Raw genomic sequence first — 72089 nt, 5'->3', positions numbered from 1 at the left:
GTAACTGTGTGTGCAGCTGTGGAGCTGTGTGTGGAGCTGTGGAACTGTGTGTGGAGCTATGTGTGGAGCTGTGGAGCTGTTTGTGGAGCTGTGTGTGGAACTGTGGAGCTGTGTGTTGAGCTGTCTGTGAAGCTTTGGAGCTGTGTGTGGAGCTGTGTGTGGAACTGTGGAGCTGTGTGTGGAGCTGGGTGTGAAGCTGTGGAACTGTGTGTGGAGCTGTGTGTAACTGTGGAGCTGTGTGTGGAACTGTGGAGCTGTGGAGCTGTGTGTAGAGCCGTGGAGCTGTGTGTGGAACTGTGGAGCTGTGTGTGGAGCTGTGTGGGGAACTGTGGAGCTGTGTGTGGAACTGAGGAGCTGGGTGTGGAGCTGTGTGTGGAGCTGTGGAGCTGTGTGTGGAGCTATGTGTGGAACTGTGGAGCTGTGTGTGGAGCTGTGTGGGGAACTGTGGAGCTGTGTGTGGAACTGAGGAGCTGGGTGTGGAGCTGTGTGTGGAGCTGTGGAGCTGTGTGTGGAACTATGTGTGGAACTGTGGAGCTGTGTGTTGAGCTGTGTGTGGAACTGTGGAGCTGTGTGTGGAGCTGGGTGTGAAGCTGTGGAACTGTGTGTGGAGCTGTGTGTGTAACTGTGTGTGGAACTGTGGAGCTGTGTGTTGAACTGTGTGTGAAGCTGTGGAGTTGTGTGTGGAGCTGTGTGTAGAGCTGTGGAGCTGTGTGTGGAACTGTGGAGCTTTGTGTGGAGCTGCGTGTGGAGCTGTGTGTGGAGCTGTGTGTGGAACTGTGGAGCTGTGTTTGGAGCTGTGTGTGAATCTGTGGAACTGTGGGTGGAGCTGTGGAGCTGTGTGTGCAGCTGTGTGTGAAACTGTGGAGCTGTGTGTGCAACTGTGGAGCTGTCTGTGGAACTGTTTGTGGAGCTGTGTGTGGTGCTGTGGACCTGTGTTTGGAGGTGTGTGAATCTGTGGAACTGTGTGTGGAGCTGTGGAGCTGTGTGTGGAGCTGTGTGTGGAGCTTTGGAGCTGTGTGTGGAGCCGTGGAGCTGTGTGGGAACTGTGGAGCTGTGTGTGGAGCTGTGTGATGAACTGTGGAGCTGTGTGTGGAACTGTGGAGCTGTGTGGGGAACTGTGGAGCTGTGTGTGGAGCTGTGGAGCTGTGTGTGGAACTGAGGAGCTGGGAGTGGAACTGTGGAGCTGTGGAGCTGTGTGTGGAACTGTGGAGCTGTGTGTGGAGCTGTGTATGGAACTTTGGAGCTGTGTGTGGAGCTGTCTGCGAAGCTGTGGAGCTGTGTGTGTAGCTGTGTGGAACTGTGGAGCTGTGTGTGGACCTGTGGAGCTGTGTGTTGAGCTGTGTGTGAAGCTGTGGAGCTGTGTGTGGAACTGTGTGTGGAACTATGTGTGCAGCTGTGAAACTGTTTGTGGAACTGTGTGTGGAGCTGTGGAGCTGTGTGTGGAGCTGTGGAGCTGTGTGTACCTGTGGTACTGTGTGTGGAGCTGTGTGTGGAGCTGTGTGTGGAGCTTTGGAGCTGTGTGTGGAGCTGTGGAGCTGTGTGTGGAGCTGTGGAGCTGTATGGGGAACTGTGGAGCTGTGTGTGGACCTGAGGAGCTGGGCCGTGGAACTGTGTGTGGAGCTGTGGAGCTGTGTGTGGAGCTGTGTGTGTAACTGTGGAGCTGTGTGTTGAGCTGTCTGTGACGCTTTGGAGCTGTGTGTGGAGCTGTGTGTGGAACTGTGGAGCTGTGTGTGGAGCTGTGTGTGAAGCTGTGGAACTGTGTGTGGAGCTGTGTGTGGAACTGTGGAGCTGTGTGTTGAGCTGTGTGTGAAGCTGTGGAGCTGTGTTTGGAGCTGTGTGTGAATCTGTGGAACTGTGTGTGGAGCTGTGGAGCTGTGTGTGCAGCTGTGTGTGGAACTGTGGAGCTGTGTGTGGAACTGTTTGTGGAGCTGTGTGTGGTGCTGTGGAACTGTGTGTGGAGCTGTGTGTGGAACTGTGGAGCTGTGTGTTGAGCTGTGTGTGGAACTGTGGAGCTGTGTGTGGAGCTGGGTGTGAAGCTGTGGAACTGTGTGTGGAGCTGTGTGTGGAACTGTGGAGCTGTGTGTTGAGCTGTGTGTGAAGCTGTGGAGCTGTGTGTGGAGCTGTGTGTGGAGCTGTGGAGCTGTGTGTGGATCTGTGGAGCTTTGTGTGGAGCTGCGTTTGGAGCTGTGTGTGAATCTGTGGAACTGTGTGTGGAGCTGTGGAGCTGTGTGTGCAGCTGTGTGTGGAACTGTGGAGCTGTGTGTGGAACTGTGGAGCTGTGTGTGGAACTGTTTGTCGAGCTGTGTGTGGTGCTGTGGAACTGTGTTTGGAGCTGTGTGTGAATCTGTGGAACTGTGTGTGGAGCTGTGTGTGAAGCTGTGGAGCTGTGTGTGGAGCTGTGTGTGGAGCTGTGGAGCTGTGTGTGGAACTGTGGAGCTTTGTGTGGAGCTGCGTGTGGAGCTGTGTGTGGAGCTGTGTGTGGAACTGTGGAGCTGTGTTTGGAGCTGTGTGTGAATCTGTGGAACTGTGGGTGGAGCTGTGGAGCTGTGTGTGCAGCTGTGTGTGAAACTGTGGAGCTGTGTGTGGAACTGTGGAGCTGTCTGTGGAACTGTTTGTGGAGCTGTGTGTGGTGCTGTGGACCTGTGTGTGGAGCTGTGTGTGGAGCTGTGGAGCTGTGTGTGGAGCTGTGTGTGGAGCTTTGGAGCTGTGTGTGGAGCCGTGGAGCTGTGTGGGGAACTGTGGAGCTGTGTGTGGAACTGAGGAGCTGGGTGTGGAACTGTGGAGCTGTGTGTGGAGCTGTGGAGCTGTGTGTGGAACTGTGGAGTTGTGTGTGGATCTGTGGAGCTGTGTGGGGAACTGTGGAGCTGTGTGTGGAGCTGTGGAGCTGTGTGTGGAACTGTGGAGCTGTGTGTGGAGCTGTGGAGCTGTGTGTGGATCTGTGGAGCTGTGTGGGGAACTGTGGAGCTGTGTGTGGAGCTGTGTCATGAACTGTGGAGCTGTGTGTGGAACTGTGGAGCTGTGTGGGGAACTGTGGAGCTGTGTTTGGAGCTGTGGAGCTGTGTGTGGAACTGAGGAGCTGGGAGTGGAACTGTGGAGCTGTGTGTGGAGCTGTGGAGCTGTGTGTGGAGTTGTCTGTGAAGCTGTGGAGCTGTGTGTGTAGCTGTGTGGAACTGTGGAGCTGTGTGTGGACCTGTGGAGCTGTGTGTTGAGCTGTGTGTGAAGCTGTGGAGCTGTGTGTGGAGCTGTGTGTGGAACTGTGTCTGCAGCTGTGAAACTGTTTGTCGAACTGTGTGTGGAGCTGTGGAGCTGTGTGTGGAGCTGTGGAGCTGTGTGTGGACCTGTGGTACTGTGTGTGGAGCTGTGTGTGGAGCTTTGGAGCTGTGTGTGGAGCCGTGGAGCTGTGTGTGGAGCTGTGGAGCTGTGTGTGGAGCTGTGGAGCTGTATGGGGAACTGTGGAGCTGTGTGTGGACCTGAGGAGCTGGGCCGTGGAGCTGTGTGTGGAGCTGTGGAGCTGTGTGTGGAGCTGTGTGTGTAACTGTGGAGCTGTGTGTTGAGCTGTCTGTGACGCTTTGGAGCTGTGTGTGGAGCTGTGTGTGGAACTGTGGAGCTGTGTGTGGAGCTGTGTGTGAAGCTGTGGAACTGTGTGTGGAGCTGTGTGTGGAACTGTGGAGCTGTGTGTTGAGCTGTGTGTGAAGCTGTGGAGCTGTGTTTGGAGCTGTGTGTGAATCTGTGGAACTGTGTGTGGAGCTGTGGAGCTGTGTGTGCAGCTGTGTGTGGAACTGTGGAGCTGTGTGTGGAACTGTTTGTGGAGCTGTGTGTGGTGCTGTGGAACTGTGTGTGGAGCTGTGTGTGGAACTGTGGAGCTGTGTTTGGAGCTGTGTGTGGAGCTGTGGAGCTGTGTGTGGAGCTGTGTGTGGAACTGTGGGGCTGTGTGTGGAGCTGCGTGTGGAGCTGTGTGTGAATCTGTGGAACTGTGTGTGGAGCTGTGGGTGGAACTGTGGAGCTGTGTTTGGAGCTGTGTGTGGAGCTGTGGAGCTGTGTGTGGAGCTGTCTGTGAAGCTGTGGAGCTGTGTGTGTAGCTGTGTGGAACTGTGGAGCTGTGTGTGGACCTGTGGAGCTGTGTGTTGAGCTGTGTGTGAAGCTGTGGAGCTGTGTGTGGAGCTGTGTGTGGAACTGTGTCTGCAGCTGTGAAACTGTTTGTGGAACTGTGTGTGGAGCTGTGGAGCTGTGTGTGGAGCTGTGGAGCTGTGTGTGGACCTGTGGTACTGTGTGTGGAGCTGTGTGTGGAGCTGTGTGTGGAGCTTTGGAGCTGTGTGTGGAGCCGTGGAGCTGTGTGTGGAGCTGTGGAGCTGTGTGTGGAGCTGTGGAGCTGTATGGGGAACTGTGGAGCTGTGTGTGGACCTGAGGTGTGGAGCTGTGTGTGGAGCTGTGGTGCTGTGTGTGGAGCTGTGTGTGGAGCTGTGTGTGTAACTGTGGAGCTGTGTGTTGAGCTGTCTGTGAAGCTTTGGAGCTGTGTGTGGAGCTGTGTGTGGAACTGTGGAGCTGTGTGTGGAGCTGTGTGTGAAGCTGTGGAACTGTGTTTGGAGCTGTGTGTGGAACTGTGGAGCTGTGTGTTGAGCTGTGTGTGAAGCTGTGGAGCTGTGTTTGGAGCTGTCTGTGAATCTGTGGAACTGTGTGTGGAGCTGTGGAGCTGTGTGTGCAGCTGTGTGTGGAACTGTGGAGCTGTGTGTGGAACTGTTTGTGGAGCTGTGTGTGGTGCTGTGGAACTGTGTGTGGAGCTGTGTGTGGAACTGTGGAGTTGTGTTTGGAGCTGTGTGTGGAGCTGTGTAGCTGTGTGTGGAGCTGTGTGTGGAACTGTGGAGCTGTGTGTGGAGCTGCGTGTGGAGCTGTGTGTGAATCTGTGGAACTGTGTGTGGAGCTGTGGGTGGAACTGTGGAGCTGTGTGTGGAGCTGTGGAGCTGTGTGTGGAGCTGTGTGTGGAACTGTGGAGCTGTGTGTGGAGCTGCGTGTGGAGCTGTGTGTGAATCTGTGGAACTGTGTGTGGAGCTGTGGGTGGAACTGTGGAGCTGTGTGTGGAACTGTGGAGCTGTGTGTGGAACTGTTTGTGGAGCTGTGTGTGGTGCTGTGGAAATGTGTGTGGAGCTGTTTGTGAAACTGTGCAACTGTTTGTGGAGCTGTGTGTGAAGCTGTGGAACTGTGTGTGGAGCTGTGGAGCTTTGTGTGGAGCTGTGGAACTGTGTGTGGAGCTGTGTGTGGAACTGTGGAGCTGTGTGTGGAGCCTTGTGTGGAGCTATGGAGCTGTGTGTGGAGCTGTGTGTGGAGCTGTGTGTGGAGCTGTGTGTGGAGCCTTATGTGGAGCTGTGGAGTTGTGTGTGGAGCTGTGTGTGCATCTGTGTGTGTAGCTGTGGAGTTGTGTGTGGAGCTGTGTGTGGAACTGTGGAGTTGTGTGTGGAGCTGTGTGTGGAACTGTGGAGCTGTGTGTGGAGCTGTGTGTGGAGCTGTGGAGCTGTGTGTGGAGCTGTGTGTGGAACTGTGGAGCTGTGTGTGGAACTGTTTGTGGAGCTGTGTGTGGTGCTGTGGAACTGTGTGTGGAGCTGTGTGTGGAACTGTGGAACTGTTTGTGGAGCTGTGTGTGAAGCTGTGGAACTGTGTGTGGAGCTGTGGAGCTTTGTGTGGAGCTGTGTAACTGTGTGTGGAGCTGTGTGTGGAACTGTGGAGCTGTGTGTGGAGCCTTGTGTGGAGCTGTGGAGCTGTGTGTGGAGCTGTGGAGTTGTGTGTGGAGCTGTGTGTGGATCTGTGTGTGTAGCTGTGGAGTTGTGTGTGGAGTTGTGTGCGGAGCTGTGTGTGAAGCTGTGGATCTGTGTGTGGAACTGTGGAGCTGTGTGTGGAGTTGTGTGTGGAGCTGTGTGTGGAGTTGTGTGTGGAGCTGTGTGTGAAGCTGTGGAGCTGTTTGTGGAACTGTGGAACTGTGTGTGGAGCTGTGGAACTGTGTGTGGAGCTGTGGAACTGTGTGTGGAGCTGTGGAGCTGTGTGTATGGAGGTGTGTATGGAGGTGTGTATGGAGGTGTGTATGGAGGTGTGTGTGGAGGTGTGTATGGAGGTGTGTGTGGAGATGTGTGTGGAGCTGTGTGTGGAGTTGTGTGTGGAGCTGTGTGTGAAGAAGTGGAGCTGTTTGTGGAACTGTGGAACTGTGTGTGGAGCTGTGGAACTGTGTGTGGAGCTGTGGAACTGTGTTTATGGAGGTGTGTGGAGGTGTGTATGGAGGTGTGTATGGAGGTGTGTGTGGAGAGGTAGGGCTGTGTGTGGAGGTGTGTATGGAGGTGTGTGTGGAGATGTAGGGCTGTGTGTGGAGGTGTGTATGGAGATGTGTATGGAGGTGTGTGTGGAGTGTGTATGGAGGTGTGTGTGGAGATGTAGGGCTGTGTGTGGAGGTGTGTATGGAGGTGTGTGTGGAGGTGTGTATGGAGGTGTGTGTGGGATGTAGGGCTGTGTGTGGAGGTGTGTATGGAGGTGCTGTGGAGGTGTTGTGGAGGTGTGTATGGAGGTGTGAAGGTGTGTGTGGAGGTTTGTGGAGGTGTGTATGGAGGTGTGTATGGAGGTGTGTGTGGAGGTGTGTATGGAGGTGTGTATGGAGGTGTGTATGGAGGTGTGTATGGAGGTGTGTATGGAGTGTGCATGGAGTGTGTGTGTGGAGTGTGTGTGGAGGTGTGTATGTGTATGGAGTGTGTGTATGGAGGTGTGTGGATATGTGTGTGGAGGTGTGTATGGAGTGTGTATGGAGGTGTGTGGAGGTGTGTGTGGAGGTGTGTGTGGAGACTGTGTGTGGAGGTGTGGATGGAGGTGTGTGGAGGTCTGTATGGAGGTGTGTATGGAGGTGTGTGTGGAGGTGTATGGAGGTGTGTATGGAGGTGTGTATGGAGGTGTGTGTGGAGGTGTGTATGGAGGTGTGTATGGAGGTGTGTATGGAGGTGTGTGTGGAGGTGTGTGGAGGTGTGTATGGAGGTGTGTGTGGAGGTGTGTGTGGAGGTGTGTATGGAGGTGTGTGTGGAGGTGTGTGTGGAGGTGTGTATGGAGGTGTGTATGGAGGTGTGTGTGGAGAGGAGAGATGCTGCTGTGTTCATATTTGGATGCGTTAACGACCTCCTTGTTAAAGCATCCTGAACATATAAAGTAATTGTCACGTTCTGACCTTAGTTCCTTTGTTTTGTCTTTGTTTCAGTATGGTCAGGGCGTGAGTTGGGGTGGGCAGTCAATGTTCTTTTTTCTGTAATTTGGGATTTCTGTGTTTGGCCTGGTATGGTTCTCAATCAGAGGCAGCTGTCAATCATTGTCCCTGATTGAGAACCATACTTAGGTAGCCTGGTTTCACCTTTGAGTTGTGGGTGATTCTTTTCTGTTCTATGTATGGCTGCCCCGTTCAGGACTGTTTTTTGTCGTTTTATTGTTTTTGTTCAAGTGTTCAGTATTCACATTAAATACAATATGGACACGTACCATGCTGCGCATTGGGCTGACCTTTCTTAGGACGAAGACGAGCGTTACAGTAATCATGCATGAAGACTGGAAAGAATAAAAACACATGGTTTGTTTCAGCATGGGTTCTCCTATAATACAACCCACCAATAAATACAGCAATCTAAGGGGTTAACACATCATCAGATTATCAATGAGCACTTTGTGGGACTGAAAATATAACCTATTGCTTTGCTTCAGTCTGTAACAACACATCATTCCACGCAGAGCATATTTTTTTAGTGTCTGCATGTGTATAAGAGACACATAGGTGAGTGAAGAGAGTTCCCACTAACCAGAAATCCAGACCATACCTATTATACAGTGCCTTGTAAAATTATTTTTATTCATTTTTTATTTATTTCACCTTTATTTAACCAGGTAGGACAGTTGAGAACAAGTTCTCATTTACAACTGCGACCTGGCTGTCACCCGGGACGAGGTGTGTGAGGTAAGAATCAGGCCCAGAGAGCAGAGAGTTCCAAGGGAGAAGTGCACTTTAATGTGGCACCAAAATACAATGCCCAAACACAGGGCAGGAAAATTACGGACCAACCCAAAACACAGGGTACCCAGTCCGGAGCACGAACACACCCAACAACTCAACACGTAACACTAGAACAATCCCGCACAAAACAAGGGTGGGTTTACTAGCCTTAAATAAGGACACCCATCAGGAAAACATAATAGGACACTAATAAGACAAAACAAACAGAAAATGGAAAAGGGATCGGTGGCGGCTAGCACCGCCCGAACATGCAGGGCAGCCAACTTCAGCGGAAGTCGTGACACTGGCCAAGATAAAACAAAGCAGTGCGACAAAAACAACACAGAGTTACACATGGGATAAACAATTGTACAGTCAATAACACAATATGAAAATCTGTCTACAGTGTGTGCAAATGAAGTAAGTAGGTAAGGCAATAAATAGGTCAAAAGTGGCGAAGTAAATGACAATTTAGCAATTTACACAGGAGGATATGTGCAGATGAGGATGCGCAAGTAGAAATTCTGGTGTGCAAAAGAGCAGAAAAACAAAAACACATATGGGGATGAGGTAGGTAGGTAGTTGGTTGATGGATGGGCTATTTACAGATGGGATGTGTACAGCTGCAGCAATCGGTAAGCTGCTCTGACAACTGACACTTCAAGTTAGTGAGGGAGATATAAGTCTCCAACTTCAGTGATTTTTGCAAGTCGTTCCAGTCATTGGCAGCAGAGAACTGGAAGGAAAGTCGGCCAAAGGAGGTGTTGGGTTTGGGGATGACTAGTGGAATATACCTGCGGGAGCACATGCTACGGGTGGGTGTTGACCAGCGAGTTGAGATAAGGTGGAGCTTTACCTAGCCTCAACTTATAGATGACCTGGAGCCAGTGGGTTTGGCGATGAATATGTAGCGAGGGCCAGCCAACGAGAGCATACAGGTCACAGTGGTGTGTAGTATATGGGACTTTGTTGTCAAAATGGATGGCACTGTGATAGACTGCATCCAATTTGCTGAGTAGAGTGGTGGAGGTTATTTTGTAAATGACATCGCCGAAGTTAAGGATCTGTAGGATAGTCAGTTTTACGGGGGTATGTTTGGCAGCATGAGTGAAGGAGGCTTTGTTGCGAAATAGGAAGCCAATTCTAGATTTAACTTTGGATTGGAGATGCTTAATGTGAGTCTGGAAGGAGGGTTTACAGTCTAGCCAGACACCTAGGTATTTATAGTTGTCCACATATTCTAAGTTGGAACTGTCCAGAGTAGTGATGCTAGTCAGGCGGGCAGGCGCGAGCAGCGATCGGTTGAAAAGCATGCATTTAGTTTTACTAGCATTTAAGAGCATTTGGAGGCCACAGAAGGAGTGTTGTATGGCGTTGAAGCTCATTCAGAGGTTTGTTAACACAGTGTCCAAAGAAGGGCCAGATGTATACAGAATAGTGTCATCTGCGTAGAGGTGGATCAAAGAATCACCCGCAGCAAGAGCGAAATCATTGATATATACAGAGAAATTGAATTGAATTGAACCCCGTGGAACCCCCATAGAGACCTCCAGAGGTCCGGATAACAGGCCCTCCGATTTGACACACTGAACTCTAAATGAGAAGTAGTCAATGAACCAGGCGAGGTAGTCATTAGAGAAACCAAGGCTGTTGAGATAAGATAAGAATAGGGTTATTGACAGAGTCTAAAGCCTTGGACAGGTTGATGAAGACGGACGAACAGTACTGTCTTGAATCAATGGTGGTTATGATATCTTTTAGGACCTTGAGAGTGGCTGAGGTGCACCCGAGAAGACACCTCCACCTCCACCGTTAGAGGAGATGGGAGACTCCACCTCTAGAGGTGATTAGAAACTCCACCTCCACCACAAGAGGAGATGGAAGACTCCACCTCTACCTCCACCTCTAGAGGAGATGAGAGACACCAAATACACCTATGGAGGAGATGAGAGACTCCACCTCGAGAGGAGATGGGAGACTCCACCTCCACCTCCACAGGAGATGGGTGACTCTACCTCCACCACTAGAGGAGATAGGAGACTCCCCCTCCACCACTAAAGGAGATGGGAGACTCCACCTCCACGTCCACCTCTAGAGAAGATGAGAGACTCTACCTCCACCTCCACAGGAGATGAGTGACTCCATCTCCACCTCCACAGGAGATGGGTGACTCCACCTCCACCTCCACAGGAGATGGGTGACTCCACCTCCACCTCTAGAGGAGATGAGAGACTCCACCTCCACCACTAGAGGAGATAGGAGACTCCCCCTCCACCACTAAAGGAGATGGGAGACTCCACCTCCACCTCTAGAGGAGATGGGATACTCCACCTCCACTTCTACAGGAGATAAGAGACTCCACCTCCACCTCTAAAGGAGATGAGAGACTCCACCTCCACCTCTAGAGTAGATGAGAGACTCCACCTCCACCTCCAACGTTACAGGAGACTGGAGACTTCATCCCACCGTTAGAAGAGATGGGAGACTCCACCTCCACCAATAGAGGAGATGGGAGACTCCACCTCTCAAGGAGATTGTAGACTCCACCTCCACTGCTAGAGGAGATGGGAGACTCCACCTCCACCTCTAAAGGAGATGAGAGACTCCACCTCCACCTCTAGTGTAGATGAGAGACTCCACCTCAACTTCTACAGGAGATAAGAGACTCCACCTCCACCTCTAGAGAAGATGAGTGACTCCACCTCCACTTCACCTGCAAGAGGAGATGAGAGACTCCACCTCCACCTCGAGAGTAGATGAGAGACTCCACCTCCACCTCCAATGCTAGAGGAGATGGGTGACTCCACCTCCACCCCTAGAGGAGATGGGAAATTCCACCACCACCACTAGAGGAGATGGGAGACCCCCTCAACTTCTACAGGAGATAAGAGACTCCACCTCCACCTCTAGAGTAGATGGGAGACTCCACCTCAACTTCTACAGGAGATAAGAGACTCCACCTCCACCTCTAGAGAAGATGAGTGACTCCACCTCCACTTCACCTGCAAGAGGAGATGAGAGACTCCACCTCCACCTCGAGAGTAGATGAGAGACTCCACCTCCACCTCCAATGCTAGAGGAGATCGGAGACTCCACATCAACGGCTAGAGGAGATGAGAGACTACACGTCCACCTCCACAGCTGGAGGAGATGGGAGACTCTTCCTCCACCTCTAGAGGAGATGAGAGACTCCACCTCAGCCTCCACCTCTAGAGGAGATGGGAGACTGCACCACCACCTCCACCGCTAGAAGACATGGGAGAATCCACTTCCACCTGCACCTCTAGAGGAGATGGGAGACTCCATCTCCACCTCCACCTCTAGAGAAGATTATAGACTCCACCTCCACCTCTAGAGGAGATGGGAGACTCCACATCCACCGTTAGAAGAGATGGAAGACTCCACCTTCACCACTAGAGAAGATGAGAGACTCCACCTCCATTGTCAGAAGAGATTGGAGACTCCACCTCCACCTCTAGAGGAGATTGGGGACTCCACCTCCACCTCTAAAGGAGATTAGAGACTCCACCTCCAACGCTAGAGGAGATTAGAGACCCCACCTCCACCTCTAAAGGAGATGGGAGACTCCACCTCTCAAGGAGATTATAGACTCCACCTCCACTGCTAGAGGAGATGGGAGACTCCACCTCCACCTCTAAAGGAGATGAGAGACTCTATCTCCACCTCTAAAGGAGATGAGAGACCACCTCCACCTCTATTGTAGATGAGAGACTCTACCTCCACCGCTAGAGGAGATGGGAGACTCCACCTCCACCACTAGAGCAGATTGGAAACTCCACCTCCACCGCTGGAGGAGATGAGAGACTCCACCTCCACCTCTAGTGTAGATGAGAGACTCCACCTCCAACGTTAGAGGAGATGGAGAGAGAGAGAGAGAGAGAGAGAGAGAGAGAGAGAGAGAGAGAGAGAGAGAGAGAGAGAGAGAGAGAGAGAGAGAGAGAGAGAGAGAGAGAGAAAGGGAGGGACAGAGAGAGAAAATGAGGGACAGAAATGGTTGAGAGAGAGAGTGTTAGAGAGAGAGAGAGAGAGAGTATGTGTGAGAGAGAGAGAGAGAGAGATAGAGATAGAGAGAAACAGAGACAGAGACAGAGACAGAGACATAGACAGAGACAGAGACAGAGACAGAGACAGAGACAGAAAAGGCTGAGTAGGAGTGTGTGAGAGAGAGAGAGAGAGAGAGGGGGGGAGAGCGAGAGAGAGGGGAGAGAGAGAGAGAGAGAGAGAGAGAGAGAGAGAGAGAGAGAGAGAGAGAGAGAGAGAGAGAGAGAGAGAGAGAGAGAGAGAGAGGGAGAGAGAGAGACACATACAGAGACAGAGGGAGAGGGAGAGACAGAAAGGGTTGAGAGTAGGAGTGTGAGAGAGAGAGAGAGAGAGAGAGAGAGAGAGAGAGAGAGAGAGAGAGAGAGAGAGAGAGAGAGAGAGAGAGAGAGAGAGAGAGAAAGAGAGAGATAGAGAGAGAAAGGGAGGGACAGAGAGAGAAAATGAGGGACAGAAATGGTTGAGAGAGTGTGTGTTAGAGAGAGAGAGTGTGTGTGAGAGGAAGAGAGAGATAGAGATAGAGAGAAACAGAGACAGAGACAGAGACAGAGACAGAGACAGAGACAGAGACAGAGACAGAGACAGAGGGAGAGACAGAAAAGGCTGAGTAGGAGTGTGTGTGTGAGAGAGAGAGAGAGAGAGAGAGAGAGAGAGAGAGAGAGAGAGAGAGAGAGAGAGAGAGAGAGAGAGAGAGAGAGAGAGAGAGAGAGAGAGAGAGAGAGAGAGAGAGAGAGAGAGAGAGAGAGACAGAAAGGGTTGAGAGTAGGAGTGTGTGAGAAATGAAGGGATGAGGGGTTGTGGTGTCTCAGAGATTATAATGGCCATATTATTACATAGAGGTCATTATATTATTATATTAGAGGTTATTATATTATTATATTAGAGGTCATTATATTATTACATAGAGGTCATTATATTATTATATTAGATGTCATTATATTATTATTATTATGAGGTCATTATATTATTATATTAGAGGTCATTAGATTATTATAGTAGAGGTCATTGTCAGGATTTGGCCAGGGTTGTTCCGGTTTTTGGTCACTAGATGCCCCCATTGTGCCTTTTGACCTTTTGTTTTCCCTTGATCCCCATTATTATTTGCACCTGTGCCTTGTTTCCCCTGATTGTATTTAAACCCTTTGTTTTCCTCTGTTCTTTGCTCTGTGTTTGTATGTTAGCACCCAGCCCTAGTACTCTGAGAAACTCTTGTTGATCCCGGTGGACTCTCTTGTGGAATTCTGTTTTTTGTTCTTGTTTGTTTGTTTTTGAGTATCTTTTGAGGCTTTTTGTGCTTTACCTTCCATATTGTGGATTTACCTTTTTTGTCTTGGAGGATTACCTTTGTTCTTGTAGGATTCCTTTTGAGTTACATGTTTTCCTGAAGAACTTAACTTTTTACTTCATTAAATACACCGTCTCAAGTACTGCTGTGTCTGCCTCATCTTCTGGGTTCTGCCGACTATTCGTGGCTCAGTTGGTTAAGTGACTGTTTCTCACTCCGGAGACCCGGGTTAGTAACCGGGTCCTGACAGAAAACACAGAGCCAAAAATGAACCCAGAGGCAGCCAGTTTCCAGGACCTTGTTGCCATGCTGTCCCACCACCAGGAGACTGTCCAACGCCACGAAGCCGCCCTGGTTCAGCAAGAGGCCTTAATGGCTAGACATTCTCATCTTCTGTCGGAGATGCTGACTTCCATAAAGCAGATATCTGATCGACTTACCCCGGCAACAGTTCCCATCCCAGTACCTCAGATTCACGTACCCATGGCAGTTAACCCTCTGACTGAACCTCGTCTTCCACCTCCCCAACGGTTCTCAGGTGATCCAAGTGCTTGTAAAGGGTTTCTCACCCAATGTTCTCTCTCCTTCGAGCTGCAACCCTCGTCGTTCCCCACCGACCGGTCTAAGATCGCATATATCATCACCCTGCTGTCGGAAAAAGCCCTGGCCTGGGATACTGCTGTGTGGGATGCCCATAGTTCCTGCTGTGCCAGCTACCTTGCCTTTGCTGAGGAATTCAAATGAGTGTTTCAAGGCCCAAGCAGTGGTCCTGACTCAGCCAAACAGCTCCTGACTCTCCACCAAGGTCGGCGCAGCGTGACGGACTATGCCATCCAGTTCCGCACGGTGGCAGCAGCGAGTGGCTGGAACAACGAGGCGCTCACGGTGTGCTTTCTGAAAGGCCTTTCCGACACTATCCAAGATGAACTGGCCACTCGGGAACCACCGGACAATCTCGAGTCCCTGATCAAGTTGGCCTCACGCATTGACCAGCGTCTGAGAGAGAGAGAGAACTCAACCGTAGACCTCTAGCCCCTATCAGTCCCAGCTCCGAGTCCCCACCTTTATCCTCGCTGGCTCAACTGGAACCCATGCAGATTGGACGCATCTCCCAGGCTGAGAGAGACCGCCGGATGAGGGAGCGATGCTGTCTATATTGCGGCAAACCGGGCCATTTCCGTTCCACGTGTCCCGGGCTCCAGGGAAACGCTCTGTCCCGTACAGACCGGGGGGAACTGTAACGGGAAACATAACCTCCTCCCATCCGTCCAACTCCCGTCTGCTCATTCCAGCCACCCTTTCCTGGGACAACCACAAGCTTCACCTTCAAGCCTTGGTAGACTCTGGAGCCGCAGGTAACTTCATGGATGGTGTCTGGGCGAAGGAGAATGGAGTTCCCTCTAAACCTCTAAGTGACCCCATGAGGGTTACTACATTGGATGGAAGCCCTTTGGGATCTGGACTTGTCACTCATGTCACTACCTCCTTGCGACTTTCAGTTTCACAACACCAGGAATTGATGAACTTTCATTTGATCTCCTGTTCCGAGTTCCCTCTCGTCCTTGGATACCCCTGGCTTCACAGCCATAACCCTCACATCGACTGGTCTGTGGGCACTATCAAGCAGTGGGGTCCTACGTGCCAAGCTACTTGTATTTTCCCGAATTCCCCGAGTTCTACTCCCAAGTCTTTAGAATCCATCGACCTGACCCGAGTTCCCGAGTGTTACCATGACCTCAAACTGGTATTTAGCAAACAGAGGGCCACCATGCTACCACCCCATAGACCTTATGATTGCCCCATCGAACTGTTTCCGGGCACTTGCCCTCCCAGGGGTCGGATCTTTTGCTTATCTCCACCCGTACGAGCTGCTATGGATACCTACATCAAGGACGCTCTGGAAGCAGGCCTCATGCGTCCATCCACCTCCCCGGCGGGAGCAGGGTTTTTCTTTGTGGCCAAGAAAGACGGTGGATTACGTCCTTGCATCGACTACCGGGGACTCAATGCCATAACCGTCCGTAACCGTTACCCGCTACCCCTTATGGCCACAGCCTTCGAGCTGCTCCAGGAAGCAGTTGTTTTCACTAAGCTTGACCTGCGGAACGCATACCATCTTGTGCGGATCAGACCTGGTGACGAGTGGAAGACCGCTTTCAACACGCCTACTGGTCACTATGAATACTTGGTGATGCCCTTCGGCCTGACCAACGCCCCAGCGGTGTTCCAAGCGCTCATAAACGATGTGCTTAGCGATATGCTTAACATATTTGTGTTCGTTTACTTGGATGACATCCTCATCTTTTCAAGCTCTCTTCAAGAACACACTAAGCATGTCAGACAAGTAATCAAACGCCTCCTAGACAGCCATCTGTACGTTAAGCCAGAAAAATGTGAATTCCATTCATCCCGAGTACAATTCCTGGGATTTGTAGTGGAACCCGGTCGAGTCCAAATGGACCCCAGGAAGGTAGGGGCGGTAGCGGATTGGCCCACCCCCAAATCCGTTAAGGAAGTTCAGCGTTTCCTGGGCTTCACTAACTTTTACCGCAAGTTCATCAAGAACTTCAGCTTGGTGGCAGCCCCTCTCTCAGCTTTAACCAAGGGTGGCAATGCAAGGTTTTTGTGGGGAAGAGAAGCTGAGACGGCCTTCCAAGGACTCAAGCAGCGCGTCCTCTCTGCTCCCATCCTGATACTACCGACTACGGATGAACCGTTTGTGGTGGAGGTAGACGCCTCAGAGGTTGGTGTTGGAGCTGTCCTGTCTCAGAGGGGTGAAGACAAGAAGCTTCATCCGTGCGCTTTCTTCTCACACCGGCTTAGCCCGGCTGAGAGGAACTACGATGTGGGGGATCGTGAACTCCTAGCGGTTAAGATGGCATTGAAGGAATGGAGACACTGGCTCGAGGGGGATTCTCACCCGTTTCCAGTGCTTACGGACCACAAAAATCTGGAGTATATCCAGCAGGCGAAGCGGTTGAACTCTAGACAAGCTAGATGGTCTCTTTTCTTCAATCGATTCCAGTTTATCCTCACCTATCGGCCCGGGTCGAAGAATCTCAAACCGGATGCCCTGTCCCGAGTCTACGCTCCTGCCATTCGAGATGACACGGACATGCCTGTCCTTCCTGCTGCTAAGATCGTGGCTCCGATCTCGTGGCAAGTTGAGGATACCGTGAGATGAGCTCAAGCTATTGAACCGGACCCGAAAGGAGGTCCTGCCAATCGGTTGTTTGTCCCCAAGGCAGTGAGGACTCAGGTCCTTCTATGGGGGCACTCCTCTCGCCTCACCTGTCACCCGGGCGTAGGTCGCACCTTGGAGTTCATCCAGCGTAAGTTCTGGTGGCCTACCATAAGAGAAGACGTTGCCACTTTCGTCAATGCCTGCCCCGTGTGCTGCCAGGGCAAATCTTCTCACCTCCGCCCGCAAGGACTCCTTCACCCTTTACCTGTTCCCCACAGACCCTGGTCCCATATCTCGTTGGACTTCATTACTGGCCTTCCTCCATCCCATGGCAATACTACTATCCTAGTCATTATCGACAGGTTTTCAAAGGCAGACCGGTTTGTCCCTCTGACTAAGTTACCTTCTGCCAAGGAAACGGCTGAGTTGTTAATTAATCATGTGTTCCGAGTCTTCGGCATTCCTCAAGTTATGGTTTCTGACAGAGGTCCCCAGTTCGCCTCTAGGTTTTGGAAGGCCTTCTGCCAACTCATGGGGGCTTCTGCCAGTTTATCTTCAGGGCACCATCCGGAGTCCAACGGCCAAACTGAGAGGATTAATCAAGAGCTGGAAACCACCCTCCGATGTATGACTTGTAACAACCCGTCCACATGGTCGTCCTTCATTGTTTGGGCCGAATACGCGCACAACACCTTGCGCTACTCCTCCACTGGTATGTCCCCGCACGAGTGTCAGTTTGGCCTTGCCCCTCCATTGTTCCCGGACCAGGAGGCAGAAGTCAGAGTGCCTTCAGCCTTGAAGTTCGTCAGACGCTGTCGGCTTATGTGGAGGAAGACCCGTCTTAATCTTATGCGTTCCTCACAGAGGTACCAACAACAAGCCAACAGACGTCGCCGTCCCGGGCCTACCCTGCGCCGCGGCCAGAGAGTCTGGCTCTCCACAAGAGACTTACCACTAAGGGTGGAGTCTCGCAAGCTGTCCCAAAAATACATCGGCCCCTTTAAGGTTGCCAGGAGAGTTAACCCAGTTTCTTATCGCCTACACTTACCCAGATCCCTTAAAATTAATCCCACGTTTCACATTTCCTTATTAAAACCTGTTGTTTTTTCTCCCCTTGTCCCGGTAGACAGACCTCCCCCTCCGCCTCGTGTCATTGGAGGCCAGCCGGCTTATACCGTCCATCGGATACTGGATTTCCGCCGGGTGCAGCGGTCCTGGCAGTATCTGGTGGACTGGGAAGGCTACGGTCCCGAGGAGCGCTCCTGGGTTCCTGCCAAAGACATACTGGACCCTGACCTCATTCGTCAGTTCAGGGCCCTCCACCCTGAGAGAGCTGGTAGGAACGTCAGGAGCCGTTCCTAGGGGGGGGATTCTGTCAGGATTTGGCCAGGGTTGTTCCGGTTTTTGGTCACTAGATGCCCCCATTGTGCCTTTTGACCTTTTGTTTTCCCTTGATCCCCATTATTATTTGCACCTGTGCCTCGTTTCCCCTGATTGTATTTAAACCCTTTGTTTTCCTCTGTTCTTTGCTCTGTGTTTGTATGTTAGCACCCAGCCCTAGTACTCTGAGAAACTCTTGTTGATCCCGATGGACTCTCTTGTGGAATTCTGTTTTTTGTTCTTGTTTGTTTGTTTTTTGAGTATCTTTTGAGGCTTTTTGTGCTTTACCTTCCATATTGTGGATTTACCTTTTTTGTCTTGGAGGATTACCTTTGTTCTTGTAGGATTCCTTTTGAGGTTGTGGAGTTACATGTTTTCCTGAAGAACTTAACTTTTTACTTCATTAAATACACCATCTCAAGTACTGCTGTGTCTGCCACATCTTCTGGGTTCTGCCGACTATTCGTGGCTCAGTTGGTTAAGTGATTGTTTCTCACTCTGGAGACCAGGGTTCGTAACCAGGTCCTGACAGTCATTCTATTTTTACAATTAGGTCATTCTATTATTACATAAAGGTCATTATATTATTACACAGAGGTCATTATATTACTACATAGAGGTCACTATATTATTACATAAAGGTCATTATATTATTATTATTATGAGGTCATTATATTACTACATAGAGGTCACTATATTATTATATTAGTGGTCATTATATTATTATTATTATGAGGTCATTATATTACTACATAGAGGTCACTATATTATTATATTAGAGGTCATTATATTATTATTATTATGAGGTCATTATATTACTACATAGAGGTCACTATATTATTATATTAGCGGTCATTATATTATTATTATTATGAGGTCATTATATTATTATTATTATGAGGTCATTATATTATTTATATTACTACTCAGCCCAGTCAAAATAGAGGCCACTATATTATTATATTAGTGGTCGTTATATTATTATTATTATGAGGTCATTATATTATTATATTAGAGATCATTAGATTATTATGTTAGAGGTCATTCTATTTTTACAATTAGGTCATTCTATTATTACATAGAGGTCATTATATTATTATATTAGAGGTCATTCTATTTTTACAATGAGGTCATTCGATTATTACATAGAGGTCATTATATTATTACACAGAGATCATTATATTATTATAGTAGAGGTTATTATATTATTATATTAGAGTTCATTATATTTTTACAATGAGGTCATTAGATTATTACACAGAGGTCATTATATTATTATATTAGAGGTCATTATAATATTATATTAGAGATCATTATATTATATTATTATATTAGAGGTTATTATATTACTATATATAGGTAATTCAGTTAATATTTAGAGGTCATTATATTATTACATAGAGGTCATTGTATTATTATATAGAGTTAATTTACTCTATCATTCACATATTAGGATTTCTTTGTCTTTACAATGTGGGTCACTGTGTGATGACCACATCGATGTATTCATCCAGAGGAGAGGCACACACTAAGACCCTCAGTGTCAGCTTGTTATCATTAACCTGTCATTGTTCTGAGTGGTGTGCCAGGATGGCCGAGTGTGTGTGTGTTTGTATGTGATATAATTGAAATTTGCACACAAACACACGCACACACACACGCACACACGCACACACGCAAACACGCACATACACGACACACGCACGACACACACACACATGACACTCACACGACACACACACATGACACTCACACGACACACGACACACCAGACGTGTGTGTGCTCTCCCTGTGTCTGGGTGTCAGTATTAATGAGCCCAGATTTCATTTACGATGTGCGATTATTTGACTGTTCATTTGGCAAAGATTTATGACGGGCCTCATATCTGTAGCCTGCAGCAATGGTCTTTAATAATAGGAAATGAACACATTAATCACCCTGTAGCAGTCATCCACCACGGAAGGAGCCAAGCACAGGATCCAATCTGCAGTCCAAGAAAATCACTTTCTATTCATTCAGAAACCTTAGAAAGCTTATCTCACACCGAGCCAGGAAAAATTAACTGTCTTATCGAATATAATTTAATATCCTAAAAAATGTGAACAAGTGCCGTCTACAACAATGGCTATCAGGACCACAAGTCTTAAAGTAGCAGTGAGATCAAAGCTAGCTCTTATCCACACTCACAGTTGTGTTGTGTTTGGTCAATTATCACCCCCACAGCTACCACAGTAGAAACAGTGGTAAGGAACCACAACAAATCCACAAGATTTGCCCAGGGAGGTAGAGTGAATGAAACTAAGGTGGAGTCCATTCAAAAACATGAGTCACACTGCCACCTATCTGTAGACCACGCCCTGCAAAGGGCGAGAGGCATGAAGTCAGACTTCCCAGCCACTGCCTTTATCGAAAGATCACAGTAAGTACACAGGAAAGGAGAACTTTCAAATGCAGGTGTTTCCTTTTAGTGCTGGCAATCCATAAGACACCTATCTGGAGCAAGAATAAAGAAAACATGCTCAGCTGAATATTGGTGGGATAATGGGGAGTTCAATCAGAGTGAGATTCCATTAAGTGAGCATGGGTGAGGTGTGCACCTAAACGGCTAGGTGTAGCAAGGAAACCTCAATCAGTAGATTTTCAGAGGTGAGGTAAGTCTCTTGCTAGGAGCAAACATCGTTAGAAATAAAGCTAAAGCCAAATCACTTCTGAAAAGTTCCCTGAATGATACAAACGACAATACTACGTACCTCACCACATTACAATACACTTATAAAAGTCTTTCATATTTCATGAAAATCCCACTAAAATCCAAAAAGTATTACAGGGAGTTTGACATTATTATGCATTGCTCTACATTGTACAGTATGAGTTATGTACAGTATGTATTATGTACAGTATGTGTTATGTATAGTATGTGTTATGTACAGTATGAGTTATGTACAGTATGTGTTATGTACAGTATGTGTTATGTACAGTATGTGTTATGTACAGTATGTGTTATGTACAGTATGTGTTATGTACAGTATGTGTTATGTGCAGTGTGAGTTATATAAAGTATGTTATGTACAGTATGTGTTATGTACAGTATGTGTTATGTACAGTATGTATTATGTACAGTATGTGTTATGTACAGTATGTATTATGTACAGTATGTAGTTATGTACAGTATGTGTTATGTACAGTATGTGTTATGTACAGTATCTGTTATGTACAGTATGTGTTATGTACAGTATGTGTTATGTACTGTATGTATTATGTACCGTATGTATTATGTACAGTATGTGTTATGTACTGTATGTATTATGTACAGTATGTATTATGTACAGTATGAGTTATGAATGTACACTTTAAACACCAAAACAGGAGCACCAGATATTCCCATATTGTCCCAATAACAAGTCTTTCCTCCAAATAGCCATTTCTAGTTTTTCCTTACACCTTTTAATGAATTGCTAAATATTTGCCAACAATGTCTATCCCAAATGCTACAAAACATTAATGCCGTAAGTCCATATTTAGGATTGCATGTATGCCTACGCTTTCTACTGTCAGTAAGGATCTGGTTGGTCATTAACCAGTCAATGTGCTGGGATGTGTTTTCTCCTCCCTTGGGGAATTTTGGGCTAGAAGCCAGCCAGCTCATTAAGGGTCCTTTGGAGTATTTTAATTGTTAATCCTAAACAAAGACTGTTGGTCTCTGTGGCCACTTTTGTTGTGGGCCACGTCTCAACTTTGCATGTGCGTGTGCGTGTGTGTGTGTCGCTCTGCACCACCTCACCCCTCTTCAATAAATATCTGAAGTGGAAGTGGAGGGACTGATAGCATTATCCAAAGTCCACTCATTTAGAGGAAGTCTGTGTGGTGTATAGAGTATTATAAACTGGGTGGTTCAAGCCCTGAATGCTGATTGGTTGAAAGCCGTGGTATATCAGACCGCACACCACAGGTAAAGAACTGTGCAAAACAATGTAGCTCGAAGTACTCTCATTAATTGCTGTGTGGATCTGTATATTTTAAGGCTTTTATAATAGCAGAAGTAGGGTTTGCAGTGTCCACCTACCTAACTAGGCATAGCTTTAGGGGAGAGCTCATAGGCCTATTAAAATCCTTATTCATCACAACATAGCATACATTCATACATTCACAACTTTAAATAGATTGTTAAACCACATGATGATCATTATAAAACTGTGTTATAAAACTGTCTTAACCTCAACAGTTCACCTTTCACACAATCAATCATGTTTAGCACTGCGTGTTAAAAGACTTGTCAAAATATTTGACTTGAGGATGTTTCATCGTAATGTTGTAGTTGGGAGCTATTATTAACAAGGTGCATTTAAGAGATATACTTAATAGGTCATAATGGTTTTCTACCTCTGGCATGTTCATCATTGGCATAAATTCTGGTACATGAAAACTACGTTAGTGTTTGTCACCTCAGTAGCCTGAATGTTATTGGAGAGCCTCCTGCTGGCTATGTTGAGGCAGCACGATCTACTGTCCAGCAGCTAGACAACACCATCTATTGGCCATATGACAGTATTACTTCACAATGACATCTAATGGTGTTGTACTATACATCAGCCTAGAGCACAACATAAACAATCTGCTAAAAACACAGAGAACTTTTTAATAACTAAAGCAGAAAAATAACTAAATAAAAGCACCAAGGTTTGTATTTGTATTGATTATGGATCCCTATTAGTTCCTGCCAAGGCAGCAGCTAATCTTCTTGGGGTCCAGCAAAATTAAGACAGTTATACAATTTTTTAAACATTACAATACATTCACAACAGATTTCACAACACACTGTGTGCCTTCAGGCCTCTAATCCTATACCACATATCTACAATTCAAAATACATGTGTACATGTGTGTATAGTATGTACATGTTATCGTATGTGTGTATGCATGTGTCTGTGCCTATGTTTGTAATGCTTCTCTTAGGAAGGTATCTCAATCTGCCTACATGCTGCCGTTTTCTTACAGTCTGGCGACTCCAGACCCATATTTGTGCACATTTCACAGTGCTTGCTGCCTTTATTCAGGCTTCAGAATGAAGTGGCACTCTGATTATGTTGCCCTGCTGACACCAGTGAGAGCCAATCAAATGCTTAAACCCCAGTGCCAGTCTCTCTTCAGGGCAAGAGGGCAAAGATGCTGCTTGGCTCACTGGCCATGTCAGTGGCACATGCCCTAATTAGGTAAATGGGGAGCATAGTGTCACTGTCCTGCCATGTTGGGTCTGTTTGAGTGAGTGTAAGTTAATAACATAGGGTTGTGAGGATGTGAGGATTGTCATTTTGTGTCTTGTTCAAATTTTGTAATATTTTAATTGTTGCTAAGTGGTTGATAAGTGCATTGCTGAGTGTGAATTTGAACTGGGTTCAATGTAGAAATGATTTGACAAATTGGGGACAGTGGGGTAAGTTTATCTATTTTGACATTCAGCATCACTCCATCAAGGGAAATATAGTATTCTTCTAACAAAGATTTCTACATATAAACTCAGCAAAAAAGTAAAGTCCCTTTTTCAGGACCCTCTTTCAAAGATAATTCATGAAAATCCAAATAACTTCACAGATCTTCATTGTAAAGGGTTTAAACACTGTTTCCCATGCTTGTTCAATGAACCATAAACAATTAATGAACATGCACCTGTGGAACGGTCGTTAAGACACTAACAGCTTACAGACGGTAGGCAATTAAGGTCACAGTTAAGAACACTTAGGACACTAGAGAGGCCTTTCTACTGACTCTGAAAACACACAAAAAATGATGCCCAGGGACCCTGCTCATCTGTGTGAACGTGCCTTAGCCATGCTGGAAGGAGGCATAAGGATTGCAGATGTGGCGAGGGCAATAAATTGCTATGTCCGTACTATGAGACGCCTAAGACAGCGCTACAGGGAGACAGGACGGACAGCTGATCGTCCTCGCAGTGGCAGACCACATGTATCAACACCTGCACAGGTTCGGTACATCCGAACATCACACCTGCGGGACAGGTACAGGATGGCAACAACAACTGCCCGAGTTACACCAGGAACGCACAATCCCTCCATCAGGGCTCAGACTGTCCACAATAGGCTGAGAGAGGCTGGACTGAGGGCTTGTAGGACTGTTGTAAGGCAGGTCCTCACCAGACATCACTGGCAACAACGTTGCCTATGGGCACAAACCCACAATATCAACGCTGTGCGTTACAGCGAAGACATCCTCCTCCCTCATGTGGTACCCTTCCTGACATGACCCTGCAGCATGACAATGCCACCAGCCATACTGCTTGTTCTGTGCGTGATTTCCTGCAAGACAGGAATGTCAGTGTTCTGCCATGGCCAGTGAAGAACCCGGATCTCAATCCCATTGACACGTCTGGGACCTGTTGGATCGGAGGGTGAGGGCTAGGGCCATTCCCCCCAGAAATGTCCAGGACCTGGCAGGTGCCTTGGTGGAAGAGTGGGGTAACATCTTACAGCAAGAACTGGCAAATCTGGTGCAGTCCATGAGGAGGAGATGCACTGCAGTACCTAATGCAGCTGGTGGCCACACCAGATACTGACTGTAACTTTTGATTTTGTTCAGGGACACACTATTCCATTTCTGTTAGTCACATGTCTGTGGAACTTGTTCAGTTTGTCTCAGTTGTTGAATTTTGTTATGTTCATACAAATATTTACACATGTTAAGTTTGCTGAAAATAAACGCAGTTGACAAGTGAGAGGACGTTTATTTTTTTGCTGAGTTTGTTTCAGGATGTTGTGTATCCCTTGAAATAATCAGAATTCATGTAAACATTTAACATTTACATTTAAGTCATTTAGCAGACGCTCTTATCCAGAGCGACTTACAAATTGGTGCATTCACCTTATGACATCGAGTGGGACAGTCACTTTACAATAGTGCATCTAAATCTTAAAGGGGGGGGGGGGGTGAGAGGGATTACTTATCCTATCCTAACATAACAGTTTTGGAAAACATAGCTTGCCCCAAAATAGTGGTCTCTTGGCACAACTTCCCCTGAGTATGGGATAAATTGACCAACCTTAAGCTGCCTACTGAATGACATATTACCACTACCTTTTTAAAACCATGTTTATCTTTATTTCCCAAACCGTATTTTAATAATATTAAACACATTTTAACACAGGCTTAACACCTAACAAACACTTTGTATTTTTAATATAGGCCTGACCTTGTTATATTATATCCCATCGATAATGACTTACATTACCCCTGGGAAGAAAACACTTACTCAACTTGCCATTGGCTCAACCATTTTCTTAACTTACCCCAAGGCAAAAAAGTTTGACTATACTTCATGCTAGGTTCAGGGCCTCATATTGAACCTTATAGAGACCCCAACTGATGTATATAACAATCTTAATAGTGGTGTGTGTGAGCTCAACTTTTTCCAATTCTCAAAAACTCTACATTACGCTGATTATACATCAATCTATACTACGACATATTGGTTTCCTACTTTATCTCTACTTTATCTCGGTCAGTTCTCGTAGGCATAACTCTTGGAGGGAGACCATCATTCACATTCACACCATTCTATTGTGTATCTCTCAGGATGGCCAGAAGATGGCATGCTCACCTGCTCTCCTCTCCCACTGGAAGACATTGTGATGGCATGGACTTGGAGATGGTTCCTGCACTCTCTTTCTGAGAGCATTCCCAAAGTTTGTCATCAATCAACAACACCACCTCTCAATGTCAGCCAATGAACATGACTACAACTCTACAGGACCAAACTAAAGCCCCTTACTGCAGGTGTATGATCAGTACAGTCATGGAGGTAAATCAGAACTGGACTTCATGAGAATGTTAGTAACCTTCATGAGAAGGTTACTATAGGTCATTTCCGGTCACAACTTGCAGGCTTGTTTTCGAATTGCTGTGCGTTTTGTTGCCAATCTATTTTGCTACCTGACAACTTTACGGGTTTCACTTTTTAATTACCGTTCATATATTTATTTTTTCCTCGACTTTTCTTTCCTCGACTTTTTCACTCCGGACGCTTTATCTGGACACGATTCGTCAGGACCTCCAACAGCCGAAGCTAAGTAGTAACATTAACATGATGCCTTCTAATTGCAGCCGCTGTGCTCGCCTTACGGCGAGGATAGCTGTACTGCAAGCCCAGCTTCAGACGCAATCTTTAGGCAAGGGTAATTTCAGTGTAGGAAAGGATGAAACAGCATCTGTGCCACCAGTAAGTACAGATAGTAGTATAAATCCCCTGGCACAGTCCCCGCAGCCGGACAACTTTCTCACGGTTTCTGGAAGGAAATGCTGTAGGAACGCTCAACCGGTGTCGCTCATTCAGCAGACAGAAACTTTCAACCGGTTTTCCCCATTAAGCAGCGGGTCGGTGTCAGAGGCCGAGTCTTCTCTGGTCTCTACTTCTCCCGTTACGGGGTCTGAGACGCCGAAGCTTCCCACCATTAGCTCTGACAAATTGAAAACTCTAGTCATTGGCGACTCCATTACCCGCAGTATTAGACTTAAAGCGAATCATCCAGCGATCATACACTGTTTACCCGGGGCAGGGCTACCGACGTTAAGGCTAATCTGAAGATGGTGCTGGCTAAAGCTAAAACTGGCGAGTGTAGAGAGTATAGAGATATTGTTATCCACGTCGGCACCAACGATGTTAGGATGAAACAGTCAGAGATCACCAAGCGCAACATAGCTTCTGCGTGCATATCAGCTAGAAAGATGTGTCGGCATCGAGTAATTGTCTCTGGCCCCCTCCCAGTTAGGGGGAGTGATGAGCTCTACAGCAGAGTCTCACAACTCAATCGCTGGTTGAAAACTGTTTTCTGCCCCTCCCAAAATATAGAATTTGTAGATAATTGGCCCTCTTTCTGGGACTCACCCACAAACAGGACCAAGCCTGACCTGCTGAGGAGTGACGGACTCCATCCTAGCTGGAGGGGTGCTCTCATCTTATCTGCCAACATAGACAGGGCTCTAACTCCTCTAGCTCCACAATGAAATAGGGTGCAGGCCAGGCAGCAGGCTATTAGCCAGCCTGCCAGCATAGTGGAGTCTGTCACTAGCATAGTTAGTGTAGTCAGCTCAGCTATCACCATTGAGACCGTGTCTGTGCCTCGACCTAGGTTGGGCAAAACTAAACATGGCGGTGTTCGCCTTAGCAATCTCACTAGGATAATGACCACCTCCATTCCTGTCATTACTGAAAGAGATCATGATATCTCACATCTCAAAATAGGGCTACTTAATGTTAGATCCCTTACTTCAAAGGCAATTATAGTCAATGAACTAATCACTGATCATAATCTTGATGTGATTGGCCTGACTGAAACATGGCTTAAGCCTGATGAATTTACTGTGTTAAATGAGGCCTCACCTCCTGGCTACACTAGTGACCATATCCCCGTGCATCCCGCAAAGGCGGAGGTGTTGCTAACATTTACGATAGCAAATTTCAATTTACAAAAAAAAAAAAAATGACGTTTTCGTCTTTTGAGCTTCTAGTCATGAAATCTATGCAGCCTACTCAATCACTTTTTATAGCTACTGTTTACAGGCCTCCTGGGCCATATACAGCGTTTCTCACTGAGTTCCTGAATTCCTATCAGACCTTGTAGTCATTGCAGATAATATTCTAATCTTTGGTGACTTTAATATTCACATGGAAAAGTCCACAGACCCACTCCAAAAGGCTTTTGGAGCCATCATCGACTCAGTGGGTTTTGTCCAACATGTCTCTGGACCCACTCACTCTCACAGTCATACGCTGGACCTAGTTTTGTCCCATGGAATAAATGTTGTGGATCTTAATGTTTTTCCTCATAATCCTGGACTATCGGACCACCATTTTATTACGTTTGCAATTGCAACAAATAATCTGCTCAGACCCCAACCAAGGAACATCAAAAGTCGTGCTATAAATTCACAGACAACACAAAGATTCCTTGATGCCCTTCCAGACTCCCTCTGCCTACCCAAGGACGCCAGAGGACAAAAATCCGTTAACCACCTAACTGAGGATCTCAATTTAACCTTGCGCAATACCCTAGATGCAGTTGCACCCCTAAAAACGAAAAAAATGTCTCATAAGAAACTAGCTCCCTGGTACACAGAAAATACCCGAGCTCTGAAGCAAGCTTCCAGAAAATTGGAACGGAAATGGCGCCACACCAAACTGGAAGTCTTCCGACTAGCTTGGAAGGACGGTACCGTGCAGTACCGAAGAGCCCTTACTGCCGCTCGATCGTCCTATTTTTCTAACTTAATTGAGGAAAATAAGAACAATCCGAAATTCCTTTTTGATACTGTGGCAAAGCTAACTAAAAAGCAGCATTCCCCAAGAGAGGATGACTTGCACTTTAGCAGTGATAAATTCATGAACTTCTTTGAGGAAAAGATTATGATTATTAGAAAGCAAATTACGGACTCCTCTTTAAACCTGCGTATTCCTCCAAACCTCAGTTGTCCTGAGTCTGCACAACTCTGCCAGGACCTAGGATCAAGAGAGACGCTCAAGTGTTTTAGTACTATATCTCTTGACACAATGATGAAAATAATCATGGCCTCTAAACCTTCAAGCTGTATACGGGACCCTATTCCAACTAAACTACTGAAAGAGCTGCTTCCTGTGCTTGGCCCTCCTATGTTGAACATAATAAACGGCTCTCTATCCACTGGATGTGTACCAAACTCACTAAAAGTGGCAGTAATAAAGCCTCTCTTGAAAAAGCCAAACCTTGACCCAGAAAATATAAAAACTATCGGCCTATATCGAATCTTCCATTCCTCTCAAAGATTTTAGAGAAGGCTGTTGCGCAGCAACTCACTGCCTTCCTGAAGACAAAAAATGTATACGAAATGCTTCAGTCTGGTTTTAGACCCCATCATAGCACTGAGACGGCACTTGTGAAGGTGGTAAATGACATTTTGATGGCATCGGACCGAGGCTCTGCATCTGTCCTCGTGCTCCTAGACCTTAGTGCTGCTTTTGATACCATCGATCACCACATTCTTTTGGAGAGATTGGAAACCCAAATTGGTCTACACGGACATGTTCTGGCCTGGTTTAGGTCTTATCTGTCGGAAAGATATCAGTTTGTCTCTGTGAATGGTTTGTCCTCTGACAAATCAACTGTACATTTCGGTGTTCCTCAAGGTTCTGTTTTAGGACCACTATTGTTTTCACTATATATTTTACCTCTTGGGGATGTTATTCGAAAACATAATGTAAACTTTCACTGCTATGCGGATGACACACAGCTGTACATTTCAATGAAACATGGTGAAGCCCCAAAATTGCCCTCGCTAGAAGCATGTGTTTCAGACATAAGGAAGTGGATGGCTGCAAACTTTCTACTATTAAACTCGGACAAAACAGAGATGCTTGTTCTAGGTCCCAAGAAACAAAGAGATCTTCTGTTGAATCTGACAATTAATCTTAATGGTTGTACAGTCGTCTCAAATAAAACTGTGAAGGACCTCGGCGTTACTCTGGACCCTGATCTCTCTTTTGAAGAACATATCAAGACCATTTCGAGGACAGCTTTTTTCCATCTACGTAACATTGCAAAAATCAGAAACTTTCTGTCCAAAAATGATGCAGAAAAATTAATCCATGCTTTTGTCACTTCTAGGTTAGACTACTGCAATGCTCTATTTTTACCCGGATAAAGCACTAAATAAACTTCAGTTAGTTTACGGCTGCTAGAACCTGACTAGAACCAAAAAATTTGATCATATTACTCCAGTGCTAGCCTCTCTACACTGGCTTCCTGTCAAAGCAAGGGCTGATTTCAAGGTTTTACTGCTAACCTACAAAGCATTACATGGGCTTGCTCCTACCTACCTCTCTGATTTGGTCCTGCCGTACATACCTACACGTACGCTACGGTCACAAGACGCAGGCCTCCTAATTGTCCCTAGAATTTCTAAGCAAACAGCTGGAGGCAGGGCTTTCTCCTATAGAGCTCCATTTTTATGGAACGGTCTGCCTACCCATGTCAGAGACGCAAACTCGGTCTCAACCTTTAAGTCTTTACTGAAGACTCATCTCTTCAGTGGGTCATATGATTGAGTGTAGTCTGGCCCAGGAGTGGGAAGGTGAACGGAAAGGCTCTGGAGCAACGAACCGCCCTTGCTGTCTCTGCCTGGCCGGTTCCCCTCTTTTCACTGGGATTCTTTGCCTCTAACCCTGTTACAGGGGCTGAGTCACTGGCTTGCTGGGGCTCTCTCGTGCCGTCCCTGGGGGGGTGCGTCACCTGGGTGGGTTGATTCACTGTTGTGGTCGGCCTGTCTGGGTCCCCCCCCCCCTTGGGTTGTACCGTGTCGGAGATCTTTTTGGGCTATACTCGGCCTTGTCTCAGGATGGTAAGTTGGTGGTTGAAGATTTCCCTCTAGTGGTGTGGGGGCTGTGCTTTGGCAAAGTGGGTGGGGTTATATCCTTCCTGTTTGGCCCTGTCCGGGGGTGTCCTCGGATGGGGCCACAGTGTCTCCTGACCCCTCCTGTCTCAGCCTCCAGTATTTATGCTGCAGTAGTTTATGTGTCGGGGGGCTAGGGTCAGTTTGTTTATCTGGAGTACTTCTCCTGTCCTATTCAGGTGTCCTGTGTGAATCTAAGTGTGCGTTCTCTAATTCTCTCCTTCTCTCTTTCTTTCTCTCTCTCGGAGGATGCCTAGGACCATGCCCCAGGACTACCTGACATGATGACTCCTTGCTGTCCCCAGTCCACCTGGCCATGCTGCTGCTCCAGTTTCAACTGGCCTGGGCCCTAGGACCATGTCACAGGACTACCTGACATGAGGACTCCTTGCTGTCCCCAGTCCACCTGGCCATGCTCCTGCTCCAGTTTCAACTGTTCTGCCTTACTATTATTCAACCATGCTGGTCATTTATGAACATTTGAACATCTTGGCCACGTTCTGTTATAATCTCCACCCGGCACAGCCAGAAGAGGACTGGCCACCCCACATATGCTCTCTCTAATTCTCTCTTTCTTTCTCTCTCTCGGAGGACCTGAGCCCTAGGACCGTGCCCCAGGACTACCTGACATGATGGCTCCTTGCTGTCCCCAGTCCACCTGACTGTGCTGCTGCTCCAGTTTCAACTGTTCTGCCTTATTATTATTTGACCATGCTGGTCATTTATGAACATTTGAACATCTTGGTCATGTTCTGTTATAATCTCTACCCGGCACAGCCAGAAGAGGACTGGCCACCCCACATAGCCCGGTTCCTCTCTAGGTTTCTTCCTAGGTTTTGGCCTTTCTAGGGAGTTTTTCCTAGCCACCGTGCTTTTACACCTGCATTGTTTGCTGTTTGGGGATTTAGGCTGGGTTTCTGTACAGCACTTTGAGATATCAGCTGATGTACGAAGGGCTATATAAATAAATTTGATTTGATTTTGATTTGAATGTAATCCATGAATCATGACACATTCATCTCAGGTAAGTGTACACCTCCAGGAATTATTTATCATAACGGTATAGCTTTACCTGAAATTCAGAGGTTATTTTTGATCACCACAGATTCATTCAAACATTATTGAGCTGAGTTGAATAAATCATAAATTGATAGATGCACCTGCTGGGCAGAACTTTGCACATTGACCACAAGGAATCTATTTTCTTCTCATCATTATCAACACCATCAACACAATCATCATCATCATCACCATCACCATCGACATGACCACCATCATCATCATCAACACCAGCAACACAAACATCTTCATCATCACCATCCTCATCACCATTGTCAAGACCATCATCATCATCATCACCATCATCATGTGTACTTTCCCCACTGTGATTAGCATTATGCAGGCTTAGTTGACTCACTGGACATTTGGATTTGAGGTATTCTGAAGTGTGATGAGCTTTTTAATGAAAGTCCATTGTTCTGTGTAGTGTGTGTGTGTTCATGTAGAATACTAGAGAGATGTGAAACAGATGGATCCACCCCAGTGCACCATTCTCCCAACATAGGAGGAGCTGTCCATGGTGCTGAAATAACGCATATCCAGTTCAAAGGGTTCTCATATTCGCTGTTCTGCTACGCTCACGCCAGTATACATCCATGTAGTTACTATTACAATAGTACAGTACATTTTTAAGTCATAAATTCATTGTCCATATTGGTTTCCTACTTTATCTCGGTCAGTTCTCGTAGGCATAACTCTTGGAGGGAGACCATCATTCACATTCACACCATTCTATTGTGTATCTCTCAGGATGGCCAGAAGATGGCATGCTCATCTGCTCTCCTCTCCCACTGGAAGACATTGTGATGGCATGGACTTGGAGATGGTTCCTGCACTCTCTTTCTGAGAGCATTCCCAAAGTTTGTCATCAATCAACAACACCACCTCTCAATGTCAGCCAATCAACATGACTACAACTCTACAGGACCAAACTAAAGCCCCTTACTGCAGGTGTATGATCAGTACAGTCATGGAGGTAAATCAGAACTGGACTTCATGAGAATGTAATCCATGAATCATGACACATTCATCTCAGGTAAGTGTACACCTCCAGGAATTATTTATCATAACGGTATAGCTTTACCTGAAATTCAGAGGTTATTTTTGATCACCACAGATTCATTCAAACATTATTGAGCTGAGTTGAATAAATCATACATTGATAGATGCACCTGCTGGGCAGAACTTTGCACATTGACCACAAGGAATCTATTTTCTTCTCATCATCATCACCATCATTATCAACACCATCAACACAATCATCATCATCATCACCATCACCATCGACATGACCACCATCATCATCATCAACACCAGCAACCCAAACATCTTCATCATCACCATCCTCATCACCATTGTCAAGACCATCATCATCATCATCACCATCATCATGTGTACTTTCCCCACTGTGATTAGCATTATGCAGGCTTAGTTGACTCACTGGACATTTGGATTTGAGGTATTCTGAAGTGTGATGAGCTTTTTAATGAAAGTCCATTGTTCTGTGTAGTGTGTGTGTGTCGCTCTGGATAAGAGCGTCTGCTAAATGACTTAAATGTAAATGTAAATGTAAATGTAGAATACTAGAGAGATGTGAAACAGATGGATCCACCCCAGTGCACCATTCTCCCAACATAGGAGGAGCTGTCCATGGTGCTGAAATAACTTGACGCATATCCAGTTCAAAGGGTTCTCATATTCGCTGTTCTGCTACGCTCACGCCAGTATACATCCATGTAGTTACTATTACAATAGTACAGTACGTTTTTAAGTCATAAATTCATTGTCCATATTGGTTTCCTACTTTATCTCGGTCAGTTCTCGTAGGCAAAACTCTTGGAGGGAGACCATCATTCACATTCACACCATTCTATTGTGTATCTCTCAGGATGGCCAGAAGATGGCATGCTCACCTGCTCTCCTCTCCCACTGGAAGACATTGTGATGGCATGGACTTGGAGATGGTTCCTGCACTCTCTTTCTGAGAGCATTCCCAAAGTTTGTCATCAATCAACAACACCACCTCTCAATGTCAGCCAATCAACATGACTACAACTCTACAGGACCAAACTAAAGCCCCTTACTGCAGGTGTATGATCAGTACAGTCATGGAGGTAAATCAGAACTGGACTTCATGAGAATGTAATCCATGAATCATGACACATTAATCTCAGGTAAGTGTACACCTCCAGGAATTATTTATCATAACGGTATAGCTTTACCTGAAATTCAGAGGTTATTTTTGATCACCACAGATTCATTCAAACATTATTGAGCTGAGTTGAATAAATCATACATTGATAGATGCACCTGCTGGGCAGAACTTTGCACATTGACCACAAGGAATCTATTTTCTTCTCATCATCATCACCATCATCATCGTCATCATCACCATCGTCATCATCATCATCACCATCATCATCATGATCATCACCATTATCATCATCCACATTACCATCATCATCACCATCATTATTATGATGACATTGTGAGTAGACTATGAACGATGGCAAATAGCCTACTCTATTAGGCCAATAACCCAACAATATGTAACTTTCGTTATGCTTGTGCTGCCTCCACTACACATCAACTATGCAAATCGTCCTTTAGGCACATTGAAAAACAAAATAGTAGCCTATTTTTGGATAAAAATATATCTCCAATTGACTTCCTAATCTTTGCACCATGGAAATATGACTCATGCCAATGCTTTGTCTGACCCCAAAATACTGTAAATTGTACGCCAAAAATATTTATGTAAGAACTCAAAATGAAAAGTGGGCAGAGATACCCATTGATGATTGATTTCTTCTGCATGTTTGGATACTGTAATGATGTGTACAGAAACACAGGGAGTTATGATAAAGCTTTGCCGCAGGGACCACTGTATATACTATCTGCTACCACCACCTGGTATATTCAATACCTGGGGGCTGCCGCATTCAACCTCATTCATAAGGGGAGCTTTTGTCCGTGAGCTCCATGCTCTACACAGCCTATTCAAGCGTCGGGTTTTTTGGAAAGGTTGGCTAACAAGACAAGCTGTTTTAATAATCAATGCCTTGCCCAGCTAAAATGCTAGCAAACCTGACTTATCCATGTTGAACTTGGATGGCATATGCCTCCCGGGGTTGGAGTGCTGCCGTAAGAACACCGCTTGGCTCACTAGCATTAAAAAGAGCGGGAGAGAGACGCACGCGCCATCACCCAATTAGCTTAGTCCTTTTCTGAACAGTCTACATTTGTTACAGCGGTAGAGACAGCAATTCTTGAACATGTAATCGTGACGTTCGTCAACGCTGTAGGAGCCCGGTCTCTTCCTACGTGTTGTAGTTGTTTACAATACAAAAGGACTGGCGTGGAATGTGGTGCAACGAGCAATATGGAGTGAGCGCCGCGCTGGTGTACCTAGAGTAGAGGCTGCTGCGGGGAGAGTGGAGCTTGTAATGAGCTTTTTACCCGGGTGTACACCTCGTTCCCACTGACGAGCAAAACAATACACGGATTATGTGTTTTTACTCTCTACCGTTCTCCATTCTCTCTCGGTTAAAAACAAAGGATTCAATAGAAAGGGCGTTGAAAGATTTCACATAAAGACAAGGTTTTTTTGTTGTTGTTTCCAGTCAGTTGTTTTCGCCAAGGGGTCGGTCCATTGTGGCAAACCGAAAATCAAGATGAAATTTCCCACAGAGAACCCAAGAAAACCCGGGCACTCCAACCCTTCGCCAGGTTTGTATTGGAACGTTTGTTGGTAATCAATGAAAGCAGAACGATTGAGTTTAAAGCATCCACGATTACCCTAAGTCTACTATAGGCTATTTGTTTAATTAAACATACTTGAAATAGCCTAACCTTTATATAATTGGACTATAGGTGAAACTTTAAATGTATTGATAACCATAAAACTGCTGTTATTGACATGCTTCAATTTATGACAGCAGTGAATGTGTACAGGAGGAGCATGTGTTGCATGACCACTATCCAACGAGGAATGGCGCATAGCCTACCACAATTGTCTTACTCATTATGATTACATTTCATCTAGGCCTGGCACCAGGATGACATGCCTGAGGGGGCATTTTAATCAGCAAGTATCGCTTTAGTCCTAATAAAACAAGGTAGTGTTCCTACTGCTGTTCGAATGTACAAAAATGTATTTGAAATGTAGCCATACACATCAACAACCGTTTTATATAATAACGCACGAAATATATGCGCCCCATTAAGACACACGTTTATCCGAAATGCAGCCTTAGCTGCCATAGGCCAACACACAATTTGCGCCTACCAACAAGCACAGAACAGCTCGACACGATGAGCACCACTAACTTCTGAAAGATTCTTACAGGCTTCATAGCTTAATTTCTGTCGAATTTGTTTCACTACGCAATGGACGTAACCTAAGGTAAGCCAAGCTGCACTTCTCCAGGTGCGCATTATTTTCTGTGGGAGAGTTTCAGATAAACTAACTAATTCAAACCTACTCATTATTCTATATCCTTATCTGATGTTAAATGCCCAACATGACAGTAGCCACTTTGAATCTGCCACAAATTAAAGTAAATTCCCATTCAGAGAGCAACACACACGTTTGTTTTACTATCATTGTGGGGACTACTAAATGTATTACCATTCAAAATCCTCCCCCTTAAATTCTGACCATCAACCTAACCCTAACCATAATTGTAACCCGAACCCTCTAAACCTAACCCCTAAGCCTAAAATGGCCCTTTTCCAAGTGGGGACCGTCAAAATGTCCCCGCTTGTCCAAATCGTCCTTTTCTGACTTCTGGTACCCACAAGGATAGTAAAGCCAAACCGCACACACGCTATAGCAAGAGAGCAGGGTGGGGGGCAAAAACATTGTCTGTGTGTTGTTTTCATGGTATTGACATCAGTTTTACAGTAGCCTATCACATAACGACTGTGTAATGCAAATGAATGATAACCAATTGAACATTTTCACTACTTATTTTAGTAGGCTACACAAATTGTATTGGTCATATAGTACTGCGACATAAAAATGTGGGCCTATCTGAAATGCTGCCACACACACAACTGTAATGTTGTACATAAGAATGCATGCCATTTTGAAGAGAAGCCCCATGAAGACTGGTAGCCCAAGATGTGCTCATTATAACAGCACCATCAATTGGGACATGAAGAATCACGGATAAATCTAGTGTGGATTGAAGCAAAAAGCATATAGGACTAACGTAACTAAACATTACATAAAAAAATTGGAATGAATAATTCCGGCATGGGCCATAAATGTTGTCACTTACCATGTAGAAGAGTTGCAGCCTACTCGATAATGTTTTGAAGTTTCTGATTCTATTCTCCTTCCTGGTGAAATGTACTTGTCAGATTACTCTCAAATGCTAGCTGGACAAGCTGAGCTTTTCATTGATGTAACATGCTGTGTCTGTGTTCACTGAATACATTCTTCATAGTGTAGAATAGGGCTGGGTGATATGGCCCAAATATTATATCATGATATTTAAAAAATAAAATGGCAGATTTGGCAGATTTGACGTTATTTTATGTTTTTGAGTAGTGCATTACCCTAGGGTGGCAACACATACATTCTAAGTGATTTCAATGGGTCTTTCTGCATTCTGATTGTTTTATACTGTTCAATTGTACTTCAACCCTCCAAAAGTCATAATTTTCATAAATGTCTGCATTTGAGATCATTTCCACACTGCCACGTAGTGCTGCACAATATGGGCAAACAATCTGGGCCTTATTTTTAACCAAATGTTGCAATTTGACTTGCGATTTAGAGCAAAACACTTGGGTTAACTGTTGGAATCATGGAAATAGAATGTCTATTCTAATTATACACTGCTCAAAAAAATAAAGGGAACACTTAAACAACACAATTTAACTCCAAGTCAATCACACTTCTGTGAAATCAAACTGTCCACTTAGGAAACAACACTGATTGACAATGAATTTCACATGCTGTTGTGCAAATGGAATAGACAACAGGTGGAAATTTTAGGCATTTAGCAAGACACCTCCAATAAGGGAGTGGTTCTGCAGGTGGGGACCACAGACCACTTACATTTACATTTAAGTCATTTAGCAGACGCTCTTATCCAGAGCGACTTACAAACTCCATACAAACGTTGCTTGATGTTTGACACTTAGGCACAATATTTCCCAACTTTGCATACAAATGCTGTAAGATAATGTAAGATATAACCTGTATAGTAAATCTTTATAAAACCACCTGCAGAATTTGCTGATCTCTTTAGATGTTTAACAGTAACCCTGGTAATGGTAACTATCGTAAGCGTAGTTCCTGTTACCATAGTAGTCCTGGTCTTGGTAAACCTGATTCTCGCTGCCGTAATAGTCCTGGTAACTCTGATTCCACTGTCTGTAGCATGCTTCCAGTCTGTAGCATTCTAGCTGTTTGTTGTAGTTTAGCTGTCTATTGTACTCCCTGCATGCTTCATGATTAAAGTCATAGCTGCGGTACTGGTAGTTCGCTCCATTGAACGGTTCATCATGTCTGAGCTGCTGTGGTGTCCAGTACTGCTGATGACCATATGGGTATGGCTGCTCCTGGTTGAACCATGTGCGGTCCCAACCTCTCAAGTCACCAGCCGCCACTGGATGGTACCCCTGTCCATCCGGCCCTTGATGAGGGGTTTAGTGGGGTTATAGTCTTGCGTGGCCATCCTTCCAAATCTGGTCTTGTTAAGGTGATAAGACTGAAGTCCGAGGCTATGGGGGTTATTGTATCGGACGCGGGGTTTCTTCCGTTGTTTGGGGGCGGAGGGGACAGGGGGGAGCAGGCTTTTTGACTCTTTTTTGTACCCCTCCAAGAGAGCCTGTGCTTCCTCTCTGGCTAGCTCCACAAACAGCACCTTCTCCAGCAGGTCTCCCTGCTCTGGCAGAGTGCAGCTCACTTTGACTTTGTGGAGATCCGTTTCAGGGATCTTGTCCCCCTCCTCCTCCTGTTGCTCCTGCAGACGCCTCTTCCACTCCTCTTTAGATGGGAACACCACCACCGCCCTCCGCCTGAAACCCACGAACCACAGCAGCCTCTGGCGCTGAGCTGAGGGGTGGACGTTGGGCTGGTCCAGGATGTAGTTGCGTGGAGTTTGAGCCGCCACCTTGATCAGCTCACTGAGACACTGAGAGGCCTGCTGCAGCCTGCTCTCTCTACGACCCTGCCCCTTCATGCAGGGTAGGAGGCCTGCGGTGCCCAGCAGGGTGTATCTCTTCTCTGGGTATTGCTTCATGTGAGCCCTGGCCCAGTGGGTCTTACCTGCCCCTGGCATACCCACCATCATCAACACCTCACACTGCAGTTTGGAGGTTGGTGGGGTTGGGGCACTGAGCCTTTGTCCAGCAGGCAGGGAGGAGAGGGGGGTGTACCCTGCAGGGCTGGGGTACCAGGGGGGAGACGTGGGGTCCAGGTTGAGGGTGATAGAGGTGTTTTTGCAGAGGACGTGGGGGTACAGCACAGAACCGCAGAGAGCAGCCGGACTCAGGTGGAACGCCATTCCCATAAGGCGACCGTTCTTATGGAAGGAGAGCTCAACTCCTTCCTCCTTAGAGAAAGAAGCATAACAGCCAATGACATCGCCCTCTGAAAAGGGCTCTCCAAACTCCTCCTCTTTCCCAGCCGTCACTTTTCTGCCCCTAGCGTCGTAACCGTAAGACAAGTCCTCGTCACCGAGCATCAAGTTGGAGTTCCAACGCTCCACTGACCAGCCCAGTCTCAGACCATGGTGCTCAGGGTCCTCAGAGTCCAGTGATGGAGACACCAGCTTTTTCTCAAACATAGCCTCGAAGCCCACCCTCCCCTGGTGAGTTCCGTGTGTCAGTCTGCATCCAGACCACAGGAGAGGGCAACGCTCCCAGAACCTTGGCTGGCCGCTGCAGCCGTCCCGGCCCACCTCAAAGTGCAGGTCACCGCCGTAGGAGTCTAGTCTGACCCGCCCTCCGTCTTTCTCGGCATCAACACCATTACTCTCAGGCTGAGGCGGTGGGGATTTGGCCCTGTTGTACTGGATCTCCTCCTTGAATTCGTAGTAGGCCCTGCCTCTGGTTCTCTCACCCTGAGCAGGCCTCTTTTACCCCACGCTTCTCCCCTCCACCTCCAGACCTATTTTCCTCGTCTTTGTCGATGTGAAACACGGTGTCCTGGTTGGTCTGGTCACTGGCCACAGATCCCAGGCTGAGGCTGGATGCAGTGCTGCTCCCTCTCTGGGCCACCATGGAAACACTGTCCTCCTCCTCAACTCTGTTCTGCACAGCTGATCCTGCATGATCTTCTTTAGACTGCCCAACAACCAACATACTTGTGTCTTGATACACGATGTCTATCCGTGATATCTGTGATGTATTAAATGTGTTTTTAATGGGCCTGGTGCTCATGCTTGTTGTGTTTAGCTGGTTTGATGTCGTTTTATCCTCCTCTGCTTCCTGTGTGGCAGTCCGTTTGGAGACTCCGTGTGCATGTTCTCCTTCACCCTGTTGTTCTTGAGCGCTCTCTTCTTGGGTGACATGTTGCTGTTGCTCTACTTGTTGATTTAACGAGGTCTGCTCCATCAATCCTTCTTTGTCTGCCGTGGTTTTTGCACACGGGCTCATGGTAAAAGTGCTGATTACACACACGTCTTCCAACTGACTTGTTGACGTGTTATCAAGTTTGGCTGCTGAAATTGCAAGTGCCTCGGTGTCTGCACCGATAGGAGAACAATCAGCTCTAGGTCTCACCATCATCTCTGAACTTGCGGCGCCTGCAACGTCTCCATCGTGTCTAGTGGCTTTCGCCTCCTTGCCCGGTAGAGGGACTTCTCTCTCCATCGCTAACACTGTGGATGCTCTGGGTGAATCGTCATCTTGTGGCTTCGACTCTTCTCCAAGACCAGGGACTCCCTTGTCTTGTCCAAGATCGCTTGATTCTGGAGCTTGCAATTCAGCTTCGAAAGCTGACATCAAACGCCCAACGAGTTCTGCCTTCAGTCCTTTGATGTCCAGTGCTCGCTCTTTGAGCATGACTCGTAGTTTGGCCACTTTTAGTTTTTTGACTTCTGACAGTTTCATTTTCCACTGAAATGTGCGTTGCTTTTATCAAGTAAAAAACGTTACTTTACCTCATGAGCTTCCAAATGATTGTTCTGCAGTAAAAAAAAATATAAAAACTTTAGCAAAAGAAAGTAACTGCTCGAACCAAAACACACCCAGAGACTGCTGTCCTGTCCTGTCCTGTCACTTCTCAGTTCCTATGCTTCCTGGCTGATGTTTTGGTCACTTTTGAATGCTGGCGGTGCTTTCACTCTAGTGATGGCATGAGACGGAGTTTACAACCCACACAAGTGTCTCAGGTAGTGCAGTTCATCCAGGATGGCACATCAATGTGAGCTGTGGCAAGAAGGTTTTCTGTGTCTGTCAGCGTAGTGGCCAGAGCATGGAGGCGCTACCAGGAGACAGGCCAGTACATGAGACGTGGAGGAGGCCGTAGGAGGGCAACAACCCAGCAGCAGGACCGCTACCTCCGCCTTTGTGCAAGGAGGAGCACTGCCAGAGCCCTGCAAAATGACCTCCAGCAGGCCACAAATGTGCATGTGTCTGCTCAAACGGTCAGAAACAGACTCCATGAGGGTGGTATGAGGGCCCGACGTCCACAGGTGGAGGTTGTGCTTACACCGTGCAGGACATTTGGCATTTGCCAGAGAACACCAAGATTGGCAAATTAGCCACTGGCGCCCTGTGCTCTTCACAGATGAAAGCAGGTTCACACTGAGCACATGTGACAGTCTGGAGACGCCATGGAGAAAGTTCTGCTGCCTGCAACATCCTCCAGCATGACCGGTTTGGCGGTGGGTCAGTCATGGTGTGGGGTGGCATTTCTTTGGGGGGGCCGCACAGCCCTCCATGTGCTCGCCAGATGTAGCCTGACTTCCATTAGGTACCGAGATTAGATCCTCTGACCCCTTGTGAGACCATATGCTGGTGTGGTTGGCCCTGGGTTCCTCCTAATGCAAGACAATGCTAGACCTCATGTGGCTGGAGTGTGTCAGCAGTTCCTGCAAGAGGAAGGCATTGATGCTATGGACTGGCCCGCCCGTCCCCCAGGCCTGAATCCAATTGAGCACATCTGGGACATCATGTCTCGCTCCATCCACCAACGCCACGTTGCACCACAGACTGTCCAGGAGTTGGTGAATGCTTTAGTCCAAGTTTGGGAGGACATCCCTCAGGAGACCATCTGGAGCATGCCCAGGTGTTGTAGGGAGGTCATACAGGCACGTGGAGGCCACACACACTACCGAGCCTCATTTTGACATGTTTTAAGGACATTACATCAAAGTTGGATCAGCCTGTAGTGTGGTTTTCCACTTTAATTTTGAGTGTGATTCCAAATCCAGACCTCCATGGGTTGATACATTTGATTTCCATTGATAATTATTGTGTGATTTTGTTGTCAGCACATTCAACTATGTAAAGAAAAAAGCATTTATTAAGAATATTTCATTCATTCAGATCTAGGATGTGTTATTTTAGTGTTCCCTTTATTTTTTTGAGCAGTGTATAATAGTGGGCACTTTTAATACAGTGTTTGACATGACAACGAATGAAGATGCCAGGGAAGAGTTATTGTGACAGGGTAGGAACTAAAGTGTTGATAGGTGTTTCCTACGGGATCCTATAATCTTTGGCTACATTGAATGTTTTCTCTTAGTTAGCTACATGAAGTAACATATTCTTGCTTTGCGTTTAACTCTAATTTAGAAGATACTGTTTCACAAACATGCTGATTTAGGTCTACACCATCACTGGTATTATCAGGCTGTATAGCTAATTACGCATGCTCTTACTCAGTACATTTATTAGCTAGCTAGCGATTAGCGTAAGCGGCTAACAAGATTTAGGAATGTCTTGCTAAGAACAGACACACTAGCGGTTTGCAGATGTAAGAAACACAAGCTAATAGTGTAATTATAGAATGCTAGTAGATTTATATTAAGAAGCAAAGTGTCAACTGTATCGTTGTCATCAACATTGTTGCATATGCTGCATTGACCGTGCAGATTGGACGCAAGTGTTGTGGTCGAGGAAAAACAAAAGCGCTCCTTGAGTGACAGGAGCTGGGGCTAGGTCTGTGTGGAAAGTGGCATGGGGAGAGAGAGAAACTATAAAAGTGGACGTTACACACTGCGTATCACATTTAACAAACCAAATGTTCAAATACTGTTATAGAAGGTAAAGTAAAAACCCAAACCAGTCCATGTATCAATACCGGGATACCTCCCAGCCCTAGTGGAATTGGAATTTTCACACATTACTGTAGATGCCCCAAATGTTAATCCATATTTCAGTGCCAACAGCACAGTCGACATTGACTATTTCCTTCGCTAAATCGTAATGACATATCCCCCAGCACAGCACATTTACACTTCCTCTCACTTCCATCATCATGCTTACCCACTTTGCTTTCAACTCCGTATTCCTACAGAGTTTTAGTCATGAGTCTCCGTCGTTTCCTTGGATCTGGTGTGCTCGTGCCTTACTGGCATGCCTCGCTGAGCTTTTCGAATCCAGCACCACATTGCAGTTTTTCAACACACCCATATGAACTGCGGAAAAGTTTGACACCGGTGTGCAGATCCGTAGCGTCTGACTGCAGTAACTTGTTAGAAGGGTCAAGGAGCAATACATTTAAAGCTTGGCTTACATCTGTGCCATATGCACGAGTAGATTTGATTTCACTGAGCATCTCTGTGATGTTCACTTAATATCAGAATGACTGACACCGTGGAAAGATGGCCAGTCCATCTCTGATCAATATTTTTTTTCAGTTTTTCCCCAGTGTACTGTGAAGCCACTGGGTTTCCTGAAGAAAGTTTACAGGGAGCAACACACGTTGAAAATGTTCTAGGTTCCCCCACCTCTGCTCGCAGGTTGCTCAGTGAGCTTGGCATTGGTCTCGACATGATGGTCCTCAGTTCTTTTCTAATTATATGCCTGGCCCCTCCACCCCATAGAATAGGCCCTGGTTTCATCCCACCCGGAGCCACATGTTGGCTATGGCTCTGATCCCAACCCCAAAAGGACCGAGGTCGTCTGTTCTTTTTTTTTAAGGACCTTACTACTGAATAGTGTCTGTTCCAGGTGTGTAGGAGTCAAAATAAGAATAGTGGAAGAGATGGAGACCTGCACACTGTCAAAAAAAATTATAGATCCAAAACTGAGTCTTGAGTGCAGAATAAATATCTTTACTGAAACATCAGGGTGCCCCCAAAAAATCATTGTGTTTTGTTTTCAACTTACGCACTAACATTTCGGCCTCAGTGTAAATCTTGGCACCACAGGAGGCTACTGAGGGGAAGATGGCTCATAATAATGGCCGTAATGAAGGCGAATGGAATGGCATCAAACACATGGAAACCATCTGTTTGATGTATTTGATACCATTCCACTTATTTCCGCTCCAGCCATTACCACGAGCCCGTCCTCTCCAATTAAGGTGCCACCAACCTTCTGTGGTCGGCACAAACACCTGGCTTCTATTTCAAGGATAATTGCACATGTCACATGATCAAGCAAGAAAACACATCAGAAAATCGCTGAATCAGTACCTAGTACAATAGAATGCATGATCTAGATTATATACAAAAGCGGACAGAGAAATATAATCAATTATTGCTTTTAAACATACCATGTGAACGTTTCCTCAGAAAGATCCCAACCCTAATTAGGAGAACTCTCGATCATCATTCTCACGCTTGGAGATTGGTAATTGTCAATGAACAATATCAAAGCTAAGGATGGCTGGGCTTGGTTAAAATCCTGGATGGGAGACCAACTGGATAGTTGTAGGTAAATCAACTCTCCAGTAGGACGTGCTGTCCAGTTCTCTTTTTTTCTGATGGTGGATATAACGTTGCAGATCTGACATTGTTTCAAAGGTAAAAATTCAACATAGCCAAACCTTGTGTAAAATATGTTGAACATTGGTTACCATGATGACATAATTCTATGTTGAAATTTCACCCTTCAAAAACAGTTTACGTTGATGACTTTTTACAAATCCAATGTATTTTCCATGTAGATTCCACGTCACAATATGTTGACAAATTACATTGAAACAACGTTGATTCAACCAGTTTGTGCCCAGTCGGAAGAGGAACCATGTTTCCTATTGGCCTTTTATGTATAAATATATGTGAACATAATTTAGTCACTCACCAAGGTCTATGCCCTTCTTTATGCTCTATTTGAGGGGAATTGACAATGGCCACACTCTAGTCAGTTGAGGTGAAGGCTAAATGGCTAATATAATGCCATTAAAGACACCTTGGTGTGTTACAGTTGCTGCAGTATAGGGCTCCATTGAGAGATGGGATAAAAACACATGACCTCATCGGAGCTCGAGCTCTGCATGGATAGTTCTCGCCAATCTTGCATGTATGGCACGTCCATGCGGCTGCCCTCTTCTCGTGCACGGTCACATGTTTACCCAGCCGCCTCTCCAACCACCAGTGTAGCAAGTGATTTACCAGTCTAGCTGTTATCATCAGTATGACCTTCTGGGAGAAATGTCAGCCGTGATTTATGGGCTACATGCAGCCAAGTGTTGCACATACAATTATTCTCCTTTTTGTGGCAGGCAGAGTTTAGCGTTGCTCATCAAAATTCATTGAACCTGCAAGACCACTGTAGTGAATGTTTTTCCTTACAGTGACATTATTAAATGGTTACATAAATCACCAGCACTAATTCCATTGGTTTTCATCACCAAAACCAAGGCTTCTTTGTATAGTGTGTACCCATGAGATGTTCCAGAACTGTGAAGACTTTCAAGCATAATGTGATGACAACGAGCATCTTGAAGGTATGACGATGAGGCTCATGAAAAAGAAGCAATGCAGCTGGAAAAAACATTTCAATGCTTTGGCTATGAATTGTGAATGTTTATAACTACAAATCCATATCACAAGAGGACAAACAGAAAATTAATCCCCGGTTTTCTTTTCAAATATTATTCAGACAGTACAGTATTAGGACATCATCTACCAACCCATAATTTTTTCATATAGAAGGCTCACTTTTTAATCCATAATAACATAGCATTCTCAGCCTGCTTGAGGCTACGAGCCATGCCAGTCCAGATCCTGTGAATCCACTGGCTGAAATAGCGCTCTGAGATGCCTGCTTTTAACCGTAATGGGTTTTCTGAAAGCCCACAGAACACTTTGAGATTCGCTCTCTGTCTCTCTCGCTCTCTCTACCATCTCAAAACCTCAAGCATCAAGACACACTCCACTACTGTTTCATTGTCATACTCCTGGGACTGATAGACTGAAGCCCAAACTGCCCAGGATATCAAGCCCAGTTCCATATGGTATTCTTACAAGGTTATTCACCTATTCCTGACATGCATACGGTAGTGTATTCCACCCCTTCCTTTCATAGATTTTTGGATTGTCCAGTGTGTGATTACAAATTGAACTTTACCCATAGTGCAGCTCCTAACAATAGTGTTTCATAATTTTATTCTCTGCAGTGGCAGCCCAGACCAATCTGTTCCCCCAAAAGAAGGTCCAGCCAGGCATGATGAGTTCCAGCCTGGTGCAGGCCAGTGTGGCCACCATGCAGAACCCCATGGGCTGCACTGTTCCCCGACTCTCTCCGTCAAGGCCCGCCAGCATGGTGGCCAGCATGGAGGCGGTGGGTGAGGACGGCTCGCCCCTGTTTACCGTCATGAAGTGGAAGACGGTGGTGGCGGTGTTCGTGGTTGTGGTGGCCTATCTGGTCGGAGGAGGTCTGGTGTTCCGGGCCCTGGAGCAGCCCTTCGAGAGCAACCAGAAGGTGACCATCACTGCGGAGAAGGCAGCTTTCCTACAGAAACACCCCTGTGTCTCACCGACGGAGCTGGAGGCGCTCATCAAGGTAAGGAAAGAACGCAGCAGCCACTAGGCCAGTCTGCAGTCGATACTGGAGCTCTCCTGTCTCCAGTTGTCTGGGGTCCCTAGTGGGGACTCAGGTCTCCTGAAACCTGAACTCTGTATTGATCCAAAGCTAGCCAAGCCCCACACAAACACTATACACTAAACACCGCCAGCCATCCTGGAATAAGATGGGAACCACACTAAACAGGCTAGTGTAATAACATAACTATAGAGTCTAGCTGTGCCACACTGAATTCAAAGCGACCACTGACCACCATACTGTGGGCGTGACTCTGCATTATGATTGATAAATTCCGTATGTGTGCTATTTTGGCCAATATGCCCAGAAGCCTGCGTGCCAGCATGTGGAGTAATTCAGACCTTGGCTGCCACCACCAAACTCTCCTCGCTGTGATGCCTAATGACACTCGTTATTTTAGTGCCTCACAGGGAACGTGGTTGGCATAATAACTGCTCAGAGACACGACTGAGGAGAAGTGGTAGAATAGTGAACAGAATGACAATCTGACAATTCCTACATCTAGGTGGATGTGTAATGGCGGTGGTTCACTGAACCATGCATGATTGATAAGAATTGTAAGTCTGAATCCTAAAGATCTGTGTTGGTTCCCCAAGCGAATGCCTAAGCTTTAGTTTAGCAGGCTAACACAGTCTTGTGGCGCACTGTAGACTCAGGTTCGAATCTCGTCCGTCACAGATGTGTGGCATTATTTAATCTGTATCATAGGATAGCTATGATAGATGTCCATACAACCAGGAATACATTATGTAACTCATTAGCAATACGGACTCATCATGTCTATCTACAGCCAATAAGAAAGTTGGCAGATACCCCTATCATGCAATTGTATGCTATGTACATGAAGTAATTCTAAAGATTTCCTCTTTTAGATTCATCTTGATCCATTTGCCTTGGAAGGGTATGCCTGCCTGTTCTTAAGAGTCCTACTCCCTTTTAGTTGATAGAATCATATAATAATATAAGCCATTTAGCAAACACTTTTATCCAAATCAACTTACTGTCACGCGTGCATACGTATGGGTGGTCCCGGGAATCAAACCCGCTATTCTGGCATTTACAAGCACCATGCCCTACTAACTGAGCTACAAAGGTCCACAGGACATTGAGACAAACCTCTCGGACCCAGCTCACGACAGCTTCCAGAAAACAACAGCTTCTTCAATCCAATGTTTCTCCTCCTGGAAAATGAAAACCGTGAAGAAGTGAATCTGGTGAGGAGAAGCCTAATAAACAGAGCTTTATTTGACTTATACTGCAGCGCTCTCACTTCTGCAAGCGCCAGCAGGGTTTTCAGGGCTGAACGCTTCCAGATCCTCGTAAAACAGTGTTTGAATCAGCCAGATATTGACCCCTCAGCTGTGAAACACTGGATAATACAGGACAGGATAATGCAGGACAATGCAGGCCATAGTGCCACTGGTGTAGGGAAACAAATTGCCAGGTAGAGAGTCCAAGAGGAGTTTATCCTGGCCGGTTCACTGATACACGGTGAAACACAAAGATGCCAGTGTGAACTGTAATCATTAATGACTTGGATATTACTCAAGGATCTGGGGTTTGTGACATGAATGGAAGTGAGAGCGTTTGTAATTGTTTTTGTTTGAACTGTTTAACTGTGAAATGAGGTGGATGTTTATCTTAGTTACAGTAGAACTCAGTAGGGAAACGGGCTGAAGCAGAGGGCTGTCACATTTCGGATGAATTCCTCTCTGGAAAATGGTGCTAGGGGATGGAGGGATGCCAACGCAGTTGCCATGCCTCACTGCATGCTCTGGCCCTGTATTGCTTAGAATGCAGAATGGATATTTTACTGCAGAGTTTAAACCGGCAACTCAGCACTAATTGACATGTTTCAGTGTATATAGAGCATCTGCAACCCAAAATACGTTGTCCCTTAAAAATATACACTACCGGTCAAAATAGTTTTTCTTTATTTTGACTATTTCCTACATTGTAGAATAATAGTGAAGACATCAAAACTATGACATAACACATGGAATCATGTAGTAAAATAAGTGTTAAATCAATAAAAAAAATAGTTTTTATATTCTTCAAATAGCTATCCTTTGCCTTGATGACAGCTTTGCACACTCTTGGCATTCTCTCAACCAGCTTCATGAGGTAGTCACCTGGAATGCATTTCAATTAACAGGTGTGCCGCCTTAAGTTAATTTGTGGAATGTATTTCCCCCTCAATGCGTTTGAGCCAATCAGTTGTGTTGTGTCAAGGTATGGGTGTTATACAGAAGATAGCCCTATTTGGTAAAATATTATGGCTAGAACAGCTCAAATCATCAAAGAGAAACGACAGTCCATCACATTAAGACATGAAGGTCAGTCAATACGGAACATTTAAAGAACTTTAAAAGATTCTTCAAGTGCAGTCGCAAAAACCATCAAGTGCTATGATGAAACTGGCTCTCATGAGTTCGCCACAGGAATGGAAGATCCAGATTTACCTCTGCTGCAGAGGACAAGTTCATTAGAGTTGCAGAAATTGCAGCCCAAATAAATGGTTCACAGAGTTTAAGTAACAGACACATCTCAACATCAACTGTTCAGAGGAGACTGTGTGAATCAGGCCTTCATGATTTGATTACTGCAAAGAAACCACTACTAAAGGACACCAATAAGAAGATGAGACTTGCTTGGACCAAGGAACACGAGCAATGGACATAAGACCTGTGGAAATCTTTCCTTTTGGTCTGGAGTCCGAATTGGAGATTTTTGGTTCCAACCGCCATGTCTTTGTGAGACGGAGTGTGGGTTAACAGATGATCTCCACATGTGCATTTCCCACTGTAAAGCATGGAGGAGATGGTGTGGGGTGCTTTACTGGTGACACTGTCTGTGATTTAATTTGAATTCAAGGCACACTTATCCAGCATGGCTACCACAGCATTCTGCAGCGATACGCCATCCCATCTTGTTTTGGCTTAGTGGGACTATCATTTGTTTTTCCACAGGACAATGACCCAACACACCTCCAGGCTTTGTAAGGGCTATTTGACCAAGAATGAGAATGATGGAGTGCTGCATCAGATGACCTGGTCTCCAATTGAGATGGTTTGGGTTGAGTCGGACCACACAGAGAAGGAAAAGCAGCCAACAAGACTGTTGGAAAAGCATTTCATGTGAAGCTGGTTGAGAGAATGTCAAGAGTGCAAAGGGATAGCTATTTGAAGAATCTCAAATATGAAATATATTTAGATTTGTTTAACACTTTTTTTGGTTACTACATTATGTTTTTACCATGTTATTTCATAGTTTTGATGTCTTCACTATTATTCTACAATGTAGAAAATAGTTTTTTTTAAACTGAAAAACCCTCAAATGAGTAGGTGTTCTAAAACTTTTGACCAGTAGTGTATATTTTTACATTTCTACACTGATATTAGCTGACATAGGAGTGTTAGGCATAGATGTACTTTGTTTCCTGAGTGGATTTTTGTGACTCGTTTGCGGCAGCATGCAAGGTATTTTGTCATCTAAAAGCTAAAATGGGATTTCAAATTGAACCATCATTTTTGGAGTGCTTAACGTTTAAAAAGTGTCTTCAGGCATGTTCTTCGTTGGTAAAAGCAACAGTGTCCCATCTAATATATGCATAGATAATTGCCTAACTTTTCAGCCCAGGGAGGTTAAATTATGCCCCAAGTCTTAAAAGCATCTGCTGTTGAATGAATTATTCATTAGGGGCTATTGTTCTGGAGGACCCAGGATGTATGGAAGTGGGCTGGGAGAATGTCAACTGTTTCTCCGGGTCTCTGCTCTGGGGGGTTTACTGCTGCTTGGGATTGAACAGATTACTCATTACAGTATCTTATCCCTCAAAGTCCAGTAATGTGCCACATCATGTTACAAGTGTAGCTTGATTTACTACAGTACCCACAATACTCTGGTGACTAGGTCTTTCCATCACACTGAATCTAGAGGATCATTAGACCTTCATATTTTCTGAAGCCATTGGGTTACGTTGCCTTTTATTCTGACTCATTGTTTGGGTACTGTATATTGCCAGATCATATTGTTGTCAACAACTAATTCAGCATCGTCAAACATGAGGCAGGGTGTAGGCTGGTGTGTATGGCGTGTCATTCAATCCCTTCCATCCCACGGAGGTCCTACCCTGGCGTGCCACTCCATCCCACGGAGGTCCTACCCTGGCGTGTCGCTCCATCCCACGGAGGTCCTACCCTGGCGTGTCGCTCCATCCCACGGAGGTCCTACCCTGGCGTGTCACTCCATCCCACGGAGGTCCTACCCTGGCGTGTCGCTCCATCCCACGGAGGTCCTACCCTGGCGTGTCGCTCCATCCCACGGAGGTCCTACCCTGGCGTGTCGCTCCATCCCACGGAGGTCCTACCCTGGCGTGTCGCTCCATCCCACGGAGGTCCTACCCTGGCGTGTCTCTCCATCCCACGGAGGTCCTACCCTGGCGTGTCACTCCATCCCACGGAGGTCCTACCCTGGCGTGTCACTCCATCCCACGGAGGTCCTACCCTGGCGTGTCACTTCATCCCACGGAGCTCTTACCCTGGCGTGCCACTCCATCCCACGGAGGTCCTACCCTGGCGTGTCACTCCATCCCACGGAGGTCCTACCCTGGCGTGTCACTTCATCCCACGGAGCTCTTACCCTGGCGTGCCACTCCATCCCACGGAGGTCCTACCCTGGCGTGTCACTCCATCCCACGGAGGTCCTACCCTGGCGTGTCACTCCATCCCACGGAGGTCCTACCCTGGTGCCTTTTATTAATTACAATCACAGCCATAGTGTTGGATATCACCCCACCGCTCTTCATCTAGGCACACAGCATCGTAAACATCCTCCTCCAATCCAACGTGAAAGGTGATTACTCTGGCAGAGAAAAGGGCAGATGATAAACAGTGTTGGGACGCGTGCCAAGCTGCTTCTCTAGTTTCTTAGCCCAGAGGTAGAGTCTACAGGACAGGCAGCGCATGGCAGGGCCAGGAAGAGCAGGGTTTGGGCCAGACTACTGGGGGGAGAGATATATCTCCCCTGTACTCTGTGTCAGTTCTGTGGCGAACACAGTGACAACCTTCTCCTGTGGAATCTCTACAGCACTTTTTCTCTCACTGTTTATGTGGGTAGGGAGTGACTTTGAGCTTACATCCACTACAGAATCTAGTCCCCCTATATCAACTCATGACTAGTACTAGTCTCTTGCTGCAATGCACAAGTGGCAATAACAAAATGTTACAATATAACCAAGTTATCTTGGCAAGTTGCACACATTACTGCATGTGGTGTCTGTGCATCCCGACAAAATAATAAATGCATGTGGCGTACATTTGTTAACTGAGAAGGCAGCTCAACAAACATACAAGGTTCAGCAGAAGAATGTCTACGCAAGCACATTAGGAGAGAATGAGTGTTATTTACCTTCATTAAAAATGTTCATTAATTATAATCCACATAGTAATTCACATTTCCTGTTTCTGCATGATTATATTGCTGCTATAGCAAACTGGCTCAAATGAAGATCCTACATCTGTATGAATAGGAAGTTACAGAAGCCATGCAGACCATGTGGTTGAACAGAGGCTAAAGAAGGACCTCACAACCCACTCTGCCTTAACACAGATTTTTCAGGCATGTTTTACTCCTATCAGATCCTACATACGCTATGTTTTAAATGCATACAGATATAGGATCTTAAATCGACCAGTTTCTCACTGCAGGAAAATAAGCCTGCAGCAACAGGAAATGTGAATTATTGTGTGGATTATAATTAATGCAGTTTTTTGTGGAGGATGATACATTTTTAGTTAGGGCAAATCAAGTCTGACATTTTTTAAAGTGGGAATTACAAACTTTAGAAACCTTTTTCAAACCTTGAATACACTAAGTTTGCATTTCCTGGTGTGCAGGATTAAGATCCTGTATCTGTATTTCAGAGTGCAGATCCCTGATGGCGATGGCTGCTTCTAATGGAGATGACATTGATCTCTTTGGAACTCATTCAAGGTGTCCTGAAGCAAAACCCATTCTGATAGGAACGCTGAGTCACCTTTCATTCTCCAGGCATGCTGCTGCTCTGCCCAGTGCCAGGTCTTCACCAGTCCTCTGATACAGGCAGGGGTTTCATTTAGATGTCATTAATAATCTGTGGAAAGGATGGGGCTCAGGGAAAGGATCACAGCTGCTATTCTTGCTTTCCAACCAAGGTGCATGAATTGAGGAGCAAACTGAAGTGAAGAGGAAATTCAGCAACTCTTGGAGGACAGTGGAGGTTGATTTAAAAGCAGCCTGAAATGCGTTAACAATAAATGATCATTTTTATCCTCCAAGACTTGGCTGAATTTCCTCTTCACTTCAAATAGGCTGGGGCTTTTTTGTATTCATTATTTCACTAGATAAGTTGATTGAGAAACCATTCTCATGCAAAGCAACAACCTGTTACATGAGAGGCATTGAATGAATAGTAAAGTCTTACCACAGTAAATAAAAGGTATTTTGTGCTTCAAAGTTTAGCGTGTCCAAAGATCTTAGTCAGATTTGTTTCATTATATAGTGATGATCCAAACAAAGCCTGGGGCAGATATACAGTAACTGCTCATCAGACATAAGCTATGATTAGACTGTCAGTTTGGAAAAACGAGCTGATTGCATGTGTAACCAACCAGAGTTCAAAACGAGGTCTCCTGCGCATCGCAATACTGTGTTAGCCCGCTGTAGCTACGGTAACAAAATTCTTCAGATCTCAGGCAAGGTTAGTCATCACTCAAGCATGGTTTGAAAATCCACTTTCATTACACAAGCCGCTATCAGCATGGTCAGTGATGATCAGATACAATCAGGTCCCTCTGTCCTCTCCCTCTGTCCTCTCCCGTTGTCCTCTTTCTGTCCCCTACCTCTGGACTGTCATGGTGTCTCCTGCTCTGTTCTTGTTTACATGGCCTTCAACCATTTCCACCTATCCCACCATCCCTCACACCCTGAGCTACTTCCTGTTGCGCGACACGCCGATGTTCCATCTGGCATGCCGGCTTCCTGACGTGTAGACTGGAAGACTGGCACAGAGTGTGAGGGTTGCTCAGGACATCGTGGGCATCATGTGCCCCGCCCGCCCCACGTGCCCTGTGCCCTCTCTCTCTCTGTGTGTGGCACTGTCCTGATGATTCACCGTGCAGAGGCGTCGTCAGCGCTAAGCTACACAGCAGTCATATGTTACGCAACTGGCTCCTTTAGGAAATCACATGGGAAGGTTTGACAGATCCTTATGCGAAAGCCCCCCTGAGAATTCAGCTATTCAACATGCAAATTATGTTATGGTTTAGCAATCAACACATGCTTTTACAGCTGTAGGATAACTGAAAGAGAAACTCTCAAGAGACTCTACCACCAAACAATGCTGCCATTTTGAACATAATACCATCATCTTTATCCACATAAAGTTGTCTAATTCCTTTTAAACTGGTGAATGTATTTTGCGTTTGTGTGTCCAGCACTCTGTAGATGCTGTGAATGCTGGGGTCAGCCCGATAGGAGACACATCCTATAACTCCAGTCACTGGGACCTGGGCAGTGCCTTCTTCTTCGCCGGAACAGTCATCACAACCATAGGTAATAGCATCAAATCAAATGTTATTGGGCGCATACACATATTTATCGAAATGCTCATTTTGTTGGACACATACCTGCTCTGTTTATTTCCATTGAGGCCTATGTGATCAATCACATCTGTAGTTACATTACCTGTTATTCTTGACCATTATTCAACCTGTTTAAGAAAGACAATAGATTGTTCTGGATCCCCTTATTCACACTGAGGCTGTTGTTTGTTGACCAATGTTCCTTTTTTTTAAAGTTAAACTTTTCTTGTGGGGTAGGAAGTGAAGTGCTCTATTGAAAACAATGCAGAAAACTTCCTAAAGTGGTATCTGTAGATAAAAGCCTTGGTAACACTTTATTTGGATAGTTCATATTAAATCAAAGTTTATTTGTCAGGTGTGCCGAATACAACAGGTGTAAAGGCTCCCGACTCTGACAGTAGCATGACTGATTACGATTGTTATGAAAACTTAAAATCGTCCCTAATTAATCGGCCATTCCGATTAATCAGTCGACCTCTAGTATGTACGTACCGTCACTGTGGGGACGACGTCCTTGATGCACTTATTGATAAAGCCAGTGACTGATGTGGTGTACTCCTCAATGCCATCGGAAGACTCCCAGAACATGTTCCAGTCTGTGATAGCAAAACAGTCCTGCAGTTTAGCATCTGCTTCATCTGACCACTTTTTATAGACCGAATCACTGGTGCTTCCTGCTGTAATTTTTGCTTGTAAGCAGGAATCAGGAGGATAGAGTTGTGGTCGGATTTACAAAATGGAGGGTGAGGGAGAGCTTTGTATGCGTCTCTGTATGTGGAGTACAGGTGATCTAGAATTTTTTTTCCCTCTGGTTGCACGTTTAACATGTTGATAGAAATTTGGTAGAACTGATTTGTTTCCCTGCATTATAGTCTCTGGCCACTAGGAGCTCCACCTTTGGGTTAGTGGTTCCCTGTTTGCTTATTTCCTTATAGCTGACTGCGGTGTGCAGTCTTAGTGCCAGCATCTGTCTGTTGTGGTAAATAAACAGCAACGAAAAGTATAGCTGAAAACTCTCTAGGCAAGTAGTTTGGCCTGCAATTTATCACAATATACTCTACTTCAGGCGAGAAAAATCTAGAGACTTCCTCAGATTTTGTGCACCAGCTGTTGTTTACAAATATGCACAGACCCCCCTCGTCTTGCCGGAGTGTGCTGTTCTATCTTGCCGGTGCAGCGTATATCCGCTGCAAAACAATAGTATTACATTTGTGATACTCACAAGAATGGTATTGTCAACGTCACTGATTTGAAAAGACAGGATAATTTATTAGCTACCCCCGTAGCTGTGAATAAGGTCCATACCAGCAAACTGCCTCTCAGGGGTTTTGATATGAGATCAATGTGGGATTGGTGTGTGAGTATGAGGCTCCTGTCAGATGAAATAAAGTGAGCTGCTCTGCTCCTGGAAGTTATGCTACTGTCAGAGTGAGGAATGGTGTCCATTATCTCCTTGACAATGGTGGAAAGCTGATGTAGCTAAACCAGATGTTTCACATTCGTGGTTCGCTACTGCTTTGTTGGTTTGTTTTTCATTTTCAACAGGATTAGGAATGATTAGGAATGATTTATGAGGATGTTTGGAGTAGTTATCAGGCAGTGTTGGTGTAATTCAAGTCAAGTGCATTGGTTGATGAAACATTCTAACATTTTACCTGAGGTAGTGCCATTTACATTGGACCGTATGGGCCAGTTTCCCGGAACCAGATTGTCTACTTCCCGGAATAAAAAACTACACTTAATGGAGAATATGCATTGAAAGTTCATTTCTGTCCAGAAAATGGAATGGGCGTAGTCAGGGTCCAGGAAACTGTCTCTGTGTTGCTCTGCCGCTGTGTTATAGGTGTGGAATCATAACATTTTCTTCAACAGAACCATTGAACAACAAACCATTGAAGGTCTTTAGTTTGATGGAGGGGTGGAAGGAGGCCTTCAGTTTGATGGAAGGGCGGAAGGAGGCCTTCAGTTTGATGGAAGGGCGGAAGGAGGCCTTCAGTTTGATGGAAGGGCGGAAGGAGGCCTTCAGTTTGATGGAAGGGCGGAAGGAGACCTTCAGTTTGATGGAAGGGCGGAAGGAGGCCTTCAGTTTAATGGAGGGGCGGGAGGCCTTTAGTTTGATGGAGGGGAGGCCTTTAGTTTGATGGGGGGTGGAAGGCCTTTAGTTTGATGGAGGGGCGGGAGGCCTTTAGTTTGATGGAGGGGGGGGCAGAAGGCCTTTAGTTTGATGGGGGGCAGAAGGCCTTTAGTTTGATGGAGGGGCAGAAGGAGGCCTTTAGTTTGATGGGGGGGCAGGAGGCCTATAGTTTGATGGAGGGGCGGGAGGCCTTTAGTTTGATGGAGGGGCAGAAGGCCTTTAGTTTGATGGAGGGGTGGAAGGAGGCCTTTAGTTTGATGGAGGGGCAGAAGGAGGCCTTTAGTTTGATGGAGGGGCAGAAGACCTTTAGTTTGATGGAGGGGCGGAAGGAGGCCTTTAGTTTGATGGAGGGGCAGAAGGAGGCCTTTAGTTTGATGGAGGGGCGGAAGGAGGCCTTTAGTTTGATGGAGGGGCGGAAGGAGGCCTTTAGTTTGATGGAGGGGCAGAAGGTGGCCTTTAGTTTGATGGAGGGGCAGAAGGAGGCTTTCAGTTTGATGGAGGGGTGGAAGACCTTTAGTTTGATGGGGGGGGGGGCAGAAGGAGGCCTTTAGTTTTGATGGCTTTAGTTTGATGGAGGGGCAGAAGGAGGCCTTTGGAGGGGCGGAAGGAGGCCAGTTTGATGGAGAAGGGTGGAAGACCTTTAGTTTGATGGGGGGGCAGAAGGAGGCCTTTAGTTTGATGGAGGGGCAGAAGGAGACCTTTAGTTTGATGGAGGGGCGGAAGGAGGCCTTTAGTTTGATGGAGGGGCGGAAGGAGGCCTTTAGTTTGATGGAGGGGCGGAAGGAGGCCTTTAGTTTGATGGAGGGGCAGAAGGAGGATGGAGGACCTTTAGTTTGATGGAGGGGCGGAAGGAGGCCTTTAGTTTGATGGAGGGGCGGAAGGAGGCCTTTAGTTTGATGGAGGGGCGGAAGGAGGCCTTTAGTTTGATGGGGGGGCAGAAGACCTTTAGTTTGATGGAGGGGCGGAAGGAGGCCTTTAGTTTGATGGAGGAGCGGAAGGAGGCCTTTCACTTTCATTTCAGTGGCATGTCTCTAATTAAATCAGAAGAGTTGGTCTAGCCTATACCCCCTTCTGTGATTCCAAGTGGAAACTGACTCTGCAAGCGGTGGACAAAGGGACAGAAGCTTAGCTAGCAGACAGCCCATGTTGGCCTTTTATAGATAGCAGTGTGTGTATAAGTCTATGGGGAAGAGGAGATGGATTTGGTATTGCACAAACCCACTTTGGTTGTCTGCCGTTGATAAGATATAAAGGTTTAGGGCTTTTCACATCTGAAAAACATCCTCTTCTCCTTCTCTGTTCCTTACACAGGGTACGGTAACATTGCCCCAAGCACGGAGGGCGGGAAGATTTTCTGTATCCTGTATGCAATATTCGGCATCCCTCTGTTTGGGTTTCTGCTAGCCGGTGTGGGGGACCAGCTAGGGACCATTTTTGTGAAAAGCATCGCGAAGGTGGAGAAAATGTTCAGAGTAAGTTCACAGCATACAGTAATCCACAGCATGAACAATATGAATAATGATGATGCTATTTTGATGTACTATAAGAATTATTATTGATTATCAAAATAACTTTTAAATGTGAGATGGTGATAGGCTAGAGACCTCAAACTCAACTCTGGACCTCCAAGCCAGTTCCACTGCATTGTCTAATTGCTCCGCTGGGACACCAGGTGGGTGCAATAAATTATCAGGTAGAACAGAACCAGCAGGCTCCGGACCACATAGGGTAAAGGTTGAATACCCCTGGACTAGACTTTAGAGAGATCTGGGGATTTTCCAAATTGAAAGTGAAATTTTGCACATACTGAGTGAGGTATTATCCTCTGTTAATGATGTATGGGGTCTACATTATTGCTTGTTAATGAGCAGGGGGCGATGGCTGTCATGCTTTACTCTGATTGGCCCAACAGCTCCAATCTGTCCTGTGGGGTTTTATAGTGTTGCAGTCAAACAGGAATACCTGGGGGGTATTCATTACGCCTCGCAACGGAAACCCTTCACTGTTTAAGAAACAAACGGAAAGAAATGGGTAGGGACCTACCTGAATTTATGCAATAGAAACTCGTATTCATTGCAAAACATTTTGAACAGGCTAAACGTTTTGCAACAATCTGCATAATGAATATACCCCTGGGGTGAAAGCTGTACTGAGTGAGCTATGCCTCTGTGACAGCCCACAGCCACAACAACCGTTATGTCTCATTTGATCTAATCAGGCAACTTATGCATCTTTAGCTCATCACTAGGCGGTGTCAGAGTGGATAAATAGATGCCACCTTGTTAGTCACAAATGTCATCACTAGAACTCAGTAGGGATGCCACCACAGAACGACAACACACTGTGTGCCTTCTGTTAAAATGACCTCCATCGCCTCCACTGTGTGTGTGCGCCTGTTTGTGTGTGTGTGTGCGCCTGTTTTTGTGTGTGTCCTCTTCTCCTCCCCCAGCGCAAACAGAACCAAATCAGCCAGACAAAGATCCGAGTGGCCTCCACGTTACTCTTCATCCTGGCGGGCTGCATCCTCTTTGTCACCATCCCTGCAGTCATCTTCAAACACATAGAAGGCTGGACAGGACTGGAGGCCATTTACTTTGTTGTCATCACTCTGACAACTATTGGAATAGGAGACTATGTGGCAGGTGAGAGCTAGCATATTTCTGTACTGTAAGGTTTAGGCAGTGAAAGTGCCATAAACAGATGTTTATCTGATAATGATCTCTAAATTGCTGCCATTTTGAGTCAGACATCACGGTATAAGCTTTATACTAAGACATCATAAAGGCTCATAGAGTACATGCTTAAAACAACTAATAAAGCATTTAAATGAAAGTGTTACCCGCACACTGCTCTTGCTCTGACGAAGGCCTTGTGGTCGATACGTAAAGCTTATTAAAGAGCAGTGATGCTATCAAGAGCAGTGTGCGGGTCTCTTCTTTTTCTCATCTTATTCAACTATTACCATGCACTTGTCAAAAAGACCAGATCAGATGTGCTCGTGCCTTTTTTGAATATATTACCACATTTATCATTCTAACAACTGTTTGTACCCATTCATTTAGCTTTAATAAACTCTATTATGGTTGGAGGAGGTGTCTGTCATTTCTTCCTGCTGTGCCATTTCTATTGTGGCTATATATTTATCATTCATGGAGGGGGTCTTGGAGAACGTGGAGAGGGTTCATAATGTGAAAAGCAATTGTCTATTGCCTTAGTGAAATGGATGTCCATTACCAGGCTGTCATAGCTTGGTCTCTCTGACAGAGCTGCTGCCGCACTGTACTTATAATTTATTTTCCAATCGCTCTTTGACACACAAACGCTTATCTTCAGAAAATGAGCTTTGGTCATTTCTGTTCTCTGGATTTTTGACTGTAACTACCAACTGGATACCACGAAAAAGGGATCAAAAATAAATAATAAAATATGTTCCAAAATAATCTGACTATCAGGGTTGTTTTCATTAGGCACCAAACGGAAGAAAATGAACTGAAACATGGAGGGACTGCATATCCAATAAGAAACACACATTTTTGGTTTCAGTTAAAAACTATTTTGATATGGTTGGCACTCCTGAACATGACCCAGGTCTCATCATGCTGACCGTTTCATTGTTTGTTTACATCCTACAGGAGGGGACCGGAGGGTGGAGTATCGTAATTGGTATAGACCACTTGTGTGGTTCTGGATCCTGGTGGGTTTGGCTTATTTCGCTGCTGTGCTGAGTATGATCGGTGACTGGCTGAGGGTTCTGTCCAAGAAGACAAAAGAGGAGGTAAGATGATATGACTACGGTATACTACTATGGTATAGAACTGCAATGTTGTAGTTGAATACTACATGGGCTTATGTATTAAAACATTTTCACCCAACTTCTAACCTAAATCCAATGACAATGTGAAATGTTTTGTGGATTTCACGTTGAATTCACGTTGGTTGACAACTCAACCAAATGTTGAGACATTGAACTAACGTATGTGCCCAGTGGGTAATTACTTTCACCAATTCTGTAAACTATTCCTTTAAAGGTAATAGTCGGTTAATTTGGATTGTCATGCGTTATAGTATTTCATGGTGTGAAATGACCTTGGTTTTATCTTGACATGCACAAGGTCGGTGAGATCAAGGCCCACGCGGCTGAGTGGAAGGCCAACGTGCGCGCCGAGTTCCGGGAGACGCGGCGCCGCCTGAGCGTGGAGGTCAGTGACAAGCTCCAGCGGGCCGCCACCATCCGTAGCATGGAGCGCCGTCAGCTGGGCCTGGACCAGCGGGCCGTCTCCATGGACATGCTCTCCCCGGAACGCCGTGCCGTCTTCAACAGCCTGGACACCAACCCCTACAAGACCTCGTCCCAGGAGAGCATTGATACCAAGATCAACAACCTGCGTCTGAGAGGGGCCGAGTGTGATCCACACCGGTCTGACAATGTGGCCGCCTCGGAGGACAACATCTTTAATCGCTTGGGCTCTGTCACCAAGCTGGCCAGGAGGAGCAAGAACCGCGAGCTGAAGAAAAACATCCCAGATGAACTACGATGCAGACCCTATAGTACTCCGCCCATGGAGATAAGGGAAAGGAAGAAGGAAGAGGAGCAAGATGAGGGATTAGACAAAGAGTTCAACACCAGCCTGTCCAATCTGCCGCTGTTCGTGGAAGTGTGCAAGCCCCAGAACGGTTTTACAGTACCATTCATACCACTACAGACCAAAGATAAAGAAACTGAGGAGGAGACATTTCAACTTGAAGAAAAGGAGCTGCATATCCAGATGGATCCTTAAGACTGTTGGCTGTTTCTCCTGAGAATATTACGTTTTAAACATCACTACCGTATGTGCCTTACATCTCTCTCACTCCTCTGTGCTTGATATTGGGGGAACAGTTGTCCCTGTGTGCTATGTAATGTTATTCAATATTCACTGTGCCGTAATAACCTGAAGTTAAGACATGGGCATCATCAGTTTCTACAATCACATGGTAAAATATTGAGATTTGGTGTTCTTGTGGTACAGAACAACCAAAATGATGGTCATGTTTATTTTGAGGGAAGAGAAGATGGCTGCTAATCAGAAGAGTCAATGATAAAGTAAATAAAATGCAGTAGCAGACTGCTATGATGTCTCTTTGGGGAGGGTCGGACCTATATGCACATAGTATTTAGGACTATCAAAGTCCACTATCTGAGGTCATTTTAGGACCAAAGAACTGAGCTGCTGAGAGAAGAACAAACATTGTGAAAGACTGGAGAGTAACTCAGATTTGGTCATTTGGTCTCATTCCATCACAATACATAAACTCTATGAAAAATGGATAAAAAAGGAATAAACACAGCCACATTGTGTGTGCATGTTACATGAGCTAAGCTGTTTAATGTCTAAGTGTATGACTACGCTACCAACTTCATGAACTGTCTTTAAAACTTGAATCTCAGGGCTTGTGGTCCTAATGTTGTCATTGAAATGTGACTAAAGGATGCTGCATTCACACTTTGTAAAAGAGGAGCTTTGGCTGCACTTAGAATGGCTTTCAGAAGATGACAGTTTATGACAATGGAGCAGAAGATTAGCCACAATGCAAGGAAGGAGAAAATGCCCCTAATTGCACAGACAGGATACTGTCAAATTTGAGAATTTGGGACACAGAGGTTCTTTGGCGGTAACATGTATGATTTTAAAAAATCCAAGGATTTGCTTGAATACAGTGTGTTACTCTGAGATGACATCTTTGTTATACATAGTGTACCATGTTACATTGATGTGTTCTATAAAGAACATTGTGTTCTGACAGATGAGGGATAATGACACTGAAAACATGCACGAATCAACTTTGCATTTCAATTGTGGTTTACTAATAGTATTATAATAATCTAATTACAAACCCTTTAAGATGCATGGGTTAAATAACATTACCTCTATGTATATCTCGCTCAATTTCTCACCCGCGCGCACGTGCACACTTCACACACGCATATACACACCTACATTTTAATTCCTTGTGTTTGCATTGCTATGGGTGCAGAATTAGCATGGTGTGAATGCAGCAACGGACTCTCAATGCTATAACGCTACAAAGAAATGCATATTAAAAAAGACATGCAACACAAAAGCATGCTATTTTGCAAAACTATTAATGCTATATGGAAGTGATTGTATACCACCACTTGCTTCAGAAGAGGACGGTTAGCATAGCATTTTTAACTGCCCATGCTGATCTAGCATGGGCTACACCTGCTCACTATTTGGACGTTGTTCACAGTATTACTTGTGCCACCATTACATTAAATGTAGTGAGTGCCTTTTGGAAATAAATATCACTGAATGAAGTGCTATTGGGAGTTGCTTGTTTTTTCCTTCGAGCATAGAGTTATTGTGTTGTCAACATCACTATTTCTCAGTCTACCTTATCAGGGGTTTTCATCGAGCTGGAAAAAGGAAGTATCCAGCCGTGTATCGCTTTCAGTCTCATTGGCAATGACCTTGTTGGAACACAAACAAACAATCCCCTCTTGAGGCCATCTGTGCCCGCCCCTCATAACACCCCCTGTTTAATCTTCAGGGCAGTTTCCTGCTATGAAACCATGTATAGATCATTTTGATATAAAACCCTCTTTTATACTGATCAATATCTCCCATCCCAGTTAGGTGTTGCTGTTCATCTTAGAGGATGTACAGTCTTTGTAGAATAGTGAATTTGAGGGTAATAACAGCACTAGCAAAGAGTTAAACATCAGACAACAGCAGAGGAAAGCTACATTATGTAGCAACTACAAAGAGTGTACTCTTGGTCTCGCATGAAAGTTGTTGCGAAGCTGTGGAGAAAGATGGCAGATTGCAGCAGGAGCTTTGGTGTTTTATTTCGAATGGAACATGGAAACTACAGAGTGCATGCAAATCAATTGCAGGTTAATTGAAGAGGATGGGTGCCAATGTAGTGCAAGATTGTGCTGCGTGGCTGTCTCTATCTATCAGGCTGGTATACAGGGACACCTCCATAACAAACAGAGATCTAGTGCCAGTGTTGGCAGCTATGTGCGTTATTGAGCCATGAAAAGCTCAAAGAAGCCGGAACCTGTCAGTGTTATTGACATTAATGACCTACATTGTTGCCTGAGTTTGAACGAACTGCACTGTAGATGGAGATGGGTTATTGTCTTGCCTGATAATAGTCAGGTAAATCAACTCATACAGCTTGACTGAGCAAAATATGAGGCATTTATAAGTGATATTCTTCAGAAATCAATAGGTATATATCATGAATTTGAATTACAATAATGGGCTGTAACTATCTCAGGAGGTCTTCAGGGCATAAGGTTGAAATGAACAGGCCTTTGGGGCATAAGGTTAAAATTAGCAGGACTTTGGGGCATAAGGTTGAAATGAGCATATTTCCAAGATGTGATGGGAGTTTATAGTACCCACTTCAGACAGATCGCACACTGGCAGTTCTTATAGACACACATCCTCCTACATTATGTCTATCCTCATCAACAGCTACAGAGCAGTGGTAACAACACCACTGATTCAAGAACATCACATATATTGAGCTTTCGTCCTGTGAGGTTGCTAGAAATAGGCTTACAGATTATAGCAGGGGACTTGGGTGAGACATTCAATTAACAGTGATTGCTCCTGTGTATTTTGATGTAAACCTGGCTAGGGTAAAATCATGTAATGGAAAGAAACAATAAAAGCAGGTGTGATATTTTATCCACTTTTTTTTAACGCTGTTAAACATCAAACCAATCAGATTTTCTATTATATTAAATTCACATAGAAATATGGGTTATAGATCTATCATTCTACTTGAAAGCAAGTCTAAGACGCTGTAGGTCTGTTCTATGTGCACTATTTCTATGCTTCCCATTCATAAGTTATTGTTTTTGCGTCTTTACTTTCAGTTTTGTACTCCAGCTTCAGACAGCCTGAAACAATATATATTTCTGCATAGAGCAATTTTAAAGGTCATAGATCCCAGCCAATCTCCGACATGGAATATAAATCACATGGCTGTACAAATATTACCTCGCTTCTTTACGTGTCTGTCATTGCCAAGTCTGCAGCCACAGTGAGGAACATAGCTGGGTTCAGGTTATAGGTCACAGCACCAATTCACTTCTAACCCACCCGGGAGATGTGTTGTTGAATAAACCACCAACTATATCCACAGCCAACTAAACACAAATCTCTACATGCAAGCACATCAGATATATTATTTAGGATCATTGAAAGTGTTGGTGAACTTTACCGCTCCTGCTACCTAAAACTATCATTCCACAGGCTCACTGGCCACACTGTCAGTCTATCTGTGACTAATAATAATGTCCTACAGGTCAGCGACTTCCTGGTTGTTCACCGGAGTTCCACACAGAGGTATTGCCTTGGCAGTGTGGCTATGAGGACAGAGGGAATATCACTGAACAGTGAACACACACACACACACACACACACACACACACACACACACACACACACACACACACACACACACACACACACACACACACACACACACACACACACACACACACACACACACATACAGACGCTTACAAACTTGTGCATGCATAAGCTCCCGTGTACACACTCACACACACACACACACACACACACACACACACACACACACACACACACACACACACACACACACACACACACACACACACACACACACACACACACACACACACACACACACACACACACACACACACATACAGATGCTTACAAACTTGTGCATTCATAAGTTCCCGTGTACACACACACACACACACACACACACACACACACACACACACACACACACACACACACACACACACACACACACACACACACACACACACACACACACACACACACACACACACACACACACACACACACACACACATACAGATGCTTACAAACTTGTGCATGCATAAGCTCCCGTGTACACACACACTCACACACACTCACACACACACACACACACAAAAAGCATATGTTTTACTATCCTTGTTGGGACCTCAAATTCCATTCAAATTTCAATTTTCCCTAAACACTAACCCGAAGGAACTTTGAAGTGAAACACGGTCCATTCTGACTTCTGCTCCCTCACCCTTCACATCCTCAACCCTCAGTCACTCAGCCAGTGCCAGCCAGTACCAGTCATGTAGACTGAAGACCGGCTGTTATGCCTCAGTGCCATATGGTCACCTCAGGCCTCCTCCTTCAGCGATGTATCAAAGTGATGAATGAATCCGGATGTTTAGCAGCTTGGACTGAGGTGATTTCCTTCTATCAACTCCCAGGATATCTGTCAGTAGGGGAATGGCCATAGAATCACAATTGCTTTTCGCCAGTCACGACTTACGAGTGTAGCCAACTCTGACAGTGTTATGTTAGCACTGCAGCAGAAAAAAGGAGTGGTCCTGTGAGGGACAGAACTGGGAAGAATGTACAAGGATCAGAGACTCGAGAGTCACATTGACTTGGCTGATTTGGCCCTGAGCTTGATCTGTGCATTATCTCAGCACTATGTGTTCTATTCTACAACGCCACCCTCTAACAGGGACACACACACACACACCTCACACACCTCGCTCACATGAAGACACACATGTACAGGATTTAGAGTCCTTGACAAGGTGCGCCAAAGAAATCACGCAATGTGTGATGCGGCAAGGTGTGTGGTTGCCATGGAAACCGGTATCCGTGTAAATCTCAGCCAATTGGGCTGAGTGAGTTTCTGCCTTTCCATGATAAGCCGACAAACTCACCATTCGCCCACGCAAACACTTTCTACACCACAGTTATTTTTTTACAGGGATTTTCAATAGTTAACATGTTAGATGAATGCACCACATGAGAAAATCAATATACTGCATTAAGTGTAATATCTGTACTGAGGCTGACTCTTGCCTTGCCACACCTCTGTCTCAGAGGACAAGATGTTTTCTTTTCCTGTAAAGTGTCTAACCAGGCCTCTCCACCATGGCAGGGTCACACACCCCTTCTTCACAACTATTTTGTCACATACACTGAAATTAGATAAACTATTTGAGTTTTAGCAACCAGGAAATGGTGCAGCGATTTCTGCATAGGTCAATTTAAAGGTTACAGATCTCAGGCAATTTCTGACATGAAATATAAACCATATAGCTGTCCAAATATTACCCTGTTTCATTACATGCCTGTCATTGTCTTGTCTGCAGCCACAGTGAGGAACACAGCTGGGCAGCCTGCTGCAACAGACATAACAACAGGAGGAAAATAATAGGTTAAGAAAAAAGGGTCGCTTCCCCTTCTTTTGGGTCTCCCCCCTTCTTCTGGGTCTCCCCCCTTCTTCTGGGTCTCCCCCCTTCTTCTGGGTCTCCCCCCTTCTTCTGGGTCTCCCCCCTTCTTCTGGGTCTCCCCCCTTCTTCTGGGTCTCCCCCCTTCTTCTGGGTCTCCCCCCTTCTTCTGGGTCTCCCCCCTTCTTTTGGGTCTCCCCCCTTCTTTTGGGTCTCCCCCCTTCTTCTGGGTCTCCCCCTGTCATGTTTTGTCATTTATTATCTTGTCTTGTCCCTGTGCTTCCCATTCTATTCGTTTCCCTCTGCTGGTCTTATTAGGTTCTTTCCCTCTTTCTATCCCTCTCTCTCCCCCTCCCTCTCTCACTCTCTCGCTCTCTCTTCTCTCTATCGTTCCGTTCCTGCTCCCAGCTGTTCCTATTCCCCTAATCAATCATTTAGTCTTCCCACACCTGTTCCCGATCCTTTCCCCTGATTAGAGTCCCTATTTCTTCCTTTGTGTTCCGTTCCTGTCCTGTCGGTTCCTTGTCTAGAATTCACCGTGCTGTGTTTGTGTATCGCCCTGTCGTGTCGTGTTTTCCTCAGATGCTGCGTGGTGAGCAGGTGTCTGAGTCTGTCTGGTTCAAGTGCCTTCCCGAGGCAACCTGCTGTTCACCTGCTGTTCAAGATCGAGTCTCCAGTTTGTCCTCGTCATTTCGAGTGAAAGTTGTGTTTTTTGTTTGTATTTACTTTACTGGATTAAAGACTCTGTTTTCGCCAAGTCGCTTTTGGGTCCTCTTTCACCCGCATGACACCCCCCTTCTTCTGGGTCTCCCCCCTTCTGGGTCTCCCCCCTTCTTTGCATTGCTCCTCCCTTCTTCACTCCTATAGAGGATCAATACTTCTGTAATGACAGATAAATGTTCCATGTTTATAATAGCACCATACAGCAACCCTTATATCAGATTATTCAGAACACTTATTGCTGTACTTTATAAAATAAATTACAATAACTTTGATTAGAGTGTACAGACGCAGACATACAGATGCAGATACTGATGCTAAACGCAATCCCTAATGCATCCACGTGTAGCACATGGAGATGTCCTCAGCCTTAAGTAGAGTATTCTTTATTATCCACAGGGGGCAATTCATTTTGCAGCACGTAGTAAAAACACATTGAACACATATCAAAACAAGGCATACAGCAACATGTACACAACTAGCAGTAATACTACAGGTCATTGAGGAAGATGATAGCAGAACGATAGTTTAAGCCTATTGTTTTTAAACGTGGGGAGCCTGTATATAAGCTCTGAGGGAAGCAACATAAATGAATCAAAGAAGAGATGTTGAGAGTCCCTCGGAATGGATTGTGCCTTCCTGCACAGTGTGACTAGTGTCTGACACAGGTGAGAAAGGCCAGTTGTGTTCCTTCCTGCACAGTGTGACTAGTGTCTGACACAGGTGAGAAAGGCCAGTTGTGTTCCTTCCTGCACAGTGTGACTAGTGTCTGACACAGGTGAGAAAGGCCAGTTGTGTTCCTTCCTGCACAGTGTGACAGTGTGACTAGTGTCTGACAGGTGAGAAAGGCCAGTTGTGTTCCTTCCTGCACAGTGTGACTAGTGTCTGACACAGGTGAGAAAGGCCAGTTGTGTTCCTTCCTGCACAGTGTGACTAGTGTCTGACACAGGTGAGAAAGGCCAGTTGTGTTCCTTCCTGCACAGTGTGACTAGTGTCTGACACAGGTGAGAAAGGCCAGTTGTGTTCCTTTCTGCACAGTGTGACTAGTGTCTGACACAGGTGAGAAAGGCCAGTTGTGTTCCTTCCTGCACAGTGTGACTAGTGTCTGACAGGTGAGAAAGGCCAGTTGTGTTCCTTTCTGCACAGTGTGACTAGTGTCTGACACAGGTGAGAAAGGCCAGTTGTGTTCCTTCCTGCACAGTGTGACTAGTGTCTGACACAGGTGAGAAAGGCCAGTTGTGTTCCTTCCTGCACAGTGTGACTAGTGTCTGACAGGTGAGAAAGGCCAGTTGTGTTCCTTCCTGCACAGTGTGACTAGTGTCTGACACAGGTGAGAAAGGACAGTTGTGTTCCTTCCTGCACAGTGTGACTAGTGTCTGACACAGGTGAGAAAGGCCACTTGTGTTCCTTCCTGCTACCTAGTTTTACAATGTTACCCAGCCTGCTCTTACTCTTTACATTGAGATGACCAAAACAGCAGATCATATTAAATGTTAAAATGGATTAAATTAACGACCTGTAAAATATTGTCATCATCTACCAGGAAGGATCTTCTATCAGGAAGAAACACTGATTTCACTTTGCACAGATAGCATCCACATTGGCCTCAAAACTCAGTTTGCTGTCAAGGAAAGTGCCAACATATTTGAATCGATCAACGGTCTCCACTGGCTCACCATCTATCACAGTCTGTATCTGTGGCAGTCAATAGCCATATCCTTGGTTTTCTTGACATTAAGATCTAAGTTGGAACGGTCAAGCCATCCAAAAAACTCCTCCACCACTGGGTCATGGCTCGCCTCCTCATCCTGTAAAAAACTTCTCCACCACTGGGTCATGGCTCGCCTCCTCATCCTGTAAAAAACTCCTCCACCACTGGGTCATGGCTCGCCTCCTCATCCTGTAAAAAACTCCTCCACCACTGGGTCATGGCTCGCCTCCTCATCCTGTAAAAAACTCCTCCACCACTGGGTCATGGCTCGCCTCCTCATCCTGTAAAAAACTCCTCCACCACTGGGTCATGGCTCGCCTCCTCATCCTGTAAAAAACTCCTCCACCACTGGGTCATGGCTCGCCTCCTCATCCTGTAAAAAACTCATGATAACCGAGTTGTCTGCAAACTTCATGATATGTCTTGTTGTGATTACTCTGCGGTACAAACAACAGTGGGGAAAGGACGCACCCTTGTGGTGAACCAGTTTAGGAGAATAGTGGGCTAGATAGGGAACCATTGACTCTCAGCCTTAAAGTTCTATTGGTTCAAAAGTCAATCAACCAGCTGATTTTGTTAGATCAAAATTGGACAAAAGCCTTTCTGCTGAGACGTGATTGTATATAATTAAAAGCTGAAGAGAAGTCAACAAATAGTATTCTGGCATGGGTCTTACTTCTCTCAAGATGTTTAAGGACAGTTAAAAAGAGTGATAGTTGCAACTTCCTAGCAATGGTCATTGAAATTGTTAAAAATATATTTTAAATACAATTCTAATAAATTCAGCAGCGGGACAAAGGATGAAGATACTCTTAGAATGATTATAAATCATCAGATATTGACTGAATTATAGCACATAAAACATTTTACTGGCACATACTAACAATGAATGGAATTCATGGATTTTGGTGGGAATTCAGATATTCAATTTGTCAAATGTCACTTTTTCTTAGATTTTATTTATTTATTTCGTCACATGCACAGGGTACAGTGATATGTAGTTGCAGGGTACAGTGACATGTAGTTGCAGGGTACAGTGACATGTAGGTGCAGGGTACAGTGATATGTAGTTGCAGGGTACAGTGATATGTAGTTGCAGGGTAAAATCACATGTAGTTGCAGGGTACAGTGACATGTAGTTGCAGGGTACAGGGAAATGTAGTTGCAGGGTACAGTGACATGTAGTTGCAGGGTACAATGACACATAGTTGCAGGGTACAATTACATGTAGTTGCAGGGTACAGGGAAATGTAGTTACAGGGTACAGTGAAATGTAGTTGCAGGGTACAGTGACATGTAGTTGCAGGGTACAGTGAAAGGTAGTTGCAGGGTCCAGTGACATGTAGTTGCAGGGTACAGTGAAATGTAGTTGCAGCGTACAGTGACATGTAGTTGCAGGGTACAGTGAAATGTAGTTGCAGCGTACAGTGAAATGTAGTTGCAGCGTACAGTGAAATGTAGTTTCAGCGTACAGTGAAATGTAGTTGCAGGGTACAGTGACATGTAGTTGCAGGGTACAATGAAATGTAGTTGCAGCGTACAGTGAAATGTAGTTGCAGCATATTGTGACATGTAGTTGCAGGGTACAGTGACATGTAGTTGCAGGGTACATTGAAATGTAGTTGCAGCATACAGTGACATGTAGTTGCAGCGTACAGTGACATGAAGTAGCAGGGTACAGTGACATGTAGTTGCAGGGTACAGTGAAATGTAGTTGCAGGGTACAGTGACATGTAGTTGCAGGGTACAGTGACATGTAGTTGCAGGGTACAGTGAAATGTAGTTGCAGGGTACAGTGACATGTAGTTGCAGGGTACAGTGACATGTAGTTGCAGGGTACAGTGACATGTAGTTGCATGGTACAGTGACATGTAGTTGCAGGGTACAGTGACATGTAGTTGCAGGGTACAGTGACATGTAGTTGCAGGGTACAGTGCCATGTAGTTGCAGGGTACAGTGAAATGTAGTTGCAGCGTACAGTGAAATGTAGTTGCAGGGTACAGTGACATGTAGTTGCAGCATACAGTAAAATGTAGTTGCAGGGTACAGTGACATGTAGTTGCAGGGTACAGTGACATGTAGTTGCAGGGTACAGTGAAATGTAGTTGCAGCGTACAGTGACATATAGTTGCAGCGTACAGTGACATGAAGTTGCAGGGTACAGTGACATGTAGTTGCAGGGTACAGTGAAATGTAGTTGCAGCGTACAGTGACATGTAGTTGCAGGGTACAGTGACATGTAGTTGCAGGGTACAGTGAAATGTAGTTGCAGGGTACAGTGACATGTAGTTGCAGGGTACAGTGACATGTAGTTGCAGGGTACAGTGACATGTAGTTGCAGGGTACAGTGACATGTAGTTGCAGGGTACAGTGACATGTAGTTGCAGGGTACAGTGACATGTAGTTGCAGGGTACAGTGACATGTAGTTGCAGGGTACAGTGAAATGTAGTTGCAGCGTACAGTGAAATGTAGTTGCAGGGTACAGTGACATGTAGTTGCAGCATACAGTAAAATGTAGTTGCAGGGTACAGTGACATGTAGTTGCAGGGTACAGTGAAATGTAGTTGCATCGTACAGTGACATGTAGTTTCAGGGTACAGTGACATGTAGTTTCAGGGTACAGTGAAATGTAGTTGCAGCGTACAGTGAAATGTAGTTTCAGCGTACAGTGAAATGTAGTTGCAGGGTACAGTGACATGTAGTTGCAGGGTACAGTGACAAGTAGTTTCAGGGTACAGTGAAATGTATTTGCAGGGTACAGTGAAATGTAGTTGCAGCGTACAGTGAAATATATTTGCAGGGTACAGTGAAATGTAGTTGCAGTGTACAGTGAAATTCTTCATCTCTGAGCTCTAACAGTGCAATTGTGAATGAAACAATAACAAATAAATACAGATCTAGTAACAGCGTATACTGTAGATGTTTTCAAATGATATATATCAATGTCCACTGGGGTGTGGCCAGGGTCATTGTCCGTTGAGAGGGGATAAAATATCGGTGGCTGAGAACCCTGATAATCTTCTTGGCCTTCGTGCACCTAATGGTGGGTTCGGCTGAGTGTACCACACTCTGTAGCGCCTTGCAGTCAGCGGCAGTGGAGTTGATGTACTAGGCTATGATGCAGTCTGATAGTATGCTCTCGATGGTGTTCCTGTAGAACACTGTGAGAGCCCCCTGGGATAGGCCGAATTTCTTCCTTCACCACGGTGTCCATGTGATTAGACTATTTCAGCTCCTCTGAGATGTGTATACAGAGGAACCTGACGTTTTTGAA

At 45.7% G+C, this 72089-nt stretch overlaps 1 protein-coding gene across 1 annotated transcript; it reads left to right on the top strand.

Moving 5' to 3' along the window:
• The first annotated feature begins 34396 nt into the window (after window positions 1–34396).
• Window positions 34397–62431, top strand: LOC123995359 (potassium channel subfamily K member 10-like). The gene is made up of 7 exons (XM_046298909.1): window positions 34397–35125; window positions 45933–46318; window positions 53833–53950; window positions 57425–57585; window positions 58563–58755; window positions 59746–59888; window positions 60226–62431. Exons 1-7 carry the CDS (start codon window positions 35071–35073, stop codon window positions 60889–60891), a joined length of 1722 nt encoding a protein of 573 aa, XP_046154865.1. The 5' UTR covers window positions 34397–35070; the 3' UTR covers window positions 60892–62431.
• Window positions 62432–72089: the final 9658 nt, after the last annotated feature.

This window comes from Oncorhynchus gorbuscha, linkage group LG14 (assembly GCF_021184085.1).
Source record: "Oncorhynchus gorbuscha isolate QuinsamMale2020 ecotype Even-year linkage group LG14, OgorEven_v1.0, whole genome shotgun sequence".
In the NCBI taxonomy this organism is placed as follows: Eukaryota; Metazoa; Chordata; class Actinopteri; order Salmoniformes; family Salmonidae; genus Oncorhynchus; species Oncorhynchus gorbuscha.
This window is presented reverse-complemented; position numbering and strand designations above follow the sequence as displayed.

What these genes read in the sequence shown, in the direction of transcription:
- LOC123995359 (XM_046298909.1), top strand. Translation starts at nt 35,071, where the DNA reads ATGAAATTTCCCACAGAGAACCCAAGAAAACCCGGGCACTCCAACCCT. An exon ending in GCACTCCAACCCTTCGCCAG is followed by an intron (nt 35,126 to 45,932) that starts GTTTGTATTGGA and finishes TATTCTCTGCAG; the next exon opens with TGGCAGCCCAGACCAATCTG. An exon ending in AACAGTCATCACAACCATAG is followed by an intron (nt 53,951 to 57,424) that starts GTAATAGCATCA and finishes TTCCTTACACAG; the next exon opens with GGTACGGTAACATTGCCCCA.